Here is a 72,089-nt window from a genome sequence, read left to right on the forward strand (position 1 = left end):
TATGTGAATATAATATGCTTTCCTGGCTTTATTTTCCGCATGATTTATGAATTGTCATATGTATCATAACCTAACAAATCTAATACCATAGGAGTTTATTTGCTAAGTCGTTTCTCTTTAACACAAACTTTTAGGTAGAAATTGAATATTGAATTCATTTCTTTTGTTCTCCTTTCCTATCCTTTCTAGCACGTTTTCTTATAGTCCTAAAGATTTTACTCTTTGTTTGATCTTCTTACTTTGTTATGCTTACAAAGTCCCTTTCTTTTATTCACTTTGAATGACCGCATCCAATGATTCTAGTTCATTATCGAATCAAAAGAAAATTGGTTGTTAACCATTGGTTATACATGAGTCTTTAACTCAATACTTCATTATTCGAAAACTACCCAGTATTCTGAATATATGAAGTCCAGTTGGTCTACCATTCAAATTTTAGTTTGAAAACAACCACGAAGATCATTATAAGAAAATAGCATTCAAGATACGCTCTCACTCTCCTTTTCTTTGAGAATCGCTCTCAAAATTAGTTACTAATCGATCGAGGAAATATTGTAGTTCTATTGTCCGAACGCAATAAGGTTGAAGATTTACTATTCTACAAAATGAACTAGCAAAGAAAACATTTATCATAATTTAATAATTTGAAATAAAAGCATTCACGCAATCATTAAAGCTATTAAACATTTCATTCATGCAAAAATAAAACATGGTCCAAAATGAATGAAACGATTCCAAGACCCTAAAAGTCCTAAATCCTTAAGCAGCTTTGGCATGTCTTAAGTATTTTAAGATTCTAGGTAAGCAAAACCTATTGCTAGTAATCTCCAAATTACTCTTGGTTAATAAATTAATACCATAATTTATCCCATTGCCACAACATAATGTCATTGTTGTTTGAGTTGAAACCACAATCAACGTGCTCCTTTGGGACGCCTTACCACCTAAGTCAACTAAAATAGCACCTCGCTTTGGCGGAAACGTACTATCTTAGATCCCTAGATTTTTGTAAGTGCTTGATTTGGAAGGAAACTTTTGAACTCAATATTACTTTGGACCTAGTTGTTTCTATGTTGGTTCGATTATTTAGTGAACTTAATCTAATCGAGTCATACGAAACAACCTATTCATGCAAAGTATACATACATACATACATTCAAGCATTATATATATATATATATATATATATATATATATATATACATATATATATATATATATATATATATATATATATATATATATATATATATATATATATATAGAACGGTTCGCATACCGTATTTAACTATCCTAAATGGCCATACTAGTCACTTGGAGTACCTGCATTACATAAAATATACATTCTATGCATTAACCCATTCGTATGCTAAAACGAATGGCCCATATAATTATGCAAGTATTTACGTGTATTAATTAAAATTCACGTTCACATAAACGCGTCCTAAAAGATTAATCAATTTCCAAATTATTAATCCTTAGACTTTATTCTAATTAAAATTGAATTTAATTAAAATAATGCGACCTACGAAAATAATTAAAAAATAATTATTTAATTTTAATTTCATTTAGTGGCTCCTACTCAAACCAATAATTATTCCGGATAATTAATTATAAAATATTAAATTAAAACTCGCGGCCCGGCCCAAGCAAATAAAATATTAAATTAAATATCCCATTAGCCCAAATTAATGCAAACATGTTAAGCCCAACGAAATAAACAATTTTCAAGGAAAAAAGTCCAAGTGCATGGTTGGGCTAGGCTTGCGCCCAGCCCATTGGTGCGTCTGTGTGGCCTACGAGGCACACGAGCAAGCTCGCATACCCCGCAGCCTGTGCGCGCGTGCCCACAGCTTGTCGCTGCCCTGCGCGCTTCGTCGTGCTCATCGCAGCGCTGCACGTCGCAGGCTTTGTGCCTTGCTTTGTCGCAGTACTCGCAAGCCAAGGCACTGCCTTGCTTGCCCCTTCCTCGCCCAACGCGCGCGCAGCACGCAGCTCGCTTGATGCTGCCCGCGTCGCTGCGGCTCGGCACATGCATGGTAGCCCGCATGGCTCGTCGAGCCACACGTCCACCACACCCTTGTGTTCGTGCCTTTGGTTCGTGCCTATGGACCAACTTAATTAAAAAAAAATTAATTTCACGAACTTTGCATTAATGTTATTTTTGATAAAAAGTTACAATTTTTATTTTCAAAAAACAACGGTTTTTACGATTTAATAAACTTAACGACAATCCAATTTCGTAAAATATTAAATCAAGGCTAACATTATTCAAATTTTAAGAACGAACGAATCAACTAAAATTAAACATTTAAATAATAAAATCTAAAACTTTAAATCGTTCTTTAATATTTAAATTTCAGATTTTAATAATTAGGTTTAAGTGCGATTAAAATTAACGAAACCATTCAAAATTTTAATCCAATACTTTTTAAAATTAGTTGGCCGGTTGAGGCCTTGTGCCTTGACCGGTCATGTTATAACCTTAGGGTTATAACACACCACCTCTCCTAATGTTTTTCCAACACAACACAACTAATTCTACGTACTTCAGTTTTAACATAATCAAAGGGAAACCCTAATTCTCTCTTTGCCTCTGTTCAAACTGTTCTTCCCTAAAAGCTAAAATATCTTGAGTGACGTCTAAGCTACGAATCTCAAGACGGATCTGAACGTGTCGATGAACCAAGTAGAGGAACGACATTTGGAGTTCTTGTTCGTGTTCGTGATTCGTTGAACTAGGGAAAACACGATACGAATGTAAGTTTGCTTGATCTGTACTTTATACATGCTTCCTGGATTTGGGGATTATTCCGCTGCGTTAATATGTATTTAACTGTATTCCCCTACAGGAAACCGTCATAGCTCTTGGTGTTCAAAAACTTCAGGCGTACGGGGACTCCTCCTCAATCATCAACCATATTCCCGGCAAATGGAAAGTTAGAAGTGAAAGGTTGGCTTCATACCATTCATATCTTGAAAAGTTATCAAAGAAAGTCGAAGAGCTTCGATACACATATATTCCAAGGGAAGAAAACAAATTCGCCGATGCAATGGCAAAACTTCTTTGAATGATCAACATTCCGAATGGCATGACAGAAATGCTTGTTGTCATAGAAACTCGTCAAGAAGCAGCATATGTCTATGCTATTGATGGGGAATAAACCTGAGGTGGAAGAACCTTGGTTTGTAGACATCCTAAAATACTTGCAAACTTTAGAATATCCGCCTCACTTCTCAAGCAAAAACCAAAGAGCTTTGCGACTCCAAGCAGCAAACTTTGTCATTGAAGGTGGTATTCTGTACAAAAGGGCTTCTTGCGGCCTTAATCTTCGATGTATTAGCAAGCGTGAACCACAAAGTGTCATGGAAAATGTGCATGCCGGAGTCTTCTGTACTCACATGAACGGGAGGACGTTAGCTCTCAAAATCATAAGGGCTCGGACAGGACTGTCACTTCTTTGTCAAGAGGTGTCCCACATGCCAAAAGTTTGGCAATCTGATGCATATTCCACCATCTTTTCTGTACTCACACTCTTCACCTTGGCCTTTCTCAGCATTGTTAGGTTATTAACAATCCAATTGACATGCAGAAAAACCATAATTGCCAGAATCCATGTAAATCACATAATCAATTAGCATAATTTAGGAATACATACTATGTGATACATGCCTTCCATAGCTGCTCCTGAACCAAACAAGAAAAAGTATATAGCTCCAAATGTCGCCCCTCCGTAGATAGTCCACAACACATTTGGATCTGCCTTAAATTCGACCAACTAGAATCTTAGTATAAGGTGTTTAGGATTTCAGGATCTCACTTTCAAGTGAGTAGCACAGTCACAATTCTCTCTCTTGATTTAGAGTCACACGTGTGGATTGGTGTGTTGAATGAATTGTATGTCAAAAGTGTGTTATAAATATTTCACCCTAGGTTCATATTTATAGTGTATGGAATATTCTAGAATTTCCTTAACCCAATTGTATTAGGATTAGGATATTGAAATTAGGATAGGATTAGGATACTAATAAGTTTATTTAGATTTGGGAATCTAATACTTAGAATCATAATCCCAACAAAAGTAGGTTGCTTGTGGCCGAAGTAACTTGTACAACAAGTTGCCTTGGCGCACAAGCAGCCGTGGGCTGCAGGCCTTGATGTTGCCCCATGCGAGCGACACGCTACTGCCCTGGCGCGGGACCATGGGCGCTAGCCTAACACTAGCGCTGGGCTGGCTTGCGCTGGTGCCTTGGCTGTCGCGCATGCTCTCCAACTTGGCCCTTTGGCCCGTGCTTCCGACTCATGGATCGAGCTTCGTGTTTTGGATATGATTTCCAATTCCGGTAATATTTTCGATTCGTATGATATTTCCGTTTCCGGAAATATTTCCGATTAATATTTCCATTTTCGGCAATATTTTCGATATGAACAATATTTTTTTTTCGGCAATATTTTCGATTCCGATAATATTTCCATTTTAAACAATATTTCCGTTTGCGGTAATATTTCCGATTATGGTAAAATTTCCATTTCCGATATTTTTTCTGATACAAACCATATTCCCGTGTCTGGCAATATCTTCGTTTGAGACAAATGTTCTCGACTTTGCTTTTTGATGGTTTGTTTAGCTCCCACTGAAACCAACATCCATCATTCCCGAATATTAATAATTAGAGTATTTACTGAATATAATATTTACCAAAATATTTTATTCGTTCACGTACTATTTGTGTGACCCTACGGGTTCAGTCAAGAGTAAATTGTGGCATTAATAATATCAATTCCACTTGAACTGAAGCGGCCTCTAGCTAGGCATTCATATCACTTGATCTCACTGAATAATTAACTTTCTTAATTAATACTGAACTGCTTTTATTAGACTTCTCATTAAATGCATTAAATGCAAACTTGGATCAAGGACATATTTCATTCAGTCTCCCACTTGTCCTTAGGGACAAGTGTGCATTTCCTAATTCCTTTGTCTCTTGATGCCTGCTCATGAACATAAGGCAAGACTGGTCATCCTTATTACATTTAGAGGTATTTCTCAGTGTTAGAGTTCAACTGATCAAATAAACAGATAATCATAGCTTATGATTCATCTGAGCACGGCATGCATTTTACAGTTCCTAGCTCTCCGAGTGGCCTTGTACAACTTTTGGCATCTCATCCCAATTTGTGGGAGGATAATCCCAATTTTGCAATCTTGAGGTTAGACTTCATTTGATAGGTGATTACTCGAGTGTTGTCATTATAGTCTCCTTTTACGGCGCGACGGTTGACAACGTCAAAGTAACCAGTTATCAAACAAGTAATCTCAAATCACCCTTATATATAATGAGAACCTCCTTATAATGAGAACCTTTAGCAATCGTAGGATTTAGATGAAATGGACGGATGAGATTTAATCTTAGAAAATCCCAAATGCCAGCCCTTTTCATGAAAAAGACGTAACGCGATTTCCCATTCTATCTCTCCTCCCCCGACATTATTTCTCTCTCATGCTCTTCAATTTTCTTTGAATTCCAACAAATTAGGTGTAAATTATCAATGTTCATCGGCAATTAACGGTTGATATCAATTTTCAGCTTCAATTTTGGAGGTCTTCAAGGTTTTGCTGCAAAAGTCGAAGGTAATTTGAAGAATTTGCTTCTAATTTACGCGGCACACAATTATTCACTCAAATCAGAAATTGAAGCTCAAAATCAGGTATTACTATAGTTTGTTACTGGAATTTGATGTTGCTCAACAATTCTGTAAATCACAACCTATAATTCTGGATTTAGTGATTTTTTAGTTAATTTTCTGGAGGTTTTATTGCTTTCGAACGTCTGTGCTTTTTAGAATGATTATTACTTGTTGTTCTTGGTGAATTTGTAGCTCGGATATGTGCAATTGATATCAGATTAATAATTAGAAGAAATTAGTAATATGTGGCCTTCAAGAAGATAATTTGATGTCAGATGTTAGTAAGGGAAAGCCATGTATGTTAGTAATAATGCCATTTAATTTAGAGCTACAACTCATATTTCATTGCTCTCATCATGTAAGTTGGATAGTTCCATAACCTTGGTGCTTATTTGTTGTTTGTAAAGTTTTTTTTCCTCCAATTTTAAAAAGTAGATAGATATTTAATAAAAGTAAATCAATTAGACTTGTGTTCAGTTTAGAGGGACTGCCTGCTGTGTAGAGCTTCAGTTCTGGATGTTAGATGTTGCAATCTGTACAAGAAAATGCAATTGAGCTTCTGGTCCTTAAAGTAAACTAATATCTCTTAAAAGTAAACTATTATCTCTTAAAAGTAAACTATTATCTCTTAAAAGTAAACTAATATCTTTGAAATATGAAGACACTACAGTCTAGGGCCCTGGACAGATCCAACTTATTGATGTAACCTTCTCCGAAATGTTAGGGTAGTTAACCAGTGGTAATAATACACTTGTTGTTAAAGAAATTAGTCCTGGCAACTAGCTAGCAAAACCTGTATAGAGGAAAGCGATAAAGAATAGCAAATACACCTCACAAATAGTCTGCTAATCGTCGCTCAAACATCCTGCAATTTGAACTTTTCCTTTATGTAAGGTTGTGTGCTTATCAACTGCAGGTCTGCAACTCTATGGTCATAGGAACTAGAAAGAAATACGGGGAGTTGATATCATCTATGATTTAAATTGACTTTTAAATTAGTTCCATTTACTTTTCTGAGTTATTTATCTACTTTTGCAAATGTGATGCAACTTGAGATTTTGTTTATGAGATATACTTTTAAATTAGTTCCATTTACTTATCTGAGTTATTTATCTACTTTTGAAAATGTGATGCAACTTGAGATTTTGTTTATGAGATTTACTTTTAAATTAGTTTCATTTACTTTTCTTAGTTATTTATTTACTTTTGAAAATGTGATGCAATTTGAGGTTTTGTTGCACTTAGTGATTTATCTAACTCAAAAGTAAAGCAAAAACTGAAAAAAGTAAATAAAAAAGATCCAAAAGTAAACAAAATATGGTCAAGTTCTGGTTGGTAGGTACTGTAGGTCAAATGAAGCAAGTTGATCAGGTTGACTTAGTGCTATTGGTTTCTATTTCAGTCAGGTTGCTTGTTGTTTGTTGACGTTAGTTGACTAGGGATGGTGCACAATCTGTTGTTGGTCTGCAGTGGTCGCATAGCTGTTATAGCTTGCTAATTTGTTTTGCATGGGTTTGTGTCATGTTTGGATAGTAGATTATTTTTGGTATGGGTGGTCTGCTTCAGTGTGGACCTGTGATTCCTGCTCGGCAGCTGATATGTTCTGTATAGCCGCTGTCACTACTACAGAAATGGCATTTAATAGCGCTCTTTTAATAGCGCTTTTGCTCTTTTCTCTATTAAAGGTATTAAAAATAACATATTATAGCGCTTATTGAAATAACATTGTCATATGTACAAGATATTATAGCGCTCCTTAAACACCCGTTGTCATAGTATAACTTTGTTATAGGACTTTTAACAAAACGCTATTAAAACTTATACAAAATAAAAAATAAAAAAAAATTAAGAAAAGAAACGCCCAAGTTTTCTTCCCTCGCCTGAGCTTAACAAACACTAAAAAGAACCGCTCAACTTTCTCTTCAGTCTTCACCATGAAAAACATCAAAACCTAAGAACTTTCGATTGACGGCGAAACCAGCGTTCAAAAATCCTTCACACGGCAGCGATATCTTTCCAGCAATGGCAATTTCTTTTGGAATTGGTGCTCTTGGCTGCATCTCTTTTTGCTCGGTGGTTGCTGCTCGGTGGTTGCTACTCGGTGGTTGCTGCTCGGCGGTTTCTTCTCGTGGTTGATGCTCTTGGCTGCGTCTCTTCTACGCTTCTCTTCGTGTTTCTAGTTCTCTTCTACGCTTCTCTACGGTAATTCTCTAGCTTCTCACTTCCTCGATTAATTTCGAGTTATTTTTCCAATTGATTTGCAATTCAATTCGATTTTAGGGTTTAAGATAAAAAATTAATTTGGATTTCTAATTATTATTTAAATATCATAGACCATTTCGAAATTTGTCAATTGATTTGTTTTTGTTGCATTTTGGGATATAATGAAATTGTAGTCGGTTTCCAAATTTTTGTGAGGTTTTAGGAATTATGATGGGCAGTTGTGTTGATTGCAGGGATGTAGTCTTTCTTCGGGACTTGTTTTTCTTTAGACTTCCTTTTCTTTGCATCAATTTTTTCTAGAATGAAATACCAATAATATATGTCAGTAGATGGACTGAAGATGTGAATATCATCCTTTTATTGTCCTTACAATTTGTTTTTTATGTAATGGGTGCATACATAGCTGAATTAGGTGAAAGTTGTATCTTACTATCTTGACGAGTGAATTAGTTCGTTGCAGATCTGCAGTTAGTTTTCTAGCATCCATGTTGCCTCACCAGCTCACATAGGCCAGTATCAAGGGTTAAAAAATTTGGATAGGTATAACAAATAAAAAAAAAACTTATAGAGTTGCTGAAGTTCTTTACTTAATGAGTTGTAGTCCTGGTATTCTATTTTGATATGTAGTGCAATTGTTCTTCTATGGCAGCCTTAAAGCAACCAATTATTGAAGTGTTCGCCATACTAGTAGAAGGTATTTCAAGGTCGGATACTAGAAGTTGATTACATTAGGTCGAGCTAACAATAAGGTAGACACCTTAGTTTTTGGGCTTATTCAGTTGGTTTTTTCGCAGTTTCTATCATAATTCAGCATGAGATTTTAGTAAGATTATACACTACTTATATGCTTTGTTATAATTTGGGGTTTAAGGTTGTTATTGTTCTTGCTACCGTAGGAGGTATCCAAGCTTGAGCCTTCTAGAAAAGTGACGCCAGTGAGACAAACGAAAACATTGATCACTGCAAGCTTTACAAGTCTGGATTTGTTGGATTTGTTTCTATATCTGTAAGTGGCCCTTGATATATATCATTTGCTTGATTTAAGATTTTTAAACTACGGTAGATCCAAGTGCAAGTGTAATATGGATTGTTATTGGGTGCTATTATTGGGTGTTAATGTACTAGTTTCTTTATGTATTCCACTACAGTGATGAGATTTTTTTAGCTAATACGGAATATATAAGAGTTGATTCATAAGAATACTTGTTGTTCTGAACATTGATTGCTACATTAGATCTGATTCATAAGAAGACCTGTTGTTCTGAACATTGATTGCTATAGTATAGTTGGTTATTTGTCACATTCATCTGTATTTTTATACTCAAGTCATTGTAAGGAATATTATATTTTCCCTTTGAGGTAAGGTTTATTGGGATCTTTTACCAGGCAATGTTGAGCAACAAAATTCGAAGCAACAGAATTTGTTCAAAACATAGGATTTAGAAGCTACATGTAGAGCTCCCATCATTTACATGTCGCACGTTAATATTTGGACAAATTTAGTAAATGTTTTGTTGCCTTTTTGTTACTATGGCATGTGTTCTGTAGTTCGGATTGAATGTTGACTTTTTATGCCATGTATCTTCTAGTGGGTAGTGCTAGTTTTAACCCTTCTAATTCATATTGCATTATCTTAATTACCTTTATTTTTGTTGTACTAGAATTTGACTTATAATATTTGCTAAATAGACAGATGCCGAAGTTGTTTGGTGCTAGGAAGAGCCGATGAACATGGGTGCTTACAGTTCCATTGCTCCATGTTTGTCTACTGCTATGAAATATGTAAACAGAGGAAATGAGATGAAATTAAATATGTTGGTTGCCCTCCAACTGCGACTGGTTTCATCTCAGTCCACAGTAAAGAACAAATAGGGCTTGTACAGAAGGCATTGCAGCCAGAACCAATACGATTCCCATGAGCTTTACCTATTTTTTAATACAATCTCCGGTCAGCCAAGATTAGTATGACCAGAGATGGTGTCAATGACGCCTCTACTTTGAAGAAGGCAGATATTGGTATTGCAGATGATGATGCAACTGATGCTGCAAGAAGTGCTTCTGACATTGTTCTTACTGAACCTGCTCTTAGTTTTATCATCGGTGGTGTGCTAACCAGTAGGGCTATTTTCCAGAGGATGAAAACTTACACTGTGGGTTTCTTTTACCGCTTTATTTTCTTTCTCTCTTCTTTCCCATGTGTAACACCTTGACAATTCTCCTTTTTCTAAAACAACGATTTTTTTATAAATATAACTATAGAGAATTATCAAGGTATTATCGCCCGTGTGAAAACGTTTCGGCTTATTCATAATTTTGCAGCGGAAAACATAATAAATAACTTTAATAATTTAAATAAGTCAACTACCCAAAACCAACAAACCGAAGTCGACATAATTAGTTCAAATCAAATTCAAGTCCATTAACACAAGTTCAACAAAACCATATTCAAATGAAATAAAATAACGACTACACAAATCTCTCCAGTTCCGAACCCCAGTGATGCATCATCTTCAAACCTGCAATGGACAATGCTTATGGATCCCTAGAAACTGCTCACCAAAGATTGGGTCATCACAGGATCAATAAGGCATAGCCATGATCAACATGCACAAGCAAAAGCACGTAATCAGCAAAGCTGAGTACTACATACTAAATCAATAATAATCCTAACATGATTCTATTAAACGAACAATCCTAACATGATACTAATAAAACATAAGCAAGGATAACCAAAACATATTGACTTGAAGACTATATTTGACTGAACTAGACCTTTGTATCATTAACATTATTTTAATTGAAATAGTCAATGGACTGAGTTGTCTACTAGAAACTTCTTCACTAAGGAAGACGAGGTACGGGCGCGACTCCGTAAACCCCAATGACCTGCGATATCGAGGGACTTTTGAATAAAATAGAACCGGTGATCAATCCGGCCCAGAGAAAGCCATAGGCGACCCATGACCCCAACTCCTGATTGTCCGTCACTTTAGACGTGCATAGTCTAAAGCTATTGCTACTCAGTTTCACTTTACATGATTTACAAATATATTAAACTCTGTTATGACTCAACAATCACATAAGTCATACAATCAACAATTATTCTCCACTGTTTTTATCTTGGAATTAAGTAAGTGATCACAGAGATGTTAATCAAGACTTATTCCAATTAATCCAACTTTTCCTTTAATACTGATCAACCCCTCTATATGGGTATAAGGTTTCAACTTACTAAACAAGGTCATCGGCCCTCATAAAGTAGTGAAAAGCTAAAAGGGAACAACGAACAATCGATCTGAATCAATATATATAATAATCTAATGTTCCCAACCAACATGTTCGCATCAATGATCTACTAACAAGTTATAATTCTCATAACGAAATATATATGTTCAACACGTCCATCCAACAATATTAAACATGTAATTCCAACATAACCAAGTTCATCAACAAATTTCAACATGGATTCAACAAATAACACACATTCCAAGCACACAGGTATGTACGTACCTTGTGTAAACAAACTGATAGGCCACTTTAACACTTTCAAAAAATCGCCTAAAGAGAATTCTCCGCCTAAAACAATCAACAAATATTCCCAATCAATTTATAATCATTCGCAACCATAATAAAGCATTCCAAATACATCCTAAACATATTTAGAACCTTCCCCAATATCAAAACTTGAGTATTTGATTTCCCAGCACAATAGTTATTGAATTAATGATTGAAATTCGTTGAAAACTCTTCGCAAACATCGTACTTTAAATTTTCAGAAATATAAACTCGTTTAAAGCTTTACCAAAACCAAATTATCATGCCTAGAGTATAAAAATAATAGTTTTAGTGATTCCTAATCATTCTACTATGGTTTAAAACCATTAAAGCCTAAAAATTCATGATTTAAATAATTCAAACTCTTATTTCAATCAAATTATGAATTCTAAAAATTAATAATTCAATTATGCAATAATAAAATCTGAAATTCATAAATAAATCATAAAATCATAAACTTAACTCAAGAAAAACATAAATTGAATTAATAAAACATAATTAAACCATTAAATTAGCTTAGGGTTTTAAAGGAATTAACCAAAAGAGGGAGGGAGCAAGGCTGCCGGCAGGCAAGGCACGGCGGCAGCAGGAAAGGTGGTCGCGGGCTGGGTGGCACGACTAGCGGGGCCGACGGTGGTGGCGTAATTGGTGGTTTAGCTTGCGAAAGAAGAAAGCAAAGAAGAGGAGGAGGAAGCTGGCATGTAGGGCGTCAGCGATGGCTGACGTGTATGTGGTGCAGCAAGGCGGCGCGGCTAGGGGGCACACCCGCAGCGACCAGTGGTGGAGGTGGTTGCGTGCGATGGGTGGTGGTTGTCAAGAAACAGAGGCAAGTAAAAAGAATCATTGGTTAAGGAGAGAGAAACGAAAGAGAAAGAACAAGAACAAGAAAGAAATACGAGGGGAGAGAAGGCGGTTACCGGGCGGCGGAGGGGCGGACGCCGGTGGCGGTGGCTCGACGGCGGCGGTAACAAGCAAGCAAGGAGGAGATTAAGTTTACTGCTTCACGTGAAAGGGAGGAAGAGGTTTAGAGTTTTGTTTCTTTTATTTCTTTTTTCTTGTTTCACGTGATATTGAAACATGGGTAGGGAATTATGGGTTCATTTATTTTGGGCTTTGTCAACTTGGGCTAGAATTAGAATTGAGTTTGTTTGAATCCAAAATCGGTTAGGATTGTTTTTCCAAATTCAATCGAACGTGTTTTCGTAATTTGAATTCTTTTCAAAGTAAAATTCTAAAATTATTTTTGATTTCATAAATTCTTAAAATATTTAAAATGCATTTGAATAAATAAATATACATTAAATATGTATATTTTTACTAAAATTCACCAATATAATTTAAATATCGTTAATTATACGTAAAACTGTATTAATAAACTTTATAAATATACGGGGGATTATACCCTGTTTCCTGAGAATTATTGTCTTACCTGTTTTTTTTGTTATTTTCCTTTTTAATGCAGCAGTCTCCATCACAATCCGTATTGTGGTATGTAAATGTTGCACAATTATTCTAGACTGGATTATTTTTCTTGATTCAACTATGTGCTGATTAACTGACGTTTCTTGTATTTAATTCTCTAGCTTGGCTTTATGCTTATTGCTTTGATCTGGAGGTTCAACTTCTCACCATTTATGGTTCTGATTATTTCCATCTTGAATGATGGTAAGGATCCTATAAGTTGATCGTTTTTTAATTTAAGTTCTTTATTCAAAATGTATAAAAGAACGCCCTAAGATTGACAAAAACCTTCGTTTTTAAGGAACAATCATGACTATCTCAAAGGACAAAGTGAAGCCATCTCCGGTTCCTGACAGCTAGAAGCTCAAGGAGATCTTCGCTACTGGAATTATTCTTGGAAGTTACCAAGCCTTGATGACTGTCATTTTCTTCTGGGCAATGTTTGACACCAACTTCTTCCCTGTACGTAACCATTTATATTTCTTCTTTGAAACAAGATCCATACACTTTTTTTTAATATAATACTCATTGGGTTGTGTTCTTCTCAACCATGCAGGAAAATTTTGGATTACATGCATGAGAGGCAACCGTGAGGAAATGATGGCTGCTCTATATCTCCAAGTGAGTATAGTAAGTCAAGCCCTCATTTTTGTGACCAGGTCTCGTAGCTGGTCCTTTGTTGAGCGTGTCGGTATGCTGTCGATGACAACTTTCTTAATTGCGCAGCTGGTAAGAATTGTGTTATTTATTAGTCTTTCTCTTCCCTGTGTAAAACATAAAATACTGAAACCAGAAATAGTCTAACTTTTTTTCCAAGTTTATTAATTCAAATCCAGTAACAACACCACTTAGACTTGACAAGATCATATAGCTTAAAAATGAATTTACAACAGTGATTGGTTTCAACCTTTGATGGTTCTATGAACAAGACTTCTTTTGCCTTCACTTGTTGGTAGACTAGTAACGTTTTATGAACAAGACTTCTTTTGCCTTCACTTGTTGGTAGACTAGATTCCTTTGCTTGGCCTACTACTATCTTGTGTAACCGGTTACTTTGTCCCACATCTGACATCCCATATGAACCTCTTGGTTTATGAGTCCGTTTTTTCAAGCCTTCCATCTCGGATCCATCTCTACAACTTCAATTTATAATATATCAGCAAGGCATTATTTGCAAATCTTTTCCAACAGCATCATAATCTATTCCTATAATGTGAAGTTCAATTTTTTTCATGTATGGCACTTATTGTTTATGGTAATACTAATTCTTTCGATTTTTTCCCTTCTATATATGTATTGTAATACCCCAAAATTTTAAACTCGATTTATTAAAATTAAAAATATTTATTAACTTGATTTCGTTTTAAATAAATTACGAATAATCGAATTTCGTTACTTTAAACGTTTTTACGATTTATTTTAAACGATAAATTTATAAACGAAAATTTATTTATTTTTCGTTAACGATAATTTTTATAAAGAATTATTTTAATTAAACATTTCTATTTTTAGTAAGTTTCAAAAATAGCAACAATTTCTGAATTTTTGGCCAAATAATGCGAAATTACAAAAATGCCCTCAAAGAACCAAAAATCCACTTATTTTCTTCCCTTGCTCTCCACGTATAAACCAGGAAGGAGTTCCTTCCGTCCTTCCCTAAAATCAGTCCAAATACACTCCTTGGACCCCAAGCTATGCATCTTCACCTTCACTCTTCTTAGTTTTAAAATCAGACAACAAATTTCCACTTGTTTCCCAACCAAAACCAATTCACAAAAACTGAAAACCATCCCCCCTTGTTCCTCCATCGTTCGAACCACCACCAACAACAACCACCTCAACCACTGACTACCATCACTACTACCACCGTCCAACAACCACCAGAACCACCCTGATCAAGCACGACCGCCGCCACACCCACCGCAAGCACCACCCTCACCTCCCTTGCTCTTCGAATCCCCCTGCTCCCTCCCCTGTTTCTTCTTCTCTTTCCTTGCTTGCACCACCACCAACGCCACGCAGCACCACACAGCAACCAACTTACCCCCTTCATCACCTTGCAAATCAACCATCGCCCCGGAATAGCCCGGCGAGCCGCCCTACCACCGCCCAAAACAGCCCAGAAATACCCCCGAATTTCCCCTGTTTTCGCCACTTCGTGCCCCACTTTCTCGCTTCCTCTCCGTTCTGCCGCCACCAAACCACCGTCATCACTGTCGCCCTTCGGCGTCGAGTCCCCAGCCAACCTCCCTTTCTCCCTCCTCTTCCCTTCTCCTCGTCTGTCTCCTCTCCCTCCTCCCCTGTCGTGCCTTATCCCAAAAACCAAAACCAGAAATCCAATTTTTAAAACTTTGGCTTTTATTTTCCCTCAAACCCAAAATTAAGGTTGGGCCAATTGAATTGGGCCTTTGGTAAGTTAAGATCTGAATTTGCATTTTCAGATTTTCTCATTATAAACTTGTATGCCTTAATAAATTTGATAATTTAGTTAATTTCTAATAAAATTATTTATTATTTTTAAGGATTTATTATCAATTTTTATGAAAATAAGATTCTAGTTTTATCTATCAAAATGGAATTTAAATAATATTTTTATTAAAATCGATTCATAAAATATACATGTATTTTGATCGCAAATTCGATTAATAATAATATTTCGTTAAATTTTGAAATTATATTTTATTAAAATTCGTTATTTATTAAATTTATTACTTATAAAATTTATGATTTTATAAAATATTGATTTTTATAATTATTTATCGATTTAGTACTAATTCAATTATTTAATATTTTGAAAGAAATTGGACTCGGAGCTCAGGACGAACGAACCAAAGAAAGGCTTAGCAAATCGCGGAATTGAGGTAACGACTATTGCTAGTACCCGCAATTCCCTTATAAATGCGTTTATGAAATTACAATGTTATGATTTATTTATGAATTGAATGTTTTGACATGTTTTATGAATTGCGGGAAATGAAATGTGATTTGATTGAATTATTTATTATAATATGATTGATTGAAATTCTTATCAAACGATCTTTATAAGAAACCATGAATGAAATGATGTTTCTATGATGCCAGGGAAGAAATGATATTTTATTGATCCCGGGATCTAAATGATGTTTTTTGTTGATCACATGACCTAAAGGAATTATGTTATTTCAAATGAAGTAAAAAAAAAGCTAAAATGTAAAATTAAACGAAACATGATAAAGGAAAGTGAAAGACCTAGCCCGTTTGGCAGTATATGTTCACAGGTTACGATTCTCGGTCATGCATGTACCCATGGGGCATCCGCCCATTGAGCCAAGGCTCTCATGTTTTCGGGCCAAGGCCCCATGTTTTATGGACAGCGGTCCATCGTGGAAGACGTTCCACCATGTCATACTTGCCACGGCTAGCATGTGCACCCTAAAGTTATGAATGAATTCAATAAAGGACTTTATAAAATGTTTTACATTATTCTATTCTCCCTGTGTTATTAAATAAAATGAATTGAAATGAATTTACGCTGCTAGAATAGTTCGTTACTGAGTCTTCGGCTCACCGTTTTTGTTTTCTGTTTTAGGTACTGCGGGGAACGATGGAAACGAGTAGTGGCGAGGAATTTCACTTTAATATTATTCACCTAGTTTATGTTTAAAGTTTTAATAGTTTAATTAAAAACTTTTAGTAAGTTATGTACTTTTATTTTGGTATTATAAGGGATTATTATATATTTTCGGAGTAATTAATAGCTTACGATTGATGTTTGCCTTGTAATTTCCAAAGGGGAGTTACGGCAGGTAATGTCCCGACCGAAGTAGGTTAATTCCGCTGCTAATTATGCTTTAATAATTGAATTAGAGGTCGGGGTGTTACAGTTTGGTATCAAGAGCAAAGGTTCTGGACCATAAGTGCTAAACCTTACGGGTTTTCGCACGAATAGAATTCATTAGGCTTTAAGTAAAGAATTTTAAAGAATGAGTTAAAAAGAATGTTCTAAAATCTTGCTAAGTTAAAATGAATATGAGTGTGAGTGTAAGAACGGGATCAAAGGGTTTATTTTATATTATTTCGCTTCAACCTGATAAGATATGTTATGCAGAATGTCGACCATCGATGCTATCAACGATGTTACCAACGGAGCTCGCAACGAGCATCATGTTCACAATGATAACGACATTACTCACAAGGAGTATATCCATGTTAATGGCCATGAGGAAAGGATGGAACGATTGGAAAATGTGAGTGCAATGTTGGCCGAATTAGTCCATGATTCTCGGAAAAAGAAAGATGTTAGTGGGAACGAGAGCGCAACGATGTTCAAGAACTTTTCGTCACTCAACCCACCATCCTATGATGGCAAGCCCGATCCAGTTGAGTTCGAGGATTGGATAAGTCGCATTGATCAGTTGTTGGAAACCCTGCAATGCCCTGAGAGATGGAGAGTTAATTTCGCAGTGTTTTACTTGTCGGGTCAAGCAGGATTATGGTGGAAAGTTAACAAGGAACGAAAGAATGGGCCTGGATTTGGTTGGAACGAACTACAGAAGTTAATGAGAGACAAGTTTTATCCACCATCCTTGAGGAAACAAAAAGAAGATGAATTTCTACACTTGCAACAAGGAACAATGAGCGTGTTGGAATACGCAAATAAGTTTATGGAGTTGTCAAGGTTTGCACCAGACTTGGTGTCGACAGAGCATTCTAGGATGAACCATTTCGAACGAGGTCTGCACCTTAAGTACCAGGATAGGTTGTCCACTCAGAGGTTTACTTCATACCAGGATATGGTTGATGTTGCAGCTAATGTGGAGCGAGTGGTACTACTTCGAGAAGCGAAGAATGTTGGGTATAAAAGGAGAAATGATAACCAAAGCCAAGGAGGAGCAAAGAAGCCTAACCAAAGTTACCAGGGAAATCAAAGGAGGAATGATGGTAATCAAGGAAATAATAGGGGACAAGGATTTCAAGGAAGGAACAATCAGTCACAAGGATGTGCCAAATGTGGGAAAAGGAGTCATGTTGAGAGTGAATGTCGTGTTGGCACAAATGCTTGCTATCGATGTGGAAGCCATGATCATTACGTTAGAGATTGCCCAAATCAAGTGACGTCAACCATAAGGGGACTAGTTCCAACTAACAACGATCGTGGTCGGAACAACAACGCAGGAGGTTCAAGCCGCAACCCACCCCGACCACCGCCAGCTGGAAGAGTTTTTGTGATGAGGCAGGATGAGGCAGATGAGAATGATAATGTTATCACCGGTACCTTCTCTATCCATTCTTTAGCAGCCCATGTTCTTTTTGATTCCGGAGCTTCACATTCCTTTATTTCTCCCTTGTTTGCTAAATGTTTAAATTTGAAACCATGTTGTGACTTTCATGCTATGAGTGTTTCCCTTCCTAGTGGAGAAATTGTGAAATGTAGAACCATGTATAAGGATTGCCCTATTGTAATAGAGAAAGTTGAGTTTCGAGCAGACTTAATAGCTTTTGACCTATCTGAATTTGATGTAATCTTGGGAATGAATTGGTTGACTAAGTATGAAGCTAACCTTAATTGTTCAAGGCAAGGTGTGACCCTTAAAACGCCAGATGGAGATAGAGTTTCATTCCATAAGTTAGTAAGAAAACCAAGGATTCAAATTGTCCATGCTTTGAGAGCACGTAAAATGATCGAGAGTGGTTTATCGGGTTATATGTGTAGTGTTATTGACTTAAATACCTCAGGACCTTCCATTACCGACATACCTGTTGTTTGTGAGTACCCACATGTTTTTCCAGAAGAAATACCTAGTATGCCCCCACCAAGAGAATTAGATTTCAGCATTGAATTAATTCCGGGATCCACCCCTATTTCTAAGGCACCATATAGAATGGCACCGGCTGAGTTACAAGTATTAAAGAAACAATTAGATGAGTTACTTGAAAAAGGATATATTCGACCTAGTGTTTCACCTTGGGGAGCCCCTGTCTTGTTTGTGAAGAAAAAGGACGGAACTATGAGGTTATGCATAGATTATCGAGAGTTAAACAAGATTACCATTAAGAATAAGTATCCTTTACCCCACATTGATGATTTGTTTGACCAACTTCGAGGTGCAAAAGTGTTTTCTAAGATTGATTTGAGGTCAGGTTACCATCAACTTCGAATTAAACCTGAGGATATTCCAAAGACAGGTTTTAGAACTAGATATGGTCACTATGAGTTTGTTGTGATGCCTTTTGGGTTAACCAATGCGCCAGCTGTATTTATGGATTTGATGAACCGTATTTTTAAACCATACCTTGATAGGTTTGTAGTTGTTTTCATTGATGATATTTTGGTATATTCTAAGAGTAATGAGGAACACGAGGAGCATCTGAGAAAAGTGTTAGATATGTTGATCGAAAACTAGTTATATGCAAAATTGTCGAAATGTGAATTCTGGCTTAAGGAAATATCATTTTTAGGTCATATTTGAAGGAAATAATGCCCTTGGTCCAAGTATGCATTCTATGTTAAGTCTAATAAGTGCGGTTCAGTATTAATTAACAAGTTAATAATTCAGTGAGATCAAGTGAGCTGAATGCCTAGCTAGAGGCCGCTTCAGTTCAAGTGGAATTAATGATATTAATCCACAGCTTACTCTTGACTGAACCCGTAGGGTCACACAAATAGTACGTAAACGGATCAAGTATTTAATGGCATTAAATACTCTATCTATGGATATTCGGAATCGACGGATCTTGGTTTCAGTGGGAGCTGAGATCGTCACAAGCAAGAAATGAACACTCCGGAAACGATGATATTGCCGGAAACGGAAACATGGATCGTATCGGAAATATAAATATTATCCAAGTCGTAGATGTTGCCGGAAACGGAAACATGGTACGTATCGGAAAATATTATCGGAAATGGAAATATTGCCGGAATCGGAAATATTGTCAGAAACGTATGTGCGCGGGCATGGCCTACACGCTCTTGGGTCATGCTCGTGTAGAGTTTGTGTTCACATACGAAACCTAAATTGTATAGGATTTGTTTGATGATTAAATTCCTAATCCTAAAAGGATAATATTAATTAATTAGAGTCCTACTAGGATTCTAGTTTAACTAATTAGTATCCTAATAGGATTCCAGTTCCTTTTCCATACCTCTATAAATAAGGGCCTAGGGTCATTATTTGCAGAAACGATTGAAGTATTCAAAGGGTAAGTTTTTGAAATAAAATTAGCCATACACTTGCAAACACTAGCCGAAAATCCTAGCAACCTTAAGGGCGATTCTAGTTGGTCTAACTTGAGGCGGATCCGGACGTACTGTGGACTATCTACGGAGGGACGACATTTGGAGTCCTAAAGACTTGTTCTTGTTCGGTTCGGGCGCAGCTAGGGAAGGCACGCTACAACATGTATGCATCAATTCTATGCTAAATGATTATGTGAATATAATATGCTTTCCTGGCTTTATGGTTTTTCCGCATGATTTATGAATTGTCATATGTATCATAACCTAACAGTGGTATCACGAGCCTCTTATTATTTTCATAATCTAAATTGCATGAACATGGTTAAATATTACAAATTTGCAAGAATTAAAAGGGGTGATTAATTTTCGTAATTGTTAATTAATTGCAAATTGCGTTTATTTAATTATACGTACGCAGTTTTTCGGCAGTTTCTTCGTTACTCATCCAAATCAAGTGATTTTTGTGTCAATTCCGCATGTAAAAGGCATTCTAAAATTTTGAAGCCTAACTATGACTTTTCGGAGGTTTTAGTTTTTCGAATGCAAAATTTCGTAAATTTAAGATGTTAAATTAATATTTGCGATTCTTGTTGATAAATCTTGAATTTTTTATTGACCTACTGTATATGTTTAACAAGTTTGAATGCCTAGCCTTGTTAATTATGCAATCTAATTTGTAATTATGATTAATTTGTTGAAAATTGAAATAATTTAGAATTAATTTGATTTTCATAATTAGTTATAATTTAATTAGAGACCTATGATTAAAAACCACCATAAAAATTGTAAATTTATGTTAAATTTTAAATTTTTTATGACCTGGACTTGAATCCATGTTAATCGGAAATCAATTAAATAATAAATTTTCGATTTTTCGCCCTAAAATTATGAAATTAATATTATTTATTAATTTGTCATTAATTTTGAATATAAATTTTTAATTTTAATGCGATTCGCTCATATAACTTGCACGCACAAAGCAATGGACGCTACGTGTTACCCTTAATGGGTGTTGTATAGTGCGGGCGTGCGACGACGAGCAAGGGAGCTCGTCGCCCATGCGGTACGAATGCAGCGAGCAAGGGCATGGTGCACGAGCACAAGGCAGCAGCTCTGCCTTGTGTCGTAGGCTGTGAGCAATGGGCGTATGGGCAAGGGCGAGAGAAAGGCACGAGCAGTCGCGTGTGGGCAGCAAGCGTGCTGCGCCACAGCACGCACTGCCTCGCGCAAGCATGCGGAGCCTCGCGCGCAGCGAGCGCAAGCTCGCGTGCCACGAGCGCTAAGCACAGCGTCGATGGCTCGCGCGCAGCGAGCGTCAGCTCGCATACTGCTGCCTCGTGCGATGAGCGCAAGCTCGCGTGCGGGAAAGGCAGGTGCGCAGCGAGCGATGGCTCGCATAAATCGAGCGCCGGGGCGCGCAGCGAGCGATGGCTCGCGTACATCGAGCGCTGGCGCGCGCAGCGAGCACCAGCTCGCGTGTTCGATTGATGCCTTGCGATGGTGAGCAGCAGCGATGCGACGCAGCGCCTAGGCTGCGCGCACATGGCCAGCGATGGCTGTGTGCGTGTGGCCCATGGGCGTGCGTTGCGTGGGATTGTTGCGTTGCGATTAGATCGTTTTGAAATTTTAATTTGAAATTTTCAGTTTACGTAATTTTAATTAATTTTAAAATTAATAATTTAAATTATTTTCTTGGATTTTAATTTTGAATATTGTAATTATAATAAATTTTATTTATTCTAATTATTTTACTAAAATTAAAATCATGAATTAATTTAAATACGACTGAAATTAAATTAAATTTATGGATTCAATTATAAATTTATATGAGCTTTAAATTTTAATTAAATTTGTATGTTTCCGGTTAGACTAGAAATACATTTTTATGTTTAAAATTAGTAAAGCATATGAATTTATTGGTTTAAGTGGGAGCCCTTTTAGTCATATACTCTTGATTAGGTCTAGAAATCCTTAAGGTTAAAACAACTTGATTAGAATTAATAAGGACTGAATAATTTGTAGATTATAGGTGCCCTTGATTAATTGCTGCAAATGTTTATGTGATGCATAATGTGTTTTACTAACCAGCTATGTGGGCCATTCATGATAATGAATGGGTGAATGGTATATATTGTATATGTACTGTTTTGCAGGTTATGAAGTGACTAGTATGGCCCAAATAGGATAGAAAATATGGTCTGCGTACCATTAATTTGAATGTAATTGGTCTAAAGTACCAAAGTTGTTTTTCAATTCAAATATGGTCTGCGTACCATCAAATAGTTGTAATTAGTTTTAATTATAGCTTATCCTATTTGAAGAAAATGGTGCCTCCCACGGAGATTTTCAAGACGGACTTTGAAGTTAAAGCTTCAAGATGAAGTCGGGCCATACTAGATCACATTTATCTTATGCATGTTTTAAGTTATTTAATGCTTTTAAATATGTCTTAAAATGCATGAGATCAAAGCTTGATTATGTTGCATGATTAAGGATTTTAGTTCACTTAAAATCTAACCAACATAGTAAGAGCCTTAAGTTCCAAACTTAAAAATTGAGTTAAAAGGTGCCATGCCAAAATATATACTTGCTTGGATATCCTTTACATCAATCTAGTAATAGTTTTCGCTCAGCGAGGTGTTACTTATTGGTCCTAAAGGGGCAAGGTACACAAATAATTGTGAGTACATGTTAGTTTTGGTGAAACTCAACGATATAAGTAAGGAGTCCTTTTATGTCGTGGCAAAATCGATAGGTTTACCTAATAAGTTCTTAGACGTACCTATCAACCAAGAATAGTTTCTAGACTATTAGCAAAAGGCTTTTGCTTACCTAAGATGTTTTAGGATTAAGTCGACAAACTTTGCTTAGTTCTTCAATGATTTTAGGATCTTGGAATCATTTTATTCACACCTGCCGGAACACATAACTTGAATAAAATGCTTAATGAACATTGAATTATGCATGTATGCTAGAATTTAAGTTTATTAAGAGAAACTGTGAAAGGTTATTTATTTGTTTATTCTTTTCAATTGTAGTTTTAAATATGGCAAACAACAATTCATTCAACATTCGATCAATTCTCGAAAAGGAGAAGTTGAGCGGGAAAAACTTCCTTGACTGGCAAAGGAACTTGCAAATAGTTCTTATGCAGGAAGAAAAGGAGTATGTCCTAGAAGAGGCGATGCCCGAAGCCGCAGGCGACGGGGTCACTCAGGCAGCCCTCAATCTTTGGATTGATGCCAACAAGGATGTGAAATGTCTAATGCTCGCCACCATGAGTGCAGATCTGCAGAAAACGTTCATCAACTCAGATGCTTTCACAATCATCAGTGAGTTGAAGAACATGTTCCAAGATCTGGCTCGAGTCGAAAGATTCGAGACTCATAGGCAAATTCTTGAGACCAAGCTTAAGAAAGGAGAGCCCGTAAGTCCACATGTTCTCAAAATGATTGGACTCATTGAGAATATGAGTCGGCTGGATCAGCAATTTTCTCAGGAAATGGCTATAGACACCATCCTCCATTCTCTTCATAGCGGGTATGATCAGTTCAAACTGAACTACAGTATGAATAGTCTGGACAAAACGCTCACTGAGCTTCACGGTATGCTGAAGACCGCTGAAAAGACGCTCAAGAGTGATAAGCAGGATGTGCTTATGGTGCGTGGGGGCAAGTTCAAGAAATCTGGAAAGAAGAGGAATGCTAAGAAAGGTGGCAACAAGGCCAGCCCAACTAAGCAAACTGGCGCCAAATCTGTAAAGAGGAAGGTCAGTCAACCCACTTCTGAATCCGAATGCTTCTACTGCAAAAAGAAGGGGCATTGGAAGAGAGATTGCTTGAAGCTAAAGGAAGATCAGAAGAACGGAACAGTCGTTCCATCTTCAGGTATTTTCGTTATAGACTGTATACTTGCTAATTCAACTTCTTGGGCATTAGATACAGGTTGTGGCTCACACTTATGTTCCAATCCATAGGGACTAAGAAGAAGTAGAAAGTTAAGCAAGGGTGAAGTCGACCTACGAGTGGGAAATGGAGCACGGATTGCTGCATTAGCTGTAGGAACTTATTATTTGTCGTTGCCCTCCGGGCTAGTTTTGGAACTGGAAGAATGTTTCCATGTTCCAAGTCTTACTAAAAACATCATTTCAGTTTCTTGCTTAGATGCTAAGGGATTTTTCTTTTTAATAAAAGACAATAGTTGTTCGTTTTATTTTAAAGAGATGTTTTATGGATCTGCTAGATTAGTCAATGGACTTTATTTATTAGATCACGACAAACAAGTTTATAACATAAATACCAAAAAGGCCAAAAAGGATGATTCAGATCTCACCTATCTGTGGCATTGTCGATTAGGCCATATAAACTTGAAACGCTTAGAAAGACTTCAAAAGGAAGGAATTCTAGAACCATTTGACTTAGAGGATTATGGTAAATGCGAATCATGTTTACTTGGAAAAATGACAAAGCAACCTTTCTCTAAAGTTGGAGAAAGAGCAAATGAACTATTGGGTTTAATCCATACAGATGTATGTGGACCAATGAGTACAAATGCTAGAGGTGGTTTCAGCTACTTTATCACTTTCACTGATGACTTCAGTAGATATGGTTATGTCTACCTAATGAAGCATAAGTCTGAATCCTTTGAAAAATTCAAAGAATTCCAGAGTGAAGTAGAGAATGAATTAGGCAAAAAGATTAAAGCACTGCGGTCTGATAGAGGCGGTGAATATCTGAGCTATGAATTTGATGACCATCTGAAAGAATGTGGAATTCTATCAGAATTGACTCCTCCTGGAACACCACAATGGAACGGTGTGTCGGAACGGAGGAACAGAACCTTGCTAGACATGGTCAGGTCAGTGATGGGTCAGGCCGAACTTCCATTAGAATTTTGGGGACATGCACTTAATACAGCTGCACTCACTATAAATAGAGCTCCGTCTAAAGCTGTTGAAAAGACTCCATATGAGTTATGGTTTGGAAAGCCTCCAAAAGTGTCTTTTCTTAAGATTTGGGGATGTGAAGTATACGTCAAACGATTAATTTCAGACAAACTTCATCCAAAATCTGACAAATGTATCCTTGTGGGCTATCCAAAGGAAACAAAGGGGTATTACTTCTACAATACATCTGAGAACAAGGTGTTTGTTGCTCGAGATGGTGTCTTTTTGGAGAAAGATCACATTTCCAAAATGACAAGTGGGAGAAAAGTAGACCTCGAAGAAATTCGAGTCGAACAACAAACTCTAGAGAATGCTCAAGATGACATTCAGGATGAAACTCAGAGATCTTTAGAAGAATCTGGTGAGAATCATGGTCAATCTAGAAATGTTACCCCGCGTAGATCGCAAAGATATAGATCTCAACCGGAAAGGTACTTAGGTATTTTGACGAACGAGAGCTATGACGTTCTATTACTTGAAAGTGATGAACCTGCGACTTACAAACAAGCTATGACGAGCCCTAGCTCCAAGCAATGGCAAGAAGCCATGCAATCTGAATTAGACTCCATGTCTGAAAACCAAGTATGGGATTTGGTCGATTTGCCAGATGGCTACCAAGCCATTGGAAGCAAATGGGTTTTCAAACTGAAAAAGGACAAGGATGGGAAACTTGAAGTTTTCAAAGCTAGATTGGTTGCAAAAGGTTACAGGCAAGTCCACGGCGTGGATTACGATGAAACCTTTTCACCAGTTGCAATGCTAAAATCTATTCGGATAATGTTAGCATTCGCTGCATATTACGATTACGAAATATGGCAAATGGGTGTCAAAACTGCTTTCTTAAACGGCGTTTTAACAGAAACTGTGTTTATGACACAGCCTGAAGGTTTTGAGGATCCAAAGAATGCTAAAAAGGTATGCAAGCTAAAGAAATCAATCTACGGATTGAAGCAGGCATCCAGGAGCTGGAATATACGTTTTGATGAAGCAGTCAGTGACTTTGGTTTCATCAAGAACGCAGATGAATCTTGTGTATACAAGAAGGTCAGTGGGAGCAAAATTGCTTTCCTAGTATTATATGACGATGACATATTACTTATTGGAAATGACATTCCTACGTTGAACTCTGTCAAGATTTGGCTTGGGAAATGTTTTTCGATGAAGGATCTAGGAGAAGCACAGTACATATTGGGCATCAAGATTTACAGAGATAGATCTAAAAGGATGATTGGACTTAGTCAAAGCACTTATATCAATAAGGTGCTTGATAGGTTCAAGATGGCAGACTCCAAACGAGGCTACCTACCCATGTCTCATGGAATAACTCTAAGCAAGACTCAGTGCCCAAAAACACTTGATGAGCGTAGACGAATGAATGGGATACCATATGCATCATTGATTGGTTCAATAATGTATGCTATGATATGTACACGCCCGGATGTTGCGTACGCACTCAGTGCTACGAGCAGATACCAGTCAGACCCAGGAGAGGCGCATTGGACTGCTGCCAAGAATATTCTGAAGTACCTGAAAAGGCACAAAGATGACTTCCTGGTCTATGGTGGAGATGATGAATTAATTGTTAAAGGCTATACGGACGCAAGTTTCCAAACCGACAAAGATGATTTCAGATCACAGTCTGGGTTTGTCTTCTGCCTCAACGGAGGTGCAGTAAGCTGGAAAAGTGCTAAGCAAAGCACCATTGCGGATTCTACAACTGAAGCGGAGTACATTGCTGCACATGAAGCAGCAAAGGAAGCTATATGGCTAAGGAAGTTTATAGGTGAACTTGGTGTAGTCCCCTCCATTAAAGGACCAATAGCCCTGTATTGTGATAATAACAGAGCTATTGCACAGGCAAAGGAGCCTAGACACCACCAGAGAGTCAAGCATGTACTTCGTAGATTTCACCTTCTACGAGAGTTCGTTGAAAGAAAAGAAGTCGAGATAAGCAAGATTGGAACTGATGACAACATATCAGATCCATTGACTAAACCTCTGCCGCAGGCGAAGCACAACTCGCACACTGCAGCTATGGGAATCAAGCATATTGGAGAATGGCTTTGATATCCTTGTTTAATGTTTTAAAGTTTTAGAGTTTAAATCTTTGTAAAACATTATTGGTTAATCATTCACAATAATTGAAAAGAATTCATTTTTCCATTTAATTTGTGGTTTATTAAATGATGAGTCCCTTCAATTTGACGATATATTCAAGATAGACTGTCAGGACCAGTCCTGTAACTAAGAAATGTCTATCAAGTGAACTTGAATGTCAAAGGTTGAAAATGGTCCCTAGTCGGAGTTTTCTATAAAATTGGACGCATAGAAAACGTTAGACGATTAGAATGCAAGATGACTAGTAGTTCTGTTTCTTGAACTATGTGGACATGGCAATGTCATAATCATTTGCATAGATACTTACTTTGGGAAGACTAGTATCGGATAAGACCTATGAAACTTTACTGTAAGAGATGAGAATCTGTCATAAGTAAATTTCATTAATTTTATTAGACACTAAATCCTCAATACCTGAGTGATTTGAGATTACTTGTTTGAGAACTGGTTGCTTTGACGTTGACCAACCGTCGCACCGTAAAAGGAGGCTATAAAGGCAACGCTCAGGTAATCACCTATCAAACAAAGTCTAATCTCAAGATCGCAAGATTGGGATTGTCCTCCCATAAATCGGGATGAGATGCTTAAAAGTTGTACAAGGCCACTCGGAGAGCTAGAAACTGTGAAATACATGGCCGTGCTCGGATGAATCATAGGCTATGATTATCTGTTTATTTGATCAGTTGAACTCTGAAACCGAGGAACACCTCTGGACATAATAAGGATGACAACTCTTACCTTATGTTCAAGAGCAAGCATCGAGCGACAAAGGAATTAGGAAATGCACACTTGTCCCTAAGGACAAGTGGGAGACTGAAGGAAATAATGCCCTTGGTCCAAGTATGCCTTCTATGTTAAGTCTAATAAATGCGGTTCAGTATTAATTAACAAGTTAATAATTCAGTGAGATCAAGTGAGCTGAATGCCTAGCTAGAGGCCGCTTCAGTTCAAGTGGAATTAATGATATTAATCCACAGCTTACTCTTGACTGAACCCGTAGGGTCACACAAATAGTACGTAAACGGATCAAGTATTTAATGGCATTAAATACTCCATCTATGAATATTCGGAATCGACGGATCTTGGTTTCAGTGGGAGCTGAGATCGTCACAGGCAAGAAATGAATACTCCGGAAACGATGATATTACCGGAAACGGAAATATGGATCGTATCGAAAATATAAATATTATCCAAGTCGTAGATGTTGCCGGAAACGGAAACATGGTACGTATCGGAAAATATTATCGGAAATGGAAATATTGCCGGAATCGGAAATATTGCCGGAAACGGAAATATTGTCAGAATCGGAAATATTATCGGAATCGGAAAATAATTCCGGAAACGGAAATATTAAATATTTGTTCGAAACGGAAATTAATTCCGGAATCGGAAATATTAAATATTGTTCGTATCGGAAATGAATTCCGGAATCGGAAATTTAATCGGAAGCGTATCGTACGAATAAGCATCGGACGAGGCCTGCCGGACGAGGGCCCAGCACGAAGCCAGGCCATCGCCCAGCAAGCCAAGCGCGCCACACGAACAGCCAAGGCCACGCCAGGCCCAGCGCAAGGCCAGGCCCAGCAGGCCGTGGCAGCGCGCACAGCGCGCGCAGGAGCTACGTGGGCTTGTAGCTCGCGTAGGCCTCGCTGCGTGGGCTGCTGCTCGCACGCACGCGCATGGGCGGCCCATCGTGGCTGCCGTGTGTGTGTGCGTAAGTGTTTGTGTTCATGCACGATTCCTAAAACGTGCAGAGTTCGGTTAATGATTAAATTCCTAATTCTATTTGATAAATTAATTAATTAGAGTTCTTGTAGGATTCTATGTTTAATTAATTTGTATCTGAATAGGATTCCAATTCCCTTTCCATACCCCTATAAATATGTGGCCTGGGTTCACAATTTATAACGAGTTTAAAAAGTATTCAAAGTGAGTTTTTGAGAGAAAAATTCAATCACACATCTTGCTCAAAAGTGCCGAAAATTCTAGTACCTTAAGGGCGATTCTAGTTGGTCAATCTTAAGGCGGATCCGGACGTGCTGTGGACTATCTACGGAGGGACGACACTTGGAGTCCTAAAGACTTGTTCTTGCTCGGTTCGGGCGCAGCTAGGGAGGGCACGCAACAAAGAGTATGCATCTAAATTATGCTATATGATTATGTGTAAATAATATGTAATCCTGGGTTAATGGTTGTTTCCGCATGATTTATGTAATATCATATGTATCATAACCTAACAGTGGTATCACGAGCCCCTTATTATTTTCATAATCTAATTTGCATAAACATGGTTAAATATTACAAATTTGCAAGAATTAAAAGGGGTGATTAATTTTCGTAATTGTTAATTAATTGCAAATTGCGTTTATTTAATTATACGTACGCAGTTTTTCGGCAGTTTCTTCGTTACTCATCCAAATCGAGTGATTTTTGTGTCAATTCCGCATGTAAAAGGCATTCTACAATTTTGACTTTTCGAAGCCTAACTATGACTTTTCGAAAGTTTTAGTTTTTCGAATGCAAAATTTCGTAAATTTAAGATGTTAAATTAAATATTTGCGATTCTTGTTGATAAATCTTGAATTTTTGATTGACCTACTGTATATGTTTAACAAGTTTGAATGCCTAGCCTTGTTAATTATGCAATCTAATTTGTAATTATGATTAATTTGTTGAAAATTAGAATAATTTAGAATTAATTTGATTTTCATAATTAATTATAATTTAATTAGAAACCTATGATTAAAAACCACCATAAAAATTGTAAATTTATGATAAATTTTAAATTTTTATGACCTAGACTTGAATCCATGACAATCGGAAATCAATTGGATAATAAATTTTCGATTTTTCGCCCTAAAATTATGAAATTAATATTATTTATTAATTTGTCATTAATTTTAAATATAAATTTTAAATTTTTATGCGATTCGTTCATAAAACTTGCACGCACAAAGCAATGGACGCTTCGTGTTACCCTAAAGGGTGTTGTATAGTGCGGGCATGCGACGACGAGCAAGGGAGCTCGTCGCCCGTGCGGCACGAATGCAATGAGCAAGGGCGTAGTGCACGAGCACAAGGCAGCAGCCCTGCCTTGTGTCGTGGGCCACGAGCTATGAACAAAGTGGCATGGGCGAAAGGCAAGCCAAGGCAGTCGCGTGTGGGCAGCAAGCGAGCTGCGCCACAACGCGCACTGCCTCGCGCGCAGCGAGCGCAAGCTCGCGTGCCACGAGCGCTGCGCCTAGCGTTGCTCGCGCGCACAGCGAGCGATGTCGCGCGCCCAGCGAGCGATGTCGCGCGCCCAGCGAGCGATGTCGCGCGCCCAGCGAGCGATGTCGCGCGCCCAGCGAGCGATGTCGCGCGCCCAGCGAGCGATGTCGCGCGCCCAGCGAGCGATGTCGCGCGCCCAGCGAGCGATGTCGCGCGCCCAGCGAGCGATGTCGCGCGCCCAGCGAGCGATGTCGCGCGCCCAGCGAGCGATGTCGCGCGCCCAGCGAGCGATGTCGCGCGCCCAGCGAGCGATGTCGCGCGCCCAGCGAGCGATGTCGCGCGCCCAGCGAGCGATGTCGCGCGCCCAGCGAGCGATGTCGCGCGCCCAGCGAGCGATGTCGCGCGCCCAGTGAGCGATGTCGCGCGCCCAGCGAGCGATGGCTCGCGCGCACAGCGAGCGCTGGCGAGCGCGCACTGCGAGCGATGGCTCGCGTGCGACGAGCGCTGGCGCGCGCGCAGCGAGCACCACAGCGTGCGATGGCTTGCGATGGGAGATGCAGCAGCTATGCGACGAGCGCATGGGCTGCGCGCATATGGCCAGCAATGGCTGTATGCGTGCGGCCCATGGGCGTGCAATGCGTAGGGTGTTTGCGTTACGATTAGATCGTTTTGAATGTTTAATTTGAAAATTTCAGTTCGCGTAATTTTAATTAATTTTAAAATTAATAATTTAAATTATTTTCTTGGATTTTAATTTTTAATATTGTAATTATAATAAATTTTATTTATTCTAATTATTTTACTAAAATTAAAATCATGAATTAATTTAAATAACGACTGAAATTAAATTAAACTTTTTGGATTCAATTATAAATTTATATGAGCTTTAAATTTTAATTAAATTTGTATGTTTCCGGTTAGAAATACATTTTTATGTTTAAAATTAGTAAAGCATATGAATTTATTGGTTTAAGTGGGAGCGCTTTTTAGTCATAAACTCTTGATTAGGTCTACAAATCCTTAAGGTTAAAACAACTTGATTAGAATTAATAAGGACTGAATAATTGGTAGATTATTGGTGCCCTTGATTAATTGCTGCAAATGTTTACGTGATGCATAATGTGTTTTACTAACCAGCTATGTGGGCCATTCATGATAATGAATGGGTGAATGGTATATATATTGTATATGTACTGTTTTGCAGGTTATGAAGTGACTAGTATGGCCCAAATAGGATAGAAAATATGGTCTGCGTACCATTAATTTGAATGTAATTGGTCTAAAGTACCAAAGTTATTTTTCAATTCAAATATGGCCTGCGAACCATCAAATAGTTGTAATTAGTTATAGCTTATCCTATTTGAAGAAAATGGTGCCTCCCACGGAGATTTTCAAGACGGACTTTGAAGTCAAAGCTTCAAGATGAAGTCGGGCCATACTAGATCACATTTAATCTTATGCAAGTTTTAAGTTATTTATTGCTTTTAAATATGTCTTAAAATGCATGAGATCAAAAGCTTGATTATGTTGCATGATTAAGGATTTTAGTTCACTTAAAATCTAACCAACATAGTAAGAGCCTTAAGTTCCAAACTTAAAAATTGAGTTAAAAGGTGCCATGCCAAAATATACACTTGCTTGGATATCCTTTACATCAATCTAGTAATAGTTTTCGCTCAGCGAGGTGTTACTTATTGGTCCTAAAGGGGCAAGGTACACAAACAATTGTGAGTACATGTTAGTTTTGGTGAAACTCAACGATATAAGTAAGGAGTCCTTTTATGTCGTGGCAAAATCGATAGGTTTACCTAATAAGTTCTTAGACGTACCTATCAACCAAGAATAGTTTCTAGACTATTAGCAAAAGGCTTTTGCTTACCTAAGATGTTCTAGGATTAAGTCGACAAACTGTGCTTAGTTCTTCAATGATTTTAGGATCTTGGAATCATTTTATTCACACCTGCCGGAACAATAAATTTGAATAAAATGCTAATAACTTGTTGAAATTGCATGATTGCTTTGATTTTCAAGTTATTATTCATGATAAATGTTTAGACTTTGCATGCTTCAATGTATGTTTTAATTATTGTTTATAATTAAATATCTTGCACTGCAATAAATCCTTTTAGAAAGGTAACAGTAAATTTCCTCGATTGGTAGTGAATCCAAGAACGATTCACGGAAATGAGAGAAAGTGAGCAATTTAAAATGTACGTTTCTTTTAGCGACTTTTATGGTTGTTTTCGAATATCAAAATCGAATGGCAAACCAATTGGTGCTTGTGAATTCAAAATACACTGTAGTTTTGAGATCATAAAGCATTGAGTTTAATACGCTCAGCTTTACCAATGGTTAACAACCTAATATCTTTGTCCATTTAATTCTCGAATGAGTCTAGTCCCTAGACATTCGAATAGATCGATGCTTAGAGAACTTTAGAAGCTTCTGGTAAGATCATCTAGTTGAAACTTAATATTCAACATAAATTAAATGTTAAGAACCTTGTTGGGGTGACATTGGACATGTCTAACAAAGTATAAAAGTCAACACTAAAGAATTCAATTCTTAAGACTATAAGAAAGGGTACAAGAAATAGGAAAACGAGGAACAAATGAAAGGAATTTACGATTCCGTTTCTACCTATAAGTTTATGTTTAAAGAGAAGTGACCTAGCAATCAAACTTCCTTGGTATCATATACCGCTTGAGGTTCTTACTTCGGTAATAACTCAAACAATGGAAGCTAGGATACACTAATGACCTACAAGTGGGAAATGAAGCATGGCAATGCTACATTAGTTGTAGGGTCATCTAGTTTGTTTTAAGTCCTTTCAAAGGTTGGAACTAAATGGCTATTTTGTTCCATAATCAGCATACCTAAATTTCTGCTTCAAACACAGAAAGACTCACATTCAAGAAAAACAAAAACAATGTTTGTTTGTTTATTTGAATGAAATGGTCATTTACGGGATGAGTCAATATGCTTGATTAAAACAAACAACTCTTTAAAGAACTTTACTAGGTTCAAATCAACCCCTTGATTTGAGTTCCACTAATCTTTGGCATTGTTGCTTAGACCATATCAACAAGTTAACATTCATAAGCTCTATTTTGATGGACTTTTTGAAAGTTGGTTGATTTCTAGATCAACTTAAGACAAGCTAGTCTTACTTGTTGAAAGTAACAAAGAATATGAACTATTGTTAGAACGCCTAGACGATAGAGTTCAAAGCTAAAGAAAGCTTTTATGACTTTATGGATATAGGTTTATTGACTCAAATGTGATATAAGTTGAATCTGTTTGGGTAGTTCCAAGATTCAGAAGTATAAAATCCACTTGGCAAGAAATCATAAAGATCTAGGATAGATCATGTTAATGATTACTTTAGACCAAATATGATCATCAATGATTGTGTGTTGTAATTTCACAATCTAGGTCCATAAGATATGGCATATCGTAGTTAGAATAATCGAAGTCAATTAGTGCTTGATTCGATCAATGATGAATCATAAAGACTTTTCCTATAATTTCTAAAACAAAATGCTCAACTACCACTAAACTAAACCAAATTCGTCAAAGATATTGAAAAGTAATTTCAGGATATCTTTTCAATTATATCTAAAGAGTTGCTAAACTCAGTGGGAGCTTAGTGTTTGTTATTCAACAAACTAAGGCCCAAGTCTAGATATATGTTTCATTGTGATTTATTCAAATGAGACACGAGGGTATTGTTTCTACCACGAATTTTGAGAACATAATGTTTGTTTGCTCGAAATGATGTCCTTTTGGAGATTCGTTTCCAAAATGACAAGTGGGAGAAAATAGACCTCGAAAGTCTTCGAGGCGAACAACAAACATAAACGGACATTCAGGAGGCTTTTCGCAGTTCTTTAGAAAATCCGAACACGTATTCTTTAAGGACTTTAGAAGTGGCTTTAAAGAATAGACATCTCTTAGAAGACTTTACAAGTGCTTCAAAGAGAACAGAATATTCAAAGGACTTTTAAGTGGCTATTGACATTCTGTTGTTTGATGTTCTATACCCTTGTAGGCATAGAGTTCAAGTCACTGAAACTATGAGATTCTTCTATTAGATAGTGAAGAAACATGGAGTTCAGGTCACTGAAACTATGCAATTCTTCTATTAGATAGTGAAGAAACCTACAACTTGCAGTCAAACTATTATCATGTAGATTAATGAGTTTGTGACTTGTAAGAAAGCTATGACGAAACCCAGATTCCCTAAAATGGTTAGAGGCCATATATAGACTCAAATGTTTTAAATGGTTAGAGGCCATAAAACATACTCAATGTTTTGATGACAAAATTGAAATTTTGTTGATTTGCAAGAATAGTTTCACACCTATTGGTTGCAAGTTTGTTTTAAGGATAAAAACCATCAAACATGGAATTGTGTTCACACACAAAGCTAGATTAGTTGCTAAAGGTTACAAGCAAATTCATGGTATGGATTGTGTTGAAACCTCATGCAAAATCGTAATGCTCAAGTCTATAAATCAAGCAATGATTGCATATTGGTACATATGGCAATTGGATGACAAAACAATTCCTCAATAAAATGTTGGAATAAACTATGTACATGGTATGTCATAGGATTTGTGGATCCAAATAAATGCTTGAAAAGGAAAGCTAGCTTATAAAACCTAAGTACAGATTTAAGCAAGCAATTGGGAATTGGAACTGTATTTTAAGTGAAGCTAATAAGCATTTTAGTTTCATAAAATATACATGATTCTTATAGATATATAAGAAGTTTAGTGGGAGTACTTAAAACTTAATTGGTCCTATGTGTATCACACACATATCTCTCTATTGTGAAATAACATTCAAATGCTAATGACTTAGATTTGAAATTATTCATCAATGATGGACCAAGGCGAAACTTAGTACATACTGGGTACTAAGATCTATTTACAAAGATCTTATAATATTGTTTTGGATTAAGTAATGGCATTTACTAAATCAAACACGAAAGTCTCCATTGGAGATATTCGACCCATGTGAATAAATCTAAGTAAAGGATGTTTGAACTATGTATAAGCATTTACTAAGTTAAACATCAAAGAGTCTAAATGAGATTCTTAAACCTATATTATATGTCAAAGAATTTAGCTGGATTCAGTATCTGCTGAAATTGAATGAGCTAAAGTTACATGAATAGAATTCAATTGGGAATCATTCTGCAAAAGAATTTATCATGTATGATATAATATGAGGATCGCCAAAAACGTATCGTATGACTTTAGCCATGACGAACATATACCAATCTCTATTGATCTAAGTAAAGATCAACTAGATTGAGATCAAGAATACTTATGGTACTTGAAAAGGTACATAGGAATAGTTCTTGATTCAAGGAAATAAAGATATGCTAAATATTGATGCTACACGCATAAACACTGGCAAAGGATCAAGCACGACCCTTTGGAGTTAACCATTGATAAGGACGAGCTATAGAGCATCGTGTTTTAAAATGGCAACATGGATTGGAGACCATGAGTTGTTGCGTGGGAAATTAAAATAATAATTTCTATGTTCTAAGATATAGTTGGAGAGTCTTCCACATATCTATGAACTGCTTGGATAGGTAAATCCAAACAAAGCATCACTAGCAACCTAAACAGTTGAAGTAAAAGTACTTATTTCCTAAAAAGCAATAAAACAGGGTTGTTTATGTTAAAGAGTTCTTCACTGAACTTGGGTAGATCACCTATCTGCTGGCTTGATGGTTCTTCATTAAAAAATGCGTAGAACCACTCTTGAAGCAAGAAAAACGTCTGCTAACTTGATGGTCCTTCATTGCAAAATGAGTAAAACCACCATCGAAGTAAGAAAGACTAGATCACATAATAAACAAACTCGAAAAGATCTTATCATCATATCTCGAAGAACATTCGATGAAAAGGATATTAAGATTGGCAAAGCATGATAACTAAACTTATGCAACAAGTGAGAAGCAACACTCACGTTGTAGCACTGGAAATCAAGCATAGCTTTGAATTCCATGAAATGTTTTAAAGATGGGTTAGAGGCCCATGGTTATAAAACAATGGGGTTAAACATTTATCATATATGAAATGTATTTTCATATTCCATTTAATCTTGGTTTAGTATTAAATGATGAGTCCCTTCAAATTTGACGATATATTCAAGATAGACTGTCAGGACCAGTCCTGTGACTAAGAAATGTCTATCAAGTGAACTTGAATGTCAAAGGTTGAAAATGGTCCCTAATCGGAGTTTTCTATAAAATTGGACGCATAGAAAACGTTAGACGATTAGAATGCAAGATGACTAGTAGTTCTGTTTCTTGAACTATGTGGACATGGCAATGTCATAATCATTTGCATAGATACTTACTTTGGGAAGACTAGTATCGGACAAGACCTATGAAACTTTACTGTAAGAGATGAAAATCTGTCATAAGTAAATTTCATTAAATTATTAGACACTAAATCCTCAATACCTGAGTGATTTGAGATTACTTGTTTGAGAACTGGTTGCTTTGACGTTGACCAACCGTCGCACCGTAAAAGGAGGCTATAAAGGCATCGCTCAGGTAATCACCTATCAAACGAAGTCTAATCTCAAGATCGCAAGATTGGGATTGTCCTCCCATAAATCGGGATGAGATGCTTAAAAGTTGTACAAGGCCACTCGGAGAGCTAGAAACTGTGAAATGCATGGCCGTGCTCGGATGAATCATAGGCTATGATTATCTGTTTATTTGATCAGTTGAACTCTGAAACCGAGGAACACCTCTGGACATAATAAGGATGACAACTCTTACCTTATGTTCAAGAGCAAGCATCGAGCGACAAAGGAATTAGGAAATGCACACTTGTCCCTAAGGACAAGTGGGAGACTGAAGGAAATAATGCCCTTGGTCCAAGTATGCCTTCTATGTTAAGTCTAATAAATGCGGTTCAGTATTAATTAACAAGTTAATAATTCAGTGAGATCAAGTGAGCTGAATGCCTAGCTAGAGGCCGCTTCAGTTCAAGTGGAATTAATGATATTAATCCACAGCTTACTCTTGACTGAACCCGTAGGGTCACACAAATAGTACGTAAACGGATCAAGTATTTAATGGCATTAAATACTCCATCTATGAATATTCGGAATCGACGGATCTTGGTTTCAGTGGGAGCTGAGATCGTCACAGGCAAGAAATGAATACTCCGGAAACGATGATATTACCGGAAACGAAAATATGGATCGTATCGGAAATATAAATATTATCCAAGTCGTAGATGTTGCCGGAAACGGAAACATGGTACGTATCGGAAAATATTATCGGAAATGGAAATATTGCCAGAATCGGAAATATTGCCGGAAACGGAAATATTGTCAGAATCGGAAATATTATCGGAATCGGAAAATAATTCCGGAAACGGAAATATTAAATATTTGTTCGAAACGGAAATTAATTCCGGAATCGGAAATATTAAATATTGTTCGTATCGGAAATGAATTCCGGAATCGGAAATTTAATCGGAAGCGTATCGTACGAATAAGCATCGGACGAGGCCTGCCGGACGAGGGCCCAGCACGAAGCCAGGCCATCGCCCAGCAAGCCAAGCGCGCCACACGAACAGCCAAGGCCACGCCAGGCCCAGCGCAAGGCCAGGCCCAGCAGGCCGTGGCAGCGCGCACAGCGCGCGCAGCGCGCGCAGGAGCTACGTGGGCTTGTAGCTCGCGTAGGCCTCGCTGCGTGGGCTGCTGCTCGCACGCACGCGCATGGGCGGCCCATCGTGGCTGCCGTGTGTGTGTGCGTAAGTGTTTGTGTTCATGCACGATTCCTAAAATGTGCAGAGTTCGGTTAATGATTAAATTCCTAATTCAATTTGATAAATTAATTAATTAGAGTTCTTGTAGGATTCTAGGTTTAATTAATTTGTATCTGAATAGGATTCCAATTCCCTTTCCATACCCCTATAAATATGTGGCCTGGGTTCACAATTTATAACGAGTTTAAAAAGTATTCAAAGTGAGTTTTTGAGAGAAAAATTCAATCACACATCTTGCTCAAAAGTGCCGAAAATTCTAGTACCTTAAGGGCGATTCTAGTTGGTCAATCTTAAGGCGGATCCGGACGTGCTGTGGACTATCTACGGAGGGACGACACTTGGAGTCCTAAAGACTTGTTCTGGCTCGGTTCGGGCGCAGCTAGGGAGGGCACGCAACAAAGAGTATGCATCTAAATTATGCTATATGATTATGTGTAAATAATATGTAATCCTGGGTTAATGGTTGTTTCCGCATGATTTATGTAATATCATATGTATCATAACCTAACATGATTATCTGTTTATTTGATCAGTTGAACTCTGAAACCGAGGAACACCTCTGGACATAATAAGGATGACAACTCTTACCTTATGTTCAAGAGCAAGCATCGAGTGACAAAGGAATTAGGAAATGCACACTTGTCCCTAAGGACAAGTGGGAGACTGAAGGAAATAATGCCCTTGGTCCAAGTATGCATTCTATGTTAAGTCTAATAAGTGCGGTTCAGTATTAATTAACAAGTTAATAATTCAGTGAGATCAAGTGAGCTGAATGCCTAGCTAGAGGCCGCTTCAGTTCAAGTGGAATTAATGATATTAATCCACAGCTTGCTCTTGACTGAACCCGTAGGGTCACACAAATAGTACGTAAACGGATCAAGTATTTCATGGCATTAAATACTCTATCTATGGATATTCGGAATCGACGGATCTTGTTTTCAGTGGGAGCTGAGATCGTCACAAGCAAGAAATGAATACTCCGGAAACGATGATATTGCCGGAAACGGAAATATGGATCGTATCGGAAATATAAATATTATCCAAGTCGTAGATGTTGCCGGAAACGGAAACATGGTACGTATCGGAAAATATTATCGGAAATGGAAATATTGCCGGAATCGGAAATATTGCCGGAAACGGAAATATTGTCAGAATCGGAAATATTATCGGAATCGGAAAATAGTTCCGGAAACGGAAATATTAAATATTTGTTCGAAACGGAAATTAATTCCGGAATCGGAAATATTAAATATTGTTCGTATCGGAAATGAATTCCGGAACCGGGAATTTAATCGGAAGCGTATCGTACGAATAAGCATCGGACGAGGCCTGCCGGACGAAGGCCCAGCACGAAGCCAGGCCATCGCCCAGCAAGCCAAGCGCGCCACACAAACAGCCAAGGGCACGCCAGGCCCAGCGCAAGGCCAGGCCCAGCAGGCCGTGGCAGCGCGCACAGCGCGCGCAGCAATGGGCTGCGAGCTGTGCTGCTGCTCGCGTGGGCTTGCGGCTCGCGTGGGCCGAGCGACTGTGTGGGCTGTGCGCGGGCATGGCCTGCACGCTCGTGGGTCATGCTCGTGTAGAGTTTGTGTTCACATACGAAACCTAAATTGTATAGGATTTGTTTGATGATTAAATTCCTAATCCTAAAAGGATAATATTAATTAATTAGAGTCCTACTAGGATTCTAGTTTAACTAATTAGTATCCTAATAGGATTCCAGTTCCTTTTCCATACCTCTATAAATAAGGGCCTAGGGTCATTATTTGCAGAAATGATTGAAGTATTCAAAGGGTAAGTTTTTGAAATAAAATTAGCCATACACTTGCAAACACTAGCCGAAAATCCTAGCAACCTTAAGGGCGATTCTAGTTGGTCTAACTTGAGGCGGATCCGGACGTACTGTGGACTATCTACGGAGGGACGACATTTGGAGTCCTAAAGACTTGTTCTTGTTCGGTTCGGGCGCAGCTAGGGAAGGCACGCTACAACATGTATGCATCAATACTATGCTAAATGATTATGTGAATATAATATGCTTTCCTGGCTTTATGGTTTTTCTGCATGATTTATGAATTGTCATATGTATCATAACCTAACAATATTATCTCTGAGAAAGGTGTATCTGTTGATCCTGAGAAAATAAAAGCAATTGTGGAATGGCCTAGACCAACTAATGTACCTAAAGTACGGAGTTTTATGGGTTTAGCTGGATATTATCGAAGATTCGTTCAAGACTTTTCTAAGGTTGCCTTACCCATAACCCGATTAGTTAGAAAGAATACCAAATTTGTGTGGAATGATGATTGTGAATGTGCATTTCAAGAACTTAAGAAACGTCTCACCACTGCCCCTATTCTTACCCTTCCATCTGGAACTGACGGATTTGTGATTTATAGTGATGCTTCTAAGAATGGGTTAGGATGTGTCTTAATGAAAAATGGAAAAGTTATAGCTTATGCTTCACGTCAACTCAAAGTTCATGAACAAAACTACCCTACCCATGACCTCGAACTTGCAGCTGTTGTTTTCGCTCTCAAAATTTGGAGACATTATTTGTATGGAGTTTCGTGTCAAATTTTCACTGACCATAAGAGTCTTAAGTACATTTTCACCCAGAAAGAACTCAATATGAGACAACGTATGTGGTTAGAACTTCTTAAAGATTATGACCTTGATATTCAATATCATCCCGGAAAGGTTAACGTTGTTGCAGATGCATTAAGTCAGAAGTCTCACCTAAATTCAATCCTAACTTTTTCTCGAGCCAACCAATATGATCTACAAAAGATGGAAATTGAGTTTATCATGAAAGGAAATCCTTGTTTGAATGTGTTGGTAATGAAGCCAACTTTGATTGATGAAATTAAGGAAGCACAATGTAAGGACTTACAATTAGAAAGAATAAGGAGTGAAGTGGAAAATGGGAAGTCACCTGGTTTTGTCATTCAAGAAGATGGCACCTTGAGGTTTCAGGGAAGATTATGTGTGCCAAATGATGAGAAGTTGAAAAAGAGAGTTTTAGAAGAAGCTCATAGTTCACCATACTCGATTCACCCTGGAGGAGATAAGATGTATAAGGATTTAAGACAAAGGTATTGGTGGAGCAACATGAAGCAAGAAGTGGCAGAATATGTGGCTAAATGTTTGACGTGTCAGAGAATCAAGATCGAGCATCAAAGACCAGCAGGTTTGTTGCAACCTCTGGATGTGCCAGAATGGAAATGGGATTCAGTTTCAATGGATTTTATCATAGGTTTACCAAGATCAACCAAGGGAATGAATGCTATTTGGGTTATTGTTGATCAATTAACGAAGTCAGCGCATTTCTTAGCAATGAAGAGCAATTCGAGTTCAGATCAACTTGCTGAGCTATATGTGAACACTATTGTGCGATTGCATGGAGTGCCTAGTTCGATTGTTTCTGATCGTGATACGAGGTATCAATCAACCTATTGGAAAGAATTGCAGAAAGCTCTTGGGACGAAACTTAACTTCAGTACTGCATTTCATCCAACGACTGATGGACAAACAGAACGCACTAATAAAATTGTTGAGGATATGTTGAGAGCATGTGTTTTAGATTTTCAAGGAACTTGGGAAAAGTTTCTACCTATGGTTGAATTTTCGTACAACAACAGTTATCAGGCCACCATTTGTATGGCACCTTACGAAGCACTTTATGGAAGGAAATGTCGAACACCATTATGTTGGAGTGATATCGATGAGGCACGTGTTATAGGACCAGAATTGATTCAAGAAACTACTGACAAGATTCGTTTAATCCAATCAAGAATGATAGCAGCGCAAAGTAGGCAAAAGAGTTATGCAGACCAACGAAGAAGACCACTAGAGTTTGAGGTCGGAGATCACGTGTTCTTGAAAATTTCGCCAACGAAAGGAATAATGAGATTTGGTCAAACAGGAAAGTTGAGCCCAAGATACATCGGGCCATATGAGATACTAGAAAGAGTAGGTGCAGTAGCATATCGACTAGCTTTACCAACCGACTTGGAGAAGGTGCATAATGTGTTCCACGTGTCGATGTTAAGAAAATATGTTCCTGATCCTAGCATTGTGATTACGCACGAACCCTTGCTATTGCGAAACGATTTGACTTACGAGGAGAAACCAATTGAAATTCTAGAACGAAGAGAGAAACGACTTAGAAGCAAAGTAATTCCAATGGTTAAAGTCTTGTGAGCCAATCACTTGACATCTGAAGCTACATGGGAAGTCGAAGCGCAAATCACTAGTAGAAAAAACCCCTGTTGCAGCCCCCTTGTTGCAGCGTACATGTATAAATACGCTTCAACAACCAGTCGGTCAACGCGGGTCAAACCCTTTAAAGGGTTATCGCAGCGTACATTTTAGTTGTTCGCAACAAATGCGTTTGTTGCAGCGTACAAAATAAAAGCCCGCAGCAACAACCCGACGTTATTGCAGCGTACATATTATTGCCCGCTGCAACAAGTCCGCGTTTCAAATTAAAATTTTTACTTTGTTGCAACAAACCGCGCTCCTCATCCAAATATCCAAGAAACGTACGTTATTGCAAGAAACGTACGTTGTTCCTTCTCTGCTAGCTCCAAGCCTTTTCCCTTAAACAAATATCCAAGCAAGCCGTCGAACTCAGCCCTGCGTCGCCGTCGAACTCAGCCCTGCGTCGCCGTCGAACCCAAGCGTTGCTCAGCCCTGCGTCGCTGTCTTCGCCGGTGTGTGGTGTTCTCGCCTCATCTCCCCCATCCCGTTCAATTCTCGCGCGGCCTGTCACTGAAAGATATATTCTTGGTCGGCCGGGGGTTCAGCATCTCCCCGTCGCGTCGTGGTTCCGGTGGTTGCTCGGCGTCGTGGTTCCGGTGGTTTCGGTATGGTGTGTTCAATTTTTATTTTCGTTTTTTATTTTCGTTTTCAGATTAGGGTTCAATTTTAGTTTTTGATTTTCGTTTTGATTATTGTTTTTGATTTTCGTTTTTGATTTTCGTTTTGATTTTTGTTTTGATTTTCGTTTTTGATTTTCGTTTTGATTTTCGTTTTTATTTTGATTTTTTTGGCTGTTTTTCAATTATTTCTTTAATTTGCAGTTAATTGTGAAGATGGGTAGATACGCATATGGTTGAAGAGAGGGGCGATGATCGTACTGCCAGCATAATCTATCATCGTGCTTGTTCGAATTTCAACAATTGCATAAGGTATTGATATATCTAATTATCTTCATAAAATTTCTCTTTTCCTCTTTTGAAAGTTGAAATCAATAGTACAGTAAGTGCATATCATTTTTACGATAAATAAAATTTGGATAAGTATAGTAAGTGTAATAATAAAACGTGTACATTAGTATTCTATGCTTAAGTATCCATTCCGTTTTACTTAATAGGACTGTTTTTGGACTTCTAATATCACTTCAGTGAAGCATTGATAAACTTAAATGATGTAACCAAAGATTTGCGGAACTTCTTAATGATTTTGTAACTTCTTAATATATGTGTTTATGTGTGGAACCTTTTGTTGTTGTTATTAGTAATGAGTCGTCGTTGGATGTATGGTGACCATACTACGGCAGAATACTTGAGTGGGGTCGCAGAGTTCATTAGATGTGCTTTAGCACACCAACGGAGTACAAAAGCCAAAAAAATCTATTGTCCCTGCCGTGATTGTAACAATATCAAGCGGTTAGGTGACATTGATGAAATTGAGGATCATTTATTTCGCCGTGGGTTTAAGCAAGATTACCATGTTTGGTTTTGGCATGGTGAAACAATTGAAGGAAATAATGCCCTTGGTCCAAGTATGCATTCTATGTTAAGTCTAATAAATGCGGTTCAGTATTAATTAACAAGTTAATAATTCAGTGAGATCAAGTGAGCTGAATGCCTAGCTAGAGGCCGCTTCAGTTCAAGTGGAATTAATAATATTAATCCACAGCTTACTCTTGACTGAACCCGTAGGGTCACACAAATAGTACGTAAATGGATCAAGTATTTAATGGCATTAGATACTCCATCTATGGATATTCGGAATCGACGGATCTTGGTTTCAGTGGGAGCTGAGATCGTCACAGGCAAGAAATGAATACTCCGGAAACGATGATATTACCGGAAACGGAAATATGGATCGTATCGGAAATATAAAAATTATTCAAGTCGTAGATGTTGCCGGAAACGGAAACATGGTACGTATCGGAAAATATTATCGGAAATGGAAATATTAACAGAATCGGAAATATTGCCGGAAACGGAAATATTGTCAGAATTGGAAATATTATCGGAATCGGAAAATAATTTCGGAAGCGGAAATATTAAATATTTGTTCGAAACGGAAATTAATTCCGGAATCGGAAATATTAAATATTGTTCGTATCGGAAATGAATTCCGGAACCGGGAATTTAATCGGAATCGTATCGTACGAATTAGCATCGGACGAGGCCTGCCGGACGAAGGCCCAGCACGAAGTCGGGCCATCGCCCAGCAAGCCAAACGCGCGCCCAGCCAAGGCAGCGCCCAGGCCCACCGCAAGGCAGGCCCAGCGCGCGCCAAGGCCATGGCCTCGCTGCGTGGGCTGCTGCTCGCACGCACACGCATGGGCGGCCCATCGTGGCTGCCGTGTGTGTTTGAGTTTGTGTTCATGCACGATTCCTAAAACTATTAGAATTAGTATATGATTAAATTCCTATTCCTAAAAGGATAAATTAATTAATTAGAGTTCTTGTAGGATTCTAAGTTTAATTAATTCGTATCCTACTAGGATTCCAATTCCCTTTCCATAACTCTATAAATACGTGCCTAGGGTCACATATTTTTAGAGATAATTCAAGTATTCAAATTGAGTTTTGAGAGAAAAATTCAGTCATATTTCTTACCTAAGAGTGCCGAAAATTCTAGTACCTTAAGGGCGATTCTAGTTGGTCAATCTTAAGGCGGATCCGGACGTGCTGTGGACTATCTACGGAGGGACGACACTTGGAGTCCTAAAGACTTGTTCTTGTTCGGTTCAGGCGCAGCTAGGGAAGGCACGCAACAAAGAGTATGCATCTAAATTATGCTATATGATTATGTGTAAATAATATGTATTCCTGGCTAAATGGTTTTTCCGCATGATTTATGAATTGTCATATGTATCATAACCTAACAGTGGTATCACGAGCCCCTTATTATTTTCATAATCTAAATTGCATGAACATGGTTAAATATTACAAATTTGCAAGAATTAAAAGGGGTGATTAATTTTCGTAATTGTTAATTAATTGCAAATTGCGTTTATTTAATTATACGTACGCAGTTTTTCGGCAGTTTCTTCGTTACTCATCCAAATCAAGTGATTTTGGTGTCAATTCCGCATGTAAAAGGCATTCTAAAATTTTGACAAAAATAGTATTTTTCTGCCGAACCCAGAATTCTCAAATTCGAAGCCTACCTATGACTTTTCGAAGGTTTTAGTTTTTCGAATGCAAAATTTCGTAAATTTAAGATGTTAAATTAAATATTTGCGATTCTTGTTGATAAATCTTGAATTTTTGATTGACCTACTGTATATGTTTAACAAGTTTGAATACCTAGCCTTGTTAATTATGCAATCTAATTTGTAATTATGATTAATTTGTTGAAAATTAGAATAATTTAGAATTAATTTGATTTTCATAATTAATTATAATTTAATTAGAAACCTATGATTAAAAACCACCATAAAAATTGTAAATTTATGATAAATTTTAAATTTTTATGACCTAGGCTTGAATCAATAATAATCGGAAATCAATTGAATAATAAATTTTCGATTTTTCGCCCTAAAATTATGAAATTAATATTATTTATTAATTTGTCATTAATTTTAAATATAAATTTTAAATTTTTTATGCGATTCGTTCATATAACTTGCATGCACAAAGCAATGGACGCTTCGTGTTACCCTTAAGGGGTGTTGTATAGTGCGGGCATGCGACGACGAGCAAGGGAGCTCGTCGCCCGTGCGGCACGAATGCAATGAGCAAGGCATGGTGCACGAGCACAAGGCAGCAGCCCTGCCTTGTGTCGTGGGCCACGAGCTATGGACGTATGGGCATGGGCGAAAGGCAAGCCATGGCAGTCGCGTGTGGGCAGCAAGCGAGCTGCGCCACAACGTGCACTGCCTCGCGCAAGCGCGCGCAGCCTCGCGCGCAGCGAGCGCAAGCTCGCGTGCCACGAGCGTTGCGCCCAGCGTTGAACGCGCGCAATTGCTCGCGCACAGCGAGCGATGGCTCGCGCGCACAGCGAGCGATGGCTCGCGCGCACAGCGAGCGATGGCTCGCGCGCACAGCGAGCGATGGCTCGCGCGCACAGCGAGCGATGGAGCGCGCGCAGCGTGCGATGGCGAGCGCGCACAGCGAGCGATGGCTCGCGTGCGTCGAGCGCTGGCGCGCGCACAGCAAGCACCACAGCGTGCGATGGCTTGCGATGGAGATGCAGCAGCTATGCGACGAGCGCATGGGCTGCGCGCACATGGCCAGCGATGGCTGTGTGCGTGCGGCCCATGGGCGTGCGATGCGTAGGGTGTTTGCGTTGCGATTAGATCGTTTTGAATGTTTAATTTGAAATTTTTCAGTTTACGTAATTTTAATTAATTTTAAAATTAATAATTTAAATTATTTTCTTGGATTTTGATTTTGGATATTGTAATTATAATAAATTTTATTTATTCTAATTATTTTACTAAAATTAAAATCATGAATTAATTTAAATACGACTGAAATTAAATTAAACTTTTGGATTCAATTATAAATTTATATGAGCTTTAAATTTTAATTAAATTTGTATGTTTCCGGTTAGACTAGAAATACATTTTTATGTTTAAAATTAGTAAAGCATATGAATTTATTGGTTTAAGTGGGAGCCCTTTTAGTCATAAACTCTTGATTAGGTCTACAAATCCTTAAGGTTAAAACAACTTGATTAGAATTAATAAGGACTGAATAATTGGTAGATTATTGGTGCCCTTGATTAATTGCTGCAAATGTTTACGTGATGCATAATGTGTTTTACTAACCAGCTATGTGGGCCATTCATGATAATGAATGGGTGAATGGTATATATTGTATATGTACTGTTTTGCAGGTTATGAAGTGACTAGTATGGCCCAAATAGGATAGAAAATATGGTCTGCGTACCATTAATTTGAATGTAATTGGTCTAAAGTACCAAAGTTGTTTTTTAATTCAAATATGGTCTGCGTACCATCAAATAGTTGTAATTAGTTATAGCTTATCCTATTTGAAGAAAATGGTGCCTCCCACGGAGATTTTCAAGACGGACTTTGAAGTCAAAGCTTCAAGATGAAGTCGGGCCATACTAGATCACATTTATCTTATGCATGTTTTAAGTTATTTATTGCTTTTAAATATGTCTTAAAATGCATGAGATCAAAAGCTTGATTATGTTGCATGATTAAGGATTTTAGTTCACTTAAAATCTAACCAACATAGTAAGAGCCTTAAGTTCCAAACTTAAAAATTGAGTTATAAGGTGCCATGCCAAAATATACACTTGCTTGGATATCCTTTACATCAATCTAGTAATAGTTTTCGCTCAGCGAGGTGTTACTTATTGGTCCTAAAGGGGCAAGGTACACAAATAATTGTGAGTACATGTTAGTTTTGGTGAAACTCAACGATATAAGTAAGGAGTCCTTTTATGTCGTGGCAAAATCGATAGGTTTACCTAATAAGTTCTTAGACGTACCTATCAACCAAGAATAGTTTCTAGACTATTAGCAAAAGGCTTTTGCTTACCTAAGATGTTCTAGGATTAAGTCGACAAACTGTGCTTAGTTCTTCAATGATTTTAGGATCTTGGAATCATTTTATTCACACCTGCCGGAACACATAACTTGAATAAAATGCTTAATAAACATTGAATTATGCATGTATGCTAGAATTTAAGTTTATTAAGAGAAACTGTGAATGGTTATTTATCTGTTTATTCTTTTCAATTGTAGTTTTTAATATGGCAAACAACAATTCATTCAACATTCGATCAATTCTCGAAAAGGAGAAGTTGAACGGGAAAAACTTCCTTGACTGGCAAAGGAACTTGCAAATAGTTCTTATGCAGGAAGAAAAGGAGTATGTCCTAGATGAGGCGATGCCCGAAGCTGCAGGCGACGGGGTCACTCAGGCAGCCCTCAATCGTTGGATTGATGCCAACAAGGATGTGAAATGTCTAATGCTCGCCACCATGAGTGCGGATCTGCAGAAAACGTTCATCAACTCAGATGCTTTCACAATCATCAGTGAGTTGAAGAACATGTTCCAAGATCTGGCTCGAGTCGAAAGATTCGAGACTCATAGGCAAATTCTTGAGACCAAGCTTAAGAAAGGCGAGCCCATAAGTCCACATGTTCTCAAAATGATTGGACTCATTGAGAATATGAGTCGGCTGGATCAGCAATTTTCTCAGGAAATGGCTATAGACACCATCCTCCATTCTCTTCATAGCGGGTATGATCAGTTCAAACTGAACTACAGTATGAATAGTCTGGACAAAACGCTCACTGAGCTTCACGGTATGCTGAAGACCGCTGAAAAGACGCTCAAAAGTGATAAGCAGGATGTGCTTATGGTGCGTGGGGGCAAGTTCAAGAAATCTGGAAAGAAGAGGAATGCTAAGAAAGGTGGCAACAAGGCCAGCCCAACTAAGCAAACTGGCGCCAAATCTGTAAAGAGGAAGGTCAGTCAAGCCACTTCTGAATCCGAATGCTTCTACTGCAAGAAGAAGGGGCATTGGAAGAGAGATTGCTTGAAGCTAAAGGAAGATCAGAAGAACGGAACAGTCGTTCCATCTTCAGGTATTTTCGTTATAGACTGTATACTTGCTAATTCAACTTCTTGGGTATTAGATACAGGTTGTGGCTCACACTTATGTTCCAATCCACAGGGACTAAGAAGAAGTAGAAAGTTAAGCAAGGGTGAAGTCGACCTACGAGTGGGAAATGGAGCACGGATTGCTGCATTAGCTGTAGGAACTTACTATTTGTCGTTGCCCTCCGGGCTAGTTTTGGAACTGGAAGATTGTTTCCATGTTCCAAGTCTTACTAAAAACATCATTTCAGTTTCTTGCTTAGATGCTAAGGGATTTACCTTTTCAATAAAAGACAATAGTTGTTCGTTTTATTTTAAAGAGATGTTTTATGGATCTGCTAGATTAGTCAATGGACTTTATTTATTAGATCACGACAAACAAGTATATAACATAAATACCAAAAAGGCCAAAAAGGATGATTCAGATCTCACCTATCTGTGGCATTGTCGATTAGGCCATATAAACTTGAAACGCTTAGAAAGACTTCAAAAGGAAGGAATTCTAGAACCATTTGACTTAGAGGATTATGGTAAATGCGAATCATGTTTACTTGGCAAAATGACAAAGCAACCTTTCTCTAAAGTTGGAGAAAGAGCAAATGAACTATTGGGTTTAATCCATACAGATGTATGTGGACCAATGAGTACAAATGCTAGAGGTGGTTTCAGCTACTTTATCACTTTCACTGATGACTTCAGTAGGTATGGTTATGTCTACCTAATGAAGCATAAGTCTGAATCCTTTGACAAATTCAAGGAATTTCAGAGTGAAGTAGAGAATCAATTAGGCAAGAAGATTAAGGCACTGCGGTCTGATAGAGGCGGTGAATATCTGAGCTATGAATTTGATGACCATCTGAAAGAATGTGGAATTCTATCAGAATTGACTCCTCCTGGAACACCACAATGGAACGGTGTATCGGAACGGAGGAACAGAACCTTACTAGACATGGTCAGGTCAATGATGGGTCAGGCCGAACTTCCATTAGAATTTTGGGGACATGCACTAAATACAGCTGCACTCACTATAAATAGAGCTCCGTCTAAAGCTGTCGAAAAGACTCCATACGAATTATGGTTTGGAAAGCCTCCAAATGTGTCTTTTCTTAAGATTTGGGGATGTGAAGTATACGTCAAACGATTAATTTCAGACAAACTTCATCCAAAATCTGACAAATGTATCCTTGTGGGCTATCCAAAGGAAACAAAGGGGTATTACTTCTACAATACATCTGAGAACAAAGTGTTTGTTGCTCGAGATGGTGTCTTTTTGGAGAAAGATCACATTTCCAAAATGACAAGTGGGAGAAAAGTAGACCTCGAAGAAATTCGAGTCGAACAACAAACTCTAGAGAATGCTCAAGATGACATTCAAGATGAAACTCAGAGATCTTTAGAAGAATCTGGTGAGAATCATGGTCAATCTAGAAATGTTACCCCGCGTAGATCGCAAAGATATAGATCTCAACCGGAAAGGTACTTAGGTATTTTGACGAACGAGAGCTATGACGTTCTATTACTTGAAAGTGATGAACCTGCGACTTACAAACAAGCTATGACGAGCCCTAGCTCCAAGCAATGGCAAGAAGCCATGCAATCTGAATTAGACTCCATGTCTGAAAACCAAGTATGGGATTTGGTCGATTTGCCAGATGGCTACCAAGCCATTGGAAGCAAATGGGTTTTCAAACTGAAAAAGGACAAGGATGGGAAACTTGAAGTTTTCAAAGCTAGATTGGTTGCAAAAGGTTACAGGCAAGTCCACGGCGTGGATTACGATGAAACCTTTTCACCAGTTGCAATGCTAAAATCTATTCGGATAATGTTAGCATTCGCTGCATATTACGATTACGAAATATGGCAGATGGGTGTCAAAACTGCTTTCTTAAACGGCGTTTTAACAGAAACTGTGTTTATGACACAGCCTGAAGGTTTTGAGGATCCAAAGAATGCTAAAAAGGTATGCAAGCTAAAGAAATCAATCTACGGATTGAAGCAGGCATCCAGGAGCTGGAATATACGTTTTGATGAAGCAGTCAGTGACTTTGGTTTCATCAAGAACGCAGATGAATCTTGTGTATACAAGAAGGTCAGTGGGAGCAAAATTGCTTTCCTAGTATTATATGACGATGACATATTACTTATTGGAAATGACATTCCTACGTTGAACTCTGTCAAGATTTGGCTTGGGAAATGTTTTTCGATGAAGGATCTAGGAGAAGCACAGTACATATTGGGCATCAAGATTTACAGAGATAGATCTAAAAGGATGATTGGACTTAGTCAAAGCACTTATATCAATAAGGTGCTTGATAGGTTCAAAATGGCGGACTCCAAGCGAGGCTACCTACCCATGTCTCATGGAATGACTCTAAGCAAGACTCAGTGCCCAAAAACACTTGATGAGCGTAGACGAATGAATGGGATTCCATATGCATCATTGATTGGTTCAATAATGTATGCTATGATATGTACACGCCCGGATGTTGCGTACGCACTCAGTGCTACGAGCAGATACCAGTCAGACCCAGGAGAGGCGCATTGGACTGCTGCCAAGAACATTCTGAAGTACCTGAAAAGGCACAAAGATGACTTCCTGGTCTATGGTGGAGATGATGAATTAATTGTTAAAGGCTATACGGACGCAAGTTTCCAAACCGACAAAGATGATTTCAGATCACAGTCTGGGTTTGTCTTCTGCCTCAACGGAGGAGCAGTAAGCTGGAAAAGTGCTAAGCAAAGCACCATTGCGGATTCTACAACTGAAGCGGAGTACATTGCTGCACATGAAGCAGCAAAGGAAGCTATATGGCTAAGGAAGTTCATAGGTGAACTTGGTGTAGTCCCCTCCATTAAAGGACCAATAGCCCTGTATTGTGACAATAACGGAGCTATTGCACAGGCAAAGGAGCCTAGACACCACCAGAGAGTCAAGCATGTACTTCGTAGATTTCACCTTCTACGAGAGTTCGTTGAAAGAAAAGAAGTCGAGATAAGCAAAATTGGAACTGATGACAACATATCAGATCCATTGACTAAACCTCTGCCGCAGGCGAAGCACAACTCGCACACTGCAGCTATGGGAATCAAGCATATTGGAGAATGGCTTTGATGTCTCTGTTTAATGTTTTAAAGTTTTAGAGTTTAAATCTTTGTAAAACATTATTGGTTAATCATTCACAATAAATGAAAAGAATTCATTTTTCCATTTAATTTGTGGTTTATTAAATGATGAGTCCCTTCAATTTGACGATATATTCAAGATAGACTGTCAGGACCAGTCCTGTGACTAAGAAATGTCTATCAAGTGAACTTGAATGTCAAAGGTTGAAAATGGTCCCTAGTCGGAGTTTTCTATAAAATTGGACGCATAGAAAACGTTAGACGATTAGAATGCAAGATGACTAGTAGTTCTGTTTCTTGAACTATGTGGACATGGCAATGTCATAATCATTTGCATAGATACTTACTTTGGGAAGACTAGTATCGGACAAGACCTATGAAACTTTACTGTAAGAGATGAAAATCTGTCATAAGTAAATTTCATTAAAATTATTAGACACTAAATCCTCAATACCTGAGTGATTTGAGATTACTTGTTTGAGAACTGGTTGCTTTGACGTTGACCAACCGTCGCACCGTAAAAGGAGGCTATAAAGGCAACGCTCAGGTAATCACCTATCAAACGAAGTCTAATCTCAAGATCGCAAGATTGGGATTGTCCTCCCATAAATCGGGATGAGATGCTTAAAAGTTGTACAAGGCCACTCGGAGAGCTAGAAACTGTGAAATGCATGGCCGTGCTCGGATGAATCATAGGCTATGATTATCTGTTTATTTGATCAGTTGAACTCTGAAACCGAGGAACACCTCTGGACATAATAAGGATGACAACTCTTACCTTATGTTCAAGAGCAAGCATCGAGCGACAAAGGAATTAGGAAATGCACACTTGTCCCTAAGGACAAGTGGGAGACTGAAGGAAATAATGCCCTTGGTCCAAGTATGCATTCTATGTTAAGTCTAATAAATGTGGTTTAGTATTAATTAACAAGTTAATAATTCGGTGAGATCAAGTGAGCTGAATGCCTAGCTAGAGGCCGCTTCAGTTCAAGTGGAATTAATGATATTAATCCACAGCTTACTCTTGACTGAACCCGTAGGGTCACACAAATAGTACGTAAACGGATCAAGTATTTAATGGCATTAGATACTCCATCTATGGATATTCGGAATCGACGGATCTTGGTTTCAGTGGGAGCTGAGATCGTCACAGGCAAGAAATGAATACTCCGGAAACGATGATATTGCCGGAAACGGAAATATGGATCGTATCGGAAATATAAATATTATCCAAGTCGTAGATGTTGCCGGAAACGGAAACATGGTACGTATCGGAAAATATTATCGGAAATGGAAATATTACCAGAATCGGAAATATTGCCGGAAACGGAAATATTGTCAGAATCGGAAATATTATCGGAATCGGAAAATAATTCCTGAAACGGAAATATTAAATATTTGTTCGAAACGGAAATTAATTCCGGAATCGGAAATATTAAATATTGTTCGTATCGGAAATGAATTCCGGAACCGGGAATTTAATCGGAATCGTATCGTACGAATTAGCATCGGACGAGGCCTGCCGGACGAAGGCCCAGCACGAAGTCGGGCCATCGCCCAGCAAGCCAAACGCGCGCCCAGCCAAGGCAGCGCCCAGGCCCACCGCAAGGCAGGCCCAGCGCGCGCCAAGGTCATGGCCTCGCTGCGTGGGCTGCTGCTCGCACGCACACGCATGGGCGGCCCATCGTGGCTGCCGTGTGTGTGTGAGTTTGTGTTCATGCACGATTCCTAAAACTATTAGAATTAGTATATGATTAAATTCCTATTCCTAAAAGGATAAATTAATTAATTAGAGTTCTTGTAGGATTCTAAGTTTAATTAATTCGTATCCTACTAGGATTCCAATTCCCTTTCCATAACTCTATAAATACGTGCCTAGGGTCACATATTTTTAGAGATAATTCAAGTATTCAAAGTGAGTTTTGAGAGAAAAATTCAGTCATATTTCTTACCTAAGAGTGCCGAAAATTCTAGTACCTTAAGGGCGATTCTAGTTGGTCAATCTTAAGGCGGATCCGGACGTGCTGTGGACTATCTACGGAGGGACGACACTTGGAGTCCTAAAGACTTGTTCTTGTTCGGTTCGGGCGCAGCTAGGGAAGGCACGCAACAAAGAGTATGCATCTAAATTATGCTATATGATTATGTGTAAATAATATGTATTCCTGGCTAAATGGTTTTTCCGCATGATTTATGAATTGTCATATGTATCATAACCTAACAACAATACCTGATCGTCCAAGTTCTAATGTCCATGAATTTGATGTTCAGAGTAATGAGAGTGATGATGATATTTATGAGAATAATGAGACGGATGATGATGAGGAAGAAGATGATGAAATAAATGAGATGATGGATGGGCTGAAAGATCACTTGGACGAACGACCTCAGATGTTTGAACAAGTATCAAAGGCTGCTGAAACTCCATTGTATCCCGGTTGTACAAAATTCAGCAAGTTGGAATGTGTGTCAATACTTTACAACCTCAAATGTAAAGGTGGTTGGAGAGATGAACACTTTGACACCTTATTGGAGTGGGTAGGTGAATTTTTGCCGGAAGGGAATGATATCCCCACCTCTACCTATTATGCCAGGAAATTGATGTGTCCCTTAGGCTTAGAGGTCGACAAGATAGATGCTTGCCCAAATGATTGTATGCTTTACAGAAAAGAGCATAAACATTTGGATGAGTGTCCAACATGCGGCGCATCTCGTTACAAACGCAAAGGGGCAAATTCAGCTAAGAGGGGCCCGCCTGCTAAGTCTTTGTGGTATCTTCCAATCATACCTAGGTTTGAGCGTATGTTTTCATTGAAGAAACAAGCAAAAAACTTAAGGTGGCATGCGGAAGTGAGGAAGAAAGATGGACTCCTTCGACATCCTGCAGATTCTGTTCAATGGAGAAATATTGATAAGAAATATCCTGAATTTGGTAAGGAGGTTAGAAATCTAAGGCTTGCTTTATGTGCAGATGGTGTGAATCCATATGGAACTCTAAGCAGTCAACATAGCACATGGCCGGTTCTTCTAGCAATTTATAATCTTCCTCCATGGCTGTGTATGAAGCGGAAGCATATCATGTTATCACTCCTCATCTCGGGGCCTAAGCAACCTGGAAATGACATAGATGTGTACCTGGCTCCACTCATAGATGATTTGAAATTATTGTGGAATGAAGGTGTTTCAATGTTCGATGCACACACCAATTCAAGCTTTACATTGCGAGCTATGGTTTTTTGTACCATAAATGATTTTCCGGCATATGGAAACTTGTCTGGATACAAAACCAAAGGAGAACAAGCATGCCCTATATGTGAAGAGGACATGAAGCCCACATGGTTGCATAATTTCAAGAAAAATGTTTACCCAGATTTCAAGAAGCACCTCAGTCGATATCACCCTTATCGTAAGAAGAAGAAAAAATTCAATGGGTTCACCGAGGAAAGAGTAGCTCGTACGCCTTTGACAGGATCACAGGTTTATGAACGAATAAAAAATGTTGAAACCAAATACGGCAAGTGCTACAAGTCCAAGTCTAAAAAGGGTGTTTTGTGGAAGAAAGTATCTCCATTATGGGATCTTCCCTACTAGAGAGATTTGTCGGTTAGGCATTGTCTCGATGTAATGCACATTGAGAAAAATGTGTGCGATGCTATCATTGGGACTTTGCTAAACATGCCTGGAAAGACTAAGGACAATGAGAATGTGCGGAAAGATATGAAAAAGAGGAATATTCGACCAGATTTGTGGCCTGTTGAAAAATCTTGTGCGGGTGGTACTAAGACTTATCTGCCTCCAGCGTGTTACACAATGTCAAGAAAGGAGAAGAAGCAGTTTTGTGAGTGCTTACATGGAATTAAGGTTCCCTCGGGATATTCGTCGAATGTAAAGCGCCTAGTATCTCTCTCGGACCTTAGGTTGGTTGGTATGAAGTCTCATGATTGCCATGTAATGATTAATGTGTTTTTGCCAATTGCACTTCGTGGGATATTGCCGAAACACGTGAGACATGTTATAACAAAACTTTGTGTGTTTTTCAATTCTATATGTGCTAAAGTGATTGATCCGGAGAAATTAGATTCTTTGCACAATGATATTGTTGAAACTTTGTGTCGATTTGAAATGTACTTTCCACCATCTTTCTTTGATATTATGGTGCACTTAATTGTCCATTTAGTTCGAGAAATCAAGTTATGTGGTCCGGTGTTCTTAAGATGGATGTATCCTTTTGAGAGATTTTTTGGGCATTTAAAGGACAAAACAAAGAATCGGGCAAGGCCGGAGGGTAGTATCATTCGGGGAGTCCTTGAGGAAGAGATATCTCAATATGTAGCTGAATTCTTAACAAGGCTTGAGCAAATAGGTCTTCCAAAATCTCGTCATGCAGGGAGGCTTGAAGGGCATGGGGTAATTGGTAAAAATGTGATCTCGCCTCCATCTGAAAGGAAGAATAAGGCACATCTTTGTGTGTTGCAGCATCTTACCGAGGTCAATCCTTACATAGATAAGCATTTGCTAGAATTGCAACAAAAGAATCCTAAGTTGAAGGAAAGAGCGTTGATGCAAGAACATAATCGCACATTTGTTGATTGGTTTAAGAAGGAAGTAGCCGAGGAAATGAAAAAAAATCTAGATGTTTCTGAAATGGTCCAGTGGTTAGCTCGAGGTCCTCGACTATGTGTTCTGTCTTATGAAGGGTATGATATCAATGGGTTCACATTCTACACTAGAAGACAAGATGAAAAGAGTGTGGTGCAGAATAGTGGAGTGAAGCATGTTGCAGCATCTAGGGTCTATGCAAGCGCCAAGGATAGAAGACCGGTTGATGCGACACAATCATATTATGGTGTTATCGAAGAAATATGGGAGCTTGATTACAACAAATTTACGATCCCTGTATTCCGTAGCAAGTGGGCCAACAACCATAATGGGGTGAAACAAGATGAAATTTTTCCTGGTTTAACATTGGTTAACTTTGATCGATTAAGTGATAGTGACGAGCCATTCATTCTAGCATCACAAGCTAAGCAAATTTTCTATGTGGTAGACAATGTTGATCCTATATGGCGTGCAGTTGCCCAAGGCAAGAGAAATATTCTGGGTATTGATGATGTTGTGGATGAAGATGAGTATGACAAGTACGATGAAACACCCCTGTTACCAACGGCTGTTCAACCGTTACCGGAGGAGGAAGATGCAAATAATACTAATCATATGCGTACAGATCATAGGGAAGGAATTTGGGTTATAAACCGTAAATGAATAAGATGAGTTGGCTTCTGGGAATAGGTAATTCTAGCTAACTGAATATCAGATTAAATGTATCTTTTCTAGCATTTAGGAAGGTGTAGTTTGTACTTCCACATCTTTAATTCTTATTTTATACTTCCATTGTGTTCATGATTATACTTTTCTAGCTTTCTTTAATTCTTACTGTACTTCCACATCTTACTTTTGTTCCTGACCAAAGTTTTCTAACTTTCTGTGCAGATCCCCGAGTCAGAAATTTTCAGAAGCTTTCGGTGATTTGTGTCTTTTCAGAAGTTCTCAGAATCGGAAAATAAAGCACGTATTTACTTTTGGTGAGTTGTGCGTTTTCTCCTAGTGTTGCGCTAATTAACATGTCTCCTAATCTTGAGCTAGAATGACCTAAATCAAAACGAGCGGGCTTAAATTGACCTTAGTTGAATAAATTGACCTAAATTGACCTTAGTTGACTAAATTAGCATAAATATGAACCATAACTACCAAACAAGTCTCAAATGGCATAAATTGATTGGATTGAGTCTAGGTAAGTTAAAACTAATCATATTAATCATTTAAAAGGATTAAAATGAGTGTTTAGGTTCTTTAGTTCAAAGTTGGGAGCGGAAATGTCATTTTAGCTCTATATATGACATATAACGACCCAACGAGCCATAAATGTGCATAAATAGGTTGGAATGAGTTTTAGAAACTTAAAACTATGTATATTAGTCATGTAATAAGAATAAAATGAGTCATTAGGTTCTTTAGTTCAAAGTTGGGAGCGAAAATGTCATTTTAGCTCTATATATGACCTATAACGACCCAACGAGCCATAAATGTGCATAAATAGGTTGGAATGAGTTTTAGAAACTTAAAACTATGCATATTAGTCATGTAATAGGATTAAAATGAGTGTTTAGGTTCTTTAGTTCAAAGTTGGGAGCGAAAATGTCATTTTAGCTCTATATATGACCTATAACGACCCAACGAGCCTTAAATGTGCATAAATAGGTTGGAATGAGTTTTAGAAACTTAAAACTATGCATATTAGTCATGTAATAGGATTAAAATGAGTGTTTAGGTTCTTTAGTTCAAAGTTGGGAGCGGAAATGTCATTTTAGCTCTATATATGACCTATAACGACCCAACGAGCCTTAAATGTGCATAAATAGGTTGGAATGAGTTTTAGAAACTTAAAACTATGCATATTAGTCATGTAATAGGATTAAAATGAGTGTTTAGGTTCTTTAGTTCAAAGTTGGGAGCGGAAATGTCATTTTAGCTCTATATATGACCTATAACGACCCAACGAGCCTTAAATGTGCATAAATAGGTTGGAATGAGTTTTAGAAACTTAAAACTATGCATATTAGTCATGTAATAGGATTAAAATGAGTGTTTAGGTTTGTTAGTTCAAAGTTGGGAGCGAAAATGTCTTATTTTAGCATAAATATGAACCATAACGACCAAACAAGTCTCAAATGGCATAAATTGATTGGATTGAGTCTAGGAAAGTTAAAACTAATCATATTAATCATTTAAAAGGATTAAAATGAGTGTTTAGGTTTGTTAGTTCAAAGTTGGGAGCGAAAGTGTCATATTAGCCTAAAAATGAGTTCTTAGGTTCTTTAGTTCATAGTTGGGAGCAAAAATGCCTCATTTTATCATAAATATGAACCACAACGACCAAACAAGTCTCTAATGTGAATAAATAGATCGGATTGAGTCTTGGAAAGTTAAAATTAATCATATTAATCATTTAAAAGGTTAAAATGAGTCCTTATGTTCGTTAGTTCATAGCTGGGAGCGGAAATGCCTCATTTTAGCATAAATGGTGTTTTCTAGACTTATCTCATATGAGTATATGATTTCATGATATAAGAGAAGTGAGATTGTCAGATTTCCTCATTAAGTTTCTTAATCATTGTTGCTTGAGTTTAAGTGAAACTCAATCAAGTAATTTCATTTTACGATCTAACTTACATACTACTCCGTACTATACTAGATTAATAGAACTTGTTTATAGAATGAGTTAACTGCCCTGCATTCTCATATTGCCTCAACAAACACACCAAGAATGACAAAGAACATTGCAGATCAGATCAGCACAGATCAGTGCAGATCAGATGAGGGTAGCACTGATCTGTGCTGATCTGTTCTGCACTGATCTGTGCTGATCTGATCTGCACAGATCAGTGCAGATCAGATCAGCACTGATCTGTGTTGATCTGTTCTGCAGATCTGATCAGTGCAGAACAGATCAGCATAGATCAGTGCTGATCTGATCTGCACTGATCTGTGCTGATCTGATCTGCACAGATCAGTGCATTCCACATCTATAATTCTTATTTACTTTTGGTGAGTTGTGCGTTTTCTCCTAGTGTTGCGCTAATTAACATGTCTCCTAATCTTGAGCTAGAATGACCTAAATCAAAATAAGCGGGCTTAAATTGACCTTAGTTGAATAAATTGACCTAAATTGACCTTAGTTGACTAAATTAGCATAAATATGAACCATAACGACCAAACAAGTCTCAAATGGCATAAATTGATTGGATTGAGTCTAGGTAAGTTAAAACTAATCATACTAATCATTTAAAAGGATTAAAATGAGTGTTTAGGTTCTTTAGTTCAAAGTTGGGAGCGGAAATGTCATTTTAGCTCTATATATGACATATAACGACCCAACGAGCCATAAATGTGCATAAATAGGTTGGAATGAGTTTTAGAAACTTAAAACTATGCATATTAGTCATGTAATAAGAATGAAATGAGTCATTAGGTTCTTTAGTTCAAAGTTGGGAGCGAAAATGTCATTTTAGCTCTATATATGACCTATAACGACCCAACGAGCCATAAATGTGCATAAATAGGTTGGAATGAGTTTTAGAAACTTAAAACTATGCATATTAGTCATGTAATAGGATTAAAATGAGTGTTTAGGTTCTTTAGTTCAAAGTTGGGAGCGAAAATGTCATTTTAGCTCTATATATGACCTATAACGACCCAACGAGCCATAAATGTGCATAAATAGGTTCGAATGAGTTTTAGAAACTTAAAACTATGCATATTAGTCGTGTAATAAGAATCAAATGAGTCCTTAGGTTCTTTAGTTCAAAGTTGGGAGCGAAAATGTCATTTTAGCTCTATATATGACCTATAACGACCCAACGAGCCATAAATGTGCATAAATAGGTTCGAATGAGTTTTAGAAACTTAAAACTATGCATATTAGTCGTGTAATAAGAATCAAATGAGTCCTTAGGTTCTTTAGTTCAAAGTTGGGAGCGAAAATGTCATTTTAGCTCTATATATGACCTATAACGACCCAACGAGCCATAAATGTGCATAAATAGGTTCGAATGAGTTTTAGAAACTTAAAACTATGCATATTAGTCGTGTAATAGGATTAAAATGAGTCCTTAGGTTCTTTAGTTCAAAGTTGGGAGCGGAAATGTCATATTAGCCTAAAAATGAGTTCTTAGGTCATATTAGCCTCATTTTAGCATAAATGGTGTTTTCTAGACTTATCTCATATGAGTATATGATTTCATGATATAAGAGAAGTGAGATTGTCAGATTTCCTCATTAAGTTTCTTAATCATTGTTACTTGAGTTTAAGTGAAACTCAATCAAGTAATTTGATTTTACGATCTAACTTACATACTACTCCGTACTATACTAGATTAATAGAACTTGTTTATAGAATGAGTTAGCTGCCCTGCATTCTCATATTGCCTCAACAAACACACCAAGAATGACAAAGAAAATTGCAGATCAGATCAGCACAGATCAGTGCAGATCAGATCAGCACTGATCTGTGCTGATCTGTTCTGCACTGATCTGTGCTGATCTGTTCTGCACTGATCTGTGCTGATCTGATCTGCACTGATCTGTGATGATCTGTTCTGCACTGATCAGATCAGCACAGATCAGTGCAGAACAGATCAGTGCAGATCTGATCTGCACAGATCAGTGCAGATCTGATCTGCACAGATCAGTGCAGATCAGATCAGCACTGATCTGTGCTGATCTGTTCTGCACTGATCAGTGCAGATCAGATCAGTGCAGATCAGATCAGCACAGATCAGTGCAGATCAGATCAGCACAGATCAGTGCAGATCTGCACTGATCAGTGCTGATCTGATCAGTGCAGATCAGTGCTGATCTGATCTGCACTGATCAGTGCTGATCTGATCTGTGATATCTGCACTGATCTGATATCCTTCTGTATGCTAGTGCACTGATTTGCTGCTGCGCGCACATTTTGTAACCACCCTTCTGTATGTTTTACTTGATGCAGGAACAACATAGGTACGATGAATGAAAACCAAATTGTTATTAGGCATGAATCAGAAGGTGGCAAGACTCCCACAACGGGTGACGAATCACAAGATGTTAGTACGATTACAAAGACCATTAAAGGCCGTGGTCCGTCAAAAGGTGTTAAAGTCGCTAAGCCTATGTTCCTTGAGTATAATGTATATAATGTCCCCGATGGACAATGGTCTCATGAATACGGGAAGCAAGTTGGGAGTTGTGCTACTAGAATTAATATTAACGTCCCATTATATCCAAAGGTAGATGAGCAAATCAAGAAGGGGTTTTGGGAGGAGACTAAGGTAAGCATTGGATATTAACTTGATTTGTATATTTTAGGGATTATTTAATTTGATTTAAATACTATTTTTATAATCTAACTTTTTTTAATTATTAACAGCTTATGTTCCACATTACTGATGATTCTAATCATTCGAGGGAGAAATATTTTCATTCTTGTGTGGCGAAACGATTTAGTTGTTTCAAGAGCAAGTTGGTGCGCCGATGGATAACTATGAAGGAAAAGAAGCCAAAAAATCAAACAAACAAGATGCCTTGGGATGTCTACAACCATATCACAGAGGATGATTGGAAGACTTTTGTTAAACATTATTTCCTGCCAGAGTCATTGGTAATGATAATATTTCTTTAACTTGTCCTTAAAGAGTTTTTCATGTAGCAAACTGACATTGGTTCTAGGACAAAAAGTTATCAGAAAAAACATTTATTTCCATCTTTTTATGTTGTCTTTGACAGCTTCGTAGTGAAAAGGCGAGGAAAAGTGCATCATGCAACAAGAACCCACATCGCACCGGCCAAAAGGGTTATAATAGAAAGCGACTAGATTGGATAAAGGATGGACGACTTCCACCAGATGCAGCTTTACCTATCTCGAGTAGCTCCTCGGTGAACTCATCAGTGACCTCAAATGTTAATAGAGTTAGAAAATACAGATCAAAGGAGTGGATTTTGGCCCATCAAGTACAAAATAAAGAGGGAAAGTGGGAAATTGACCCGAACGATACAGAAGTTGTTGAAATCGCAACAAAAGCTGTAAGTAGTGATAATTAATTAATATTTACTTGCTTTGATTAGAGAATATAAAGTAATTTTACTTTCCTAATTGGCAGTTAGAGTACATCGCAGAAGAGGAAAAAGGAAATCTTTCTTTCGAACAGGGTGAGGATGCCCTCACTAAAGCTATAGGGAAAAAAATCATCGTGGGCGTGTCAAGGGAACAGGTGGCATGGTTGGTATCAAAAAGGCTTTCGGTCCGTGTATTCGACATAGTAGAAGTGACCATGGTGAAGCTTCATCAGAAAATTACGAATCAATCAGAGCTTCTGTGAAAAAGGAGTTTGAAGGTGAATTAGAGAAAAGGGTAGAGAAAAGGGTGGCAGAGGCCCTCCAAAAGCAACTAAGCACCTTGTTAAAAACAGGACAACTAAACTCCATTTCTACCCCGATACTTGATGACCTCCACTTAAATGATTCTGCCAGAGTTGACCTTGATGTTAGTGCTACAAGAACCACTCGTCACATCTTAGTGCCGCAACCACGCGAGCTAAAGGTACGACGTAGTCACTCTTTTTTAACATAGTTGCTTGATCCTTTTATGTTTTTAGTTGACATTTACTTAATAATCTGTATCACTTACAAAGTTGCATTGAAACCTTTGTTTATGAAGGAAAGGACTCCATGTCGTCTTGCCCTTGAGGATAAAGTTTCAGGCAACAACATTGTCGTGGCGGATGGTATGGTACAACCCTCAGATGGTGCATTGCCCCAACATTTTACATCGATGAAGCCTGGTCACTATAAAGTCCAAGTTGATTTTGTTTACGACGGACATGTTGATGATATTCTTCCGGTACCTACGGGAGATGGTTTCACTAACTTAGGCGGTGCTCTGGGTAGTTTTGTGCAATGGCCCATACACTTAGTGATTTTCGAAGACGGCGAGGTATATATGTTTTATTGTTTAGAATGTATATGTTCACGCAAGCACATTCGACATCTTACCTACTCTTGTTTTTGTTGAATTTTAAAGGATTGTACTTCACCTCCTAAAAAGAAGTCCAAGTCTAATGTTTCTAAAGAGAGGGATGGTAGCTCCAAGAAAAAGACAACGGTATTAGCGGCCCAAAAGAAGACAACACACTTAGCATCCAAGGTAAACCCTCTAAAACTCATTCGAACCTAAAATGACATTTCCGCTCCCAACTTTGAACTAAAGAACCTAAGGACTCATTTGATTCTTGTTACATGACTAATATGCATAGTTTTAAGTTTCTAAAACTCATTCGAACCTATTTATGCACATTTAAGGCTCGTTGGGTCGTTATAGGTCATATATTGAGCTAAAATGACATTTTCGCTCCCAACTTTGAACTAAAGAACCTAAGGACTCATTTGATTCTTATTACATGACTAATATGCATAGTTTTAAGTTTCTAAAACTCATTCCAACCTATTTATGCACATTTAAGGCGCGTTGGGTCGTTATAGGTCATATATTGAGCTAAAATGACATTTTCGCTCCCAACTTTGAACTAAAGAACCTAAGGACTCATTTGATTCTTATTACATGACTAATATGCATAGTTTTAAGTTTCTAAAACTCATTCCAACCTATTTATGCACATTTAAGGCTCGTTGGGTGTTATAGGTCATATATAGAGCTAAAATGACATTTTCGCTCCCAACTTTGAACTAAAGAACCTAAGGACTCATTTTATTCTTATTACATGACTAATATGCATAGTTTTAAGTTTCTAAAACTCATTCCAACCTATTTATGCACATTTAAGGCTCGTTGGGTCGTTATAGGTCATATATAGAGCTAAAATGACATTTTCGCTCCCAACTTTGAACTAAAGAACCTAAATACTCATTTTATTCTTATTACATGACTAATATGCATAGTTTTAAGTTTCTAAAACTCATTCCAACCTATTTATGCACATTTAAGGCTCGTTGGGTCGTTATAGGTCATATATAGAGCTAAAATGACATTTTCGCTCCCAACTTTGAACTAAAGAACCTAAACACTCATTTTATTCTTATTACATGACTAATATGCATAGTTTTAAGTTTCTAAAACTCATTCCAACCTATTTATGCACATTTATGGCTCGTTGGGTCGTTATAGGTCATATATAGAGCTAAAATGACATTTTCGCTCCCAACTTTGAACTAAAGAACCTAAGGACTCATTTTATTCTTATTACATGACTAATATGCATAGTTTTAAGTTTCTAAAACTCATTCCAACCTATTTATGCACATTTAAGGCTCGTTGGGTCGTTATAGGTCATATATAGAGCTAAAATGACATTTTCGCTCCCAACTTTGAACTAAAGAACCTAAACACTCATTTTAATCCTATTACATGACTAATATGCATAGTTTTAAGTTTCTAAAACTCATTCCAACCTATTTATGCACATTTATGGCTCGTTGGGTCGTTATAGGTCATATATAGAGCTAAAATGACATTTTCGCTCCCAACTTTGAACTAAAGAACCTAAACACTCATTTTATTCTTATTACATGACTAATATGCATAGTTTTAAGTTTCTAAAACTCATTCCAACCTATTTATGCACATTTAAGGCTCGTTGGGTCGTTATAGGTCATATATAGAGCTAAAATGACATTTTCGCTCCCAACTTTGAACTAAAGAACCTAAGGACTCATTTGATTCTTATTACATGACTAATGTTAATTGACTATTGTTATAGGAATTTTCGCATCCAAAGAAGTCGATTTCTAAGCCTAAGTCCAACTTAGAGGTCGTGGGTAGTTGTGATCGTAAAACACAAGAATCAACCACCAAAAGCAAGAAAGCGGGACTTGTACACGATGCAATTCAAGGTCTTGGCCCGTCATGCAAATAATTGCAGTTTATCATGACTTCGGCGCCTGATGATATATATGATAATACTACCATCCCATTGGCGGCCTCAGTTTGGCACTCGGATTTTGATCAAGAAACATACATAACTGCGTCTGATATAGGAGAGTTCCTTCGCGGGGCGTGCTTAAACATTTCAGCGATCCAAGTCTACATATTGTAATTAAATGTTTTATTGTTGTTAATATAACTATTATTTCTTTGAAGTTTTTTCTCTTTATCGATCTTAATAGTGTAATCTTGTTTATTTTGTAGGTGTTTATTGCATGATCATGCCAAATCATTTGAAATGTCTCGGATTTCGTTCATTTGTCCCGAGATTATGTCAAGCACTAGAATCAAGGCCGGCCCTGGAGCGCCAACAATGTATTTGAAAAACATTTTCCAAGCTGAAATTGAAAAGGAGAAGATGGGTAACCCTAACCTAACTAATTGGTTTTTAATCCCATATAATCAAGAGTAAGTGTGTTATATTATATAAGTTTCATATAAAATATTAATTATTATTGTTATTAAATATTTAATATATCATTTATAAATTATACAGAAATCATTGGAATTTATACGTGATGGACCTACGTAGAGGTTATGTATATATTTTCGATTCTGCTAGAGATCCACGTCGAACAGATTATGCATGGGGAATCTTGAGTTTGTAAGTTCTTTTGCTTACAAATTACATTAGTCTTTAAGAAACCTAAGCCAAAATCATATTCATGAGTACCCATGTTTCGTTAATTTTCTAGGGCATACCAAGTGTACAAGTGCAATGGTGGGCATTGTCCGAATAAAACGAGTTTTAAGTCGTGTAAACCCATTCATATAGAGGTATAACATGTTTCTTAATTAGCTTTTTGCTTTGTTTTTATTAACTATTGGCCTTGCAAGATAAAGTATTATGTTTCTTAATCAGTGTGCTCAACAAATCGGCGGAACTGAGTGTGGCTATTACGTTATGAAGTTCATGTTAGAGATAGTCACGTTACAACATGACTATGAAGGCCGGCTAGATGAGGTAATTAAGTAACTAATTGATTCGTATTCTAGACTATTAATACATTGTCATTAGTTTCTTGAATGTTAAAATGTGACATTTCATTTGCATTTAATCGATCTAATGCTCCATCAAATTTTTGTTTTTGTAAGGTCTATACTCCGAGGACTGCGCCTTATGCTAGTGAGGAAATTGATGTGGTTCGTGAGCAATTGGCGAAGTTTTTTACCACCAAGTATTTATTATTGACCTGAGGGCGCTTGATCGTGTTAGTTTAGATGTTATAGAACAATCTTTTATGTTAAAATGTATGCGTACGTTGAAATTGGAACGTAAATATATTTAAATGTATCGGTATGTGCACTTTTGGTTTTGGGATATATACAAAACTCCAGTTGTTGTTTTTATATTTGTTATACAGGTTGCGTTATTCTATTATTGTTTTGACAGGTTTCTATATTTGGTGCAAGGCACTCTAGGTATCCCTAAACAAAATTAGAATTTTCCCGCCAAAAGTGCTTTTTTGCAGCGTACATATATGTTGTACGCTGCAACAAGGGAAAAAAATTTCGCAAAAATTCAGACTTGTTGCAGCGTACAATATAAATGTACGCTGCAAAAAATTGAGTAATTCAGACTTGTTGCAACGTACAAATAAATGTACGCTGCAAAAAGTTGAGTCTTTTGCAGCGTACATATATATGTACGCTGCAACAAGTCCAAATTTTTGCCAATTTTTTGGCACTTGTTGCAGCGTACATACATATGTATGCTGCAAAAAACACCTTTTAGCAGCGAACATTGTACGCTGCAACAAGTTCAGACTTGTTGCAGGCCCCCCAGTTGCAGCATACGATGTACGCTGCAACAGGGGTCTAAAAGCCCGCTGCAATAAGGGTTTTTTCTACTAGTGAATGAGATCGAAATATCCCCAATTATTCGTTTAGAAACGATAAGATGTATGAATTCTAATCTGTAATTTGAATGACTGTGTTATAATATTATTCCGCCATGTTTGTATAGCGAATAAAACGATTAAGTATGAATTATATGATTCTATGAATGGCTAGTTCGACAGAGCTCCAGTTTCGAGGACGAAACTTTTTTCTAAGGGGGTAAGGATGTAACACCCCGAAATTTTAATCTCGATTTATTAAAATTAAAAATATTTATTAACTTGATTTCGTTTTAAATAAATTACGAATAATCGAATTTCGTTACTTTAAACGTTTTTACGATTTATTTTAAACGATAAATTTATAAACGAAAATTTATTTATTTTTCGTTAACGATAATTTTTATAAAGAATTATTTTAATTAAACATTTCTATTTTCAGTAAGTTTCAAAAATAGCAACAATTTCTGAATTTTTGGCCAAATAATGCGAAATTACAAAAATGCCCTCAAAGAACCAAAATTCCACTTCTTTTCTTCCCTTGCTCTCCACGTATAAACCAGGAAGGAGTTCCTTCCTTCCTTCCCTAAAATCAGTCCAAATACACTCCTTGGACCCCAAGCTATGCATCTTCACCTTCACTCTTCTTAGTTTTAAAATCAGACAACAAATTTCCACTTGTTTCCCAACCAAAACCAATTCACAAAAACTGAAAACCATCCCCCCTTGTTCCTCCATCGTTCGAACCACCACCAACAACAACCACCTCAACCACTGACTACCATCACTACTACCACCGTCCAATAACCACCAGAACCACCCTGATCAAGCACGACCGCCGCCACACCCACCGCAAGCACCACCCTCACCTCCCTTGCTCTTCGAATCCCCCTGCTCCCTCCCCTGTTTCTTCTTCTCTTTCCTTGCTTGCACCACCACCAACGCCACGCAGCACCACACAACAACCAACTTACCCCCTTCATCACCTTGCAAATCAACCATCGCCCCGGAATAGCCCGGCGAGCCGCCCTACCACCGCCCAAAACAGCCTAGAAATATCCCCGAATTTCCCCTGTTTTCGCCACTTCGTGCCCCAATTTCTCGCTCCCTCGCCGTTCTGCCGCCACCAAACCACCGTCATCACTGTCGCCCTTCGGCGTCGAGTCCCCAGCCAGCCTCCCTTTCTCCCTCCTCTTCCCTTCTCCTCGCCTGTCTCCTCTCCCTCCTCCCCTGTCGTGCCTTATCCCAAAAACCAAAACCAGAAATCCAATTTTTAAAACTTTGGCTTTTATTTTCCCTCAAACCCAAAATTAAGGTTGGGCCAATTGAATTGGGCCTTTGGTAAGTTAAGATCTGAATTTGCATTTTCAGATTTTCTCATTATAAACTTGTATGCCTTAATAAATTTGAATAATTTAGTTAATTTCTAATAAAATTATTTATTATTTTTAAGGTTTTATTATCAATTTTTATGAAAATAAGATTCTAGTTTTATCTATCAAAATGGAATTTAAATAATATTTTTATTAAAATCGATTCATAAAATATACATGTATTTTGATCGCAAATTCGATTAATAATAATATTTCGTTAAATTTTGAAATTATATTTTATTAAAATTTGTTATTTATTAAATTTATTACTTATAAAATTTATGATTTTATAAAATATTGATTTTTATAATTATTTATCGATTTAGTACTAATTCAATTATTTAATATTTTGAAAGAAATTGGACTCGGAGCTCAGGACGAACGAACCAACGAAAGGCTTAGCAAATCGCGGAATTGAGGTAACGGCTATTGCTAGTACCCGAAATTTCCTTATAAATGCGTTTATGAAATTACAATGTTATGATTTATTTATGAATTGAATGTTTTGACATGTTTTATGAATTGCGGGAAATGAAATGTGATTTGATTGAATTATTTATTATAATATGATTGATTGAAATTCTTATCAAACGATCTTTATAAGAAACCATGAATGAAATGATGTTTCTATGATGCCAGGAAAGAAATGATATTTTATTGATCCCAGGATCTAAATGATGTTTTTTGTTGATCACATGATCTAAAGGAATTATGTTATTTCAAATGAAGTAAAAAAAAGCTAAAATGTAAAATTAAACGAAACATGATAAAGGAAAGTGAAAGACCTAGCCCGTTTGGCAGTATATGTTCACAGGTTACGATTCTCGGTCATGCATGTACCCATGGGGCATCCGCCCATTGAGCCAAGGCTCTCATGTTTTCGGGCCAAGGCCCCATGTTTTATGGACAGCGGTCCATCGTGGAAGACGTTCCACCATGTCATACTTGCCACGGCTAGCATGTGCACCCTAAAGTTATGAATGAATTCAATAAAGGACTTTATAAAACGTTTTACATTATTCTATTCTCCCTGTGTTATTAAATAAAATGAATTGAAATGAATTTACGCTGCTAGAATAGTTCGTTACTGAGTCTTCGGCTCACCGTTTTTGTTTTCTGTTTTAGGTACTGCGGGGAACGATGGAAACGAGTAGTGGCGAGGAATTTCACTTTAATATTATTCACCTAGTTTATGTTTAAAGTTTAAATAGTTTAATTAAAGACTTTTAGTAAGTTATGTACTTTTATTTTGGTATTATAAGGGATTATTATATATTTTCGGAGTAATTAATAGCTTACGATTGATGTTTGCCTTGTAATTTCCAAAGGGGAGTTACGGCAGGTAATGTCCCGACCAAATTAGGTTAATTCCGCTGCTAATTATGCTTTAATAATTGAATTAGAGGTCGGGGTGTTACATGTATGAATTCTTATACACCATTGTTTCGCAGTACTTTTCAGATTGTCAGTTTCCAAGCTATGACAAAGAGCATATTGACGAAGTAAGAACCGAATGGGTGCGCCAAGTTATTAAACAATTGTATAATCGCTAGGTTATGTTGAAGGAACCAACAAACATAAGACTCTATTAATTAATGTATTTTACGTAGTTTAATGTTTAAAAGTTTATTTTAGATCTATGTAATCGGTTTTATTTGAAAATTTCTTTTAATTGAGGTTTGGAAATTAATTTTCAACTATTTACTATTCTTCAATATATGATGTTGTTTTGTGGACAAAAATGAAATATTTTCCAGGTATATTATAAAAATAAAAAAAAATAAAAAAAAACTTTGATAGCGCTTCATATACATCCGCTATTAGAAAATAATTTAAAAGTTGGCGGTAAAATCTTTAACAGCGTTTCTTTAATAGCGCTTATAATGTGCTATGAAAGAAACATTTGAATTATCCTAACATTACATATGACAACGCTTTTGAAAAGCGCTATTAAAGGTACCTTTTATTTTTAATAGCGGAGCCATCAACAACGCTTCAAGGAGCGCTGTTAAAAGCATTATTAAGCGCTATTAAAAGCTTTTTCTGTCGTAATGTCAACAGTGATATGTGTGTTGTTATTTACTATTCGATCAAGTGGATAGTTGTCTTGTTGGTTATTACTACTGTCTTCCACACATGCACTAGGAATGGTTACTCCAAAATTTGTTGTTAACGAGTATATATTCATTAAGAGGGCGTGTTCTACAATTACTTAGGTCCAATTGGTCATGCTGTGATAGGGTGGGATGGGTGGGAAAACTGCCTTGTCTAGAAACTGGGATAGTTTTGTTATGGCCTCTCGCAAACCAGTTGTTGGCTCGAGGAAGCTTCACTGTATCAGGGCAAGGACAAGGGTTATGCGATTCCGAAGCTTACTGATGCCCTTCATAGGAGAGGACGAGGTGGTTTCTCCAAGGTTGCTTTTCTTTGCTGATTGTCAGCTCAAAACCGGCTCAGGGTGCAGGAGGTTACATTTTTACCTGATTCACTAATCACCCTGCTAGCTGCAAACTAAAAAGTGAAATATAACATGAAAGTTGTTCATTTTTGGCTAACAAATTAGGTAGCGAATTGCAAAACCGTATCCATTCTCATACAGGCGATTTAGGTAACTATCCATGGTTTTGTGGAAGGAGGGATGATTCCACTTATAAGTCACTTGGATTTGTTCTTGTGAAATCCGGGGTTCCCAAGCAAGTCGTTGCTAAGATGGAAGTAGCAAGGAAAAAAGATACTAAAAGCGGGCTGCAAGCATGGGTTTCAGCCCTCACTTCTGTGGTTTGCAGGGACGATTATGGAAACTATGATAGTGACCGACTAACTACTTTGTCATTAACTTCGAATCTTGATCTTAGGAAGCCATAGATGTAAATAGTATGATCAATGAACACATCAAGGGGTGTATTCGTTGCCAATCAACATCATATAGAACTGATAGAAGCATGGGCTAACTACAATGAGGGGTGACATGGCTGGTTTCTGGCAGAAATGGTACACTGCTATTGGCAATTGATGGTGTATGTCTTCTTTATTTCTTAATCTTTTTACAGTACACATGCAAATAATCTCCCAATTCTGTTTTGTACTGTTGTTAAATAAAATGTAGCGGAAATTATGGAAAGTAGTTCATCATCAATCTGGTAATTTTTTTTATTTTGTGTTTTATT

General features: G+C 37.6%; 1 pseudogene; it reads left to right on the top strand.

The window, feature by feature from the left end:
* Positions 1-7,538: 7,538 nt before the first annotated feature.
* On the top strand, positions 7,539-57,703 carry LOC130469685 (plasma membrane ATPase-like; annotated as a pseudogene).
* Positions 57,704-72,089: the final 14,386 nt, after the last annotated feature.

This window comes from Spinacia oleracea, chromosome 3 (assembly GCF_020520425.1).
Source record: "Spinacia oleracea cultivar Varoflay chromosome 3, BTI_SOV_V1, whole genome shotgun sequence".
NCBI lineage: Eukaryota > Viridiplantae > Streptophyta > Magnoliopsida > Caryophyllales > Amaranthaceae > Spinacia > Spinacia oleracea.